We start from the raw sequence: 72,089 nt of genomic DNA, 5'->3' as shown, positions 1-72,089 counted from the left end.
ACAATATTCCTTGGGGTTTTTATTTTAGGGTTTCTTTCAGAAGGTGTTCGATGAATTCTTTCAATGCCTATTTTACCTTCTGATTCTATTACATCTGGGCAGTTCTCTTTGATGATTTCTTGTAAAATAGTATCTAGGCTCTTTTTTTCATCATAGTTTTCAGAAAGTCCAATAATCCTCAGATTATCTCTCCTAGATCTATTTTCCAAGTCTGTCGTTTTTGCAAGTAGATAATTCATGGTTTTTTCCAGTTTGTCATTTTTTTGTTTTTGCTTGACTGATTCTTGCTGTCTCAATGAATCATTAGTTTCTATTTGTTCAGTTCTAATTTTTAAAGAATTATTTTCTTCATTAGCTTTTTTTACTTCTTTCTGTATATGTCCAATTGAGTTTTTGAATGTATTGTTTTGGTCTGTGGAATTTTTTTCCATTTCACTAATTTTTTTTTTTAGTGAATTATTTTCTTTTTCCAATTCACAGATCCTACTTTCTTGCGTGTTCTTTGTCTTTTCCAATTCACGGATCCTACTTTCTTGCGAGTTCTTTGTCTTTTCCAATTCACAAATCCTACTTTCTAGTGAATTCTTTATTTTTTCCAATTCACAATTCTTACTTTCCTGAGATTTTTTTACTTTTTCCAATTTGCATTTCAGGAAGTTGTTGCTCTCTTGTAAGGCTTCTCTTTCCTTTCCCCATTTATCTTCTAACTCTCTTTTGAGACTTTTAATGGTCTCTTCTATGAGAGCATCATGTAAAGGAGGACAGTCTGATGCATTTTTGCTGTTTGAGGTCTCTTCAGGTTTGCTGACCTGCTCTTTTTCTGCATAGAAGCTGTCAATCGTTCTTTTCATCTTTTTATTCATGTTTTAAAGCCTTTATGGTATGTCTCCTAGGCAAGGGGGTTACCAGCTTCCTCTGCAGAGCAGGGAGAGATGAAAACCGATTTCCGGCTCCGAGGTATGGGAGTGCTCTGAGTGAGAGTTTTCCCTTCCCCCAACAGGAAGTGGATTCAGCACTGGCCAAGCTGTGGAAGTGCCCAGTTGGGGTGTGTGGGTTAGCGATTGCCCTCGGCTAGAGACTAAGGGGTGAAAGTGTCACTGCCCCAGGCCAGAGCCTCTTGTGGGACTGTGAGTATTAGCAACTGACCACAGACCGCCCCAACTCTACCCCAGTGTCTCTGCCCAATGCAAATCGGCCCTGGAAAAGCTCTATGGCCCCAAGCCAAGCTCCCCACTGCGAAGATTGGAGGCTAACCCGGGCTGCATCCTCCTGCCGTGCAGGATCACAACTGCCCCAAGGAAAAGCCCTGTACTGCGGGTTGGGGCTGCGGGCTTGTGCTGAGATCTGTGCTTTCACTTTCGGTTTGAGGCTCTCCTCGGAACCTAATTTCTCTCCCTGTCTGCGCCGATCTCCCCCCTGGCCCCGGAACCAACCTTTTTTTGGCAAGACTGCAGATTTTCTTTGGCCGGTTAGTTGTTCTACTTCTTATCTTTACGAATTGTAGCAGTCAAGACTATTTTTGAGGCTCGATATAATATTGATAAAGAGGGTAAGAGAAGAGCTTAGAAAGTCGCGTGTGTCTTCTCCGCCATCTTGGCTTCGCCCTCATGTCATGAATCTTAATATCAGATTAACTATACAAAGAGAATAATAATAACTATTATTTGCTGTAACTATGATCAATAAATACATTCTCCCACAAATTTGAAAGAAAATGGAAAAGCATCTCAAGATCTGCATACAAGGCTATATATAGTGGCTGTTGCTATATTAACAGTTTTTAAAGAAACTTTTTCTTTCAAATACTTTCATTGTATTTCATAAATTTGGATTTGTTACATCATTGATATTCTTTTTAACATACTTTTTATTGTTTTTAGAATCAAAATGTCACTGTCTTCATGTAGAACTCTATTTCTAATTTTTTTTTTCCATTATCTTATTGTACCATGATCGGTAAGAGATGTAGTTATTTTAGCCATTTTGCATTTATTCCTTTTTGCTTTAGCACATGATTTATTTCTATAAAGGTGATATAGGATGTTGAGAAACATTCTCATCTAGAAATATGCATAGTTCATTCAATTTATTATGTTTTATATTTCTCTCCTTGTTCATTTTTTTTGCTGAATTTTTCTAATTCTGAAAAAGGAGTGTTAATTTGTACTACTATGGTATTCTCTAAATATCTTTTTGAAATTTTCCTAACTTTTCTTCTAAGAAATTAGATGCTATGCTAATATATATAGTAATGCCTGAAAAACTAAGGCAAGATAGAGATTAGAGAGTATTTAATAATTTATTTGAACGGGAGAGATTTACTGGGACCACTGGATCCATGGTTTGGGCCTAGGGCTGAATGGGACTATCATCTCCAAGAATTCAGCCAACAATGTGAGTTCTCAATGACCTATATACATGTGGCTCAGATTCAAGGGGTAGAGCAAGTCAGGGGTGGAGTCACGGTGCTGAGAGTGGGAACATGGGACTAACAATCTGATTCTGACAGGGTGATGGGAGGCATGGGAGATATCTGATAAATGGGATTACAGAATGGGGAGAGGCACCCAACATTCTGATGATACCTAAGATAGAAGGTCTTTCTCCTTATCTAGATCATCATGATTAGGAGGGAGGGGTAGTTAAGCAGAACAATTATAAACTGAAGCAGAACAACTAGGGAAACCGAGGCAGGACTGAATCAGGATAATTAGGAAAACTGAGTCAGGGCAATAAAAAAGAACTGTGGCATATATGTTAATTAACTAATATCATTTAAATTTTTCTTATGGTATTATTGATGACAAAATCAGTTTTTACTGTTGTGTTACTTGAAATTCACAATTGTAATTCTTCTCCCCCAAATGAATAACATGAGTTTCTGATTTCTCCCACCATCATTCCTTCTCCTTCTGGCATCTTCAACAGTTGAAGCAGGTGCTGGAACAGAATGAACAGTCTACCCATGTCTGGCAGGCAATATCACCCACATAGGGGCATCCGTAGATCTAGCCATTTTCTCACTTCATCTAGCAGGGATCTCTTCCATCTTAGGGTCTATACTTAGAATTACCTGAAATGAGTTTCAGCCAAGAAGGCGGAGAGGAGGCACACAGCTGTGTAAGCTCCGCATTTTCTCTCAGAATTCATTTCATGACAAGACTCTGAATTAATGCTTGACTGAAAAAAAAAAAAAACCCATAAATAATTACCAAGAGAAGACTTCCTTGAAATTTGCCAGGAAAGGTCTGTTTTTTTCCTAGAGGGCGGGGATGGTTTTGGATTCGGCACAGGCTGAGGGCAGGCAGTGGGAGCCCAGCAGGCAGCTCACAACTGAGCAGACCTGAAGGCGGTGAGGTATGATCTTAGCCATCTCTGCAGGGAGAGCTTTGCTACAGGAATGGATACGTTGCCCTGGAAGCAAGTCAGTAGCCTAGCAGAGAAGCTGAAAACACCAGGAGTGAAGAATATAACCCCAATAGCTGGAATCTCTCGGGACCTGCCCACCCCTCTGCCACTGTGTCTCAGCATGCTCTCAGTGTCTCAGAGCGCAGGTGCAACACAGCCATGGCTGCCCTGTTAGGGCCTCACTACTGCCCCCACCACCACCACCCCTGCAGTCTATAGAGGAAGCTCGGTAACACCATCCAGCCCCTTTCCCCCAAGAAATAAACTGCATTTGGGTTTTTTTTTACTTTTTTTCTTTGCTAGTTTGTCTTTGATTCTTCTCTGACAAAATGAGCAAAAAATTGAAAAGGACCTTAACCATTGACAGTTTCTATATGGAGAGAGAGCAGACTCTAAACCCTGAGAAGACTGAAAACAGACTATCTCCAGGTGAGTACCCAAAGGAGGAGATCATCTGTTCCTCGGCACAGACAAATCTCATAGAAGAAATTAAAAAGGCTCTCACAAGAGAGCTAGAAGAAAAATGGGAAAAGGAGAGGGAGGCTTGGCAAGAGAGTCTGGAGAAGTCATCTCACTCATTTAAAGACAGAGTGGATAAAGAAATCAAATCCTTGAAAAATAGGATTAGTGAACTAGAAACAGAAAATAGCTCTCTAAAAAATAAAATTGGCAAAATGGAAAAAAATTCCATAGAACAAAACAACTCAATTGGACAATTAGAAAAAGATATAAAAAAAGTGAGTGAAGAAAATACTTCACTGAAAATCAGAATCGAACAAATTCGATTCGAGGAGACAACAAGAATCAATCAAGCAAAACCAAAAAAATCAAACAATGGAAAAAAATGTGAAATACCTTCTTGAGAAAACAACAGACCTGGAAAATAGATCTAGGAGAGACAATCTGAGAATTATTGGACTCTCAGAAAAATATGATGAAAAAAAGAGCCTGGACACTATTTTCCAGGAAATTATCAAAAAGAACTGCCCAGAAGTCACAGAAACAGAGGGTAAAATAGACATTGAAAGAATTCACTGATCACCTACTAAAAGGGATCCTAAAATCAAAGCACCAAGAAATATGGTGGCCAAATGCCAGAATTATCAGACGAAGGAAAAAATAGTGCAAGCAGGTAGAAAAACTCAATTCAAATGTAGAGGAGCCACAATAAGGATTACCCAGGATCTAGCAACATCTACATTAAAAGATCGAAGGGCCTAGAATATGATATTCTGAAAGGCTAAGGAACTCGGTATGCCACCAAAAATAACTTACCCAGCCAGAATGAGCACTTTTTTCCAGGGAAGAAAATGGTCATTCAACAAAATAAGTGAATTTCACCTATTTTTGATGAAAAAAACCAGAGCTTAACAAAAAGTTTGAACTACAAATATAGAGCTCAAGAGAAACCTAAAAAGGTAAAAAGAAATCTTGGCAAGTATATTTCTGCTATAAAGATGTATAAAGAATATATGTATACCTTGTTCTAGAAACTAGAGGTGGAAAGGACATTGTACCACAAAAAGGGTAAAGTGGGGATACTACATCTCTCAAAGAAGCAAGGGAAACTTATTATATCTGAGAGAAAGAATGGAGGGAGATGAATATAGTGGATACCTTACTGCCATCAGAACTGGCTTTAAGAGAAAAATTTTAGACATATTCATTTTATGGTGAAACTTCTTCCATCTCATTGAAAAATGAGAAGGGAAAAGGGAAAGGGGAAGGAATAAGCTAAGCAGAAGGGAATACAGAAACTGTGAGGGAAAGGATTAAGATAGTGGGAGGAACTCTAAGGTGGGGGGGGGGATACTACAAAGGGAGGGCTGTGAGAAGCAAGTGGTGCTCGCAAGTTTAATACTGGGAAAGGGGGTAAGAGGGAAAGAAGGGAGAAAAGCATAAACAGGGGTTAAAAATATGGCAAGTAATACAGAATTGGTGATTTTAACCATAAATGTGAATGGGTAAACTCCCACATAAAGAGGAAGCAGTTAGCAGAATGGATTAAAAGCCAGAATCCTACAATATGTTGTTTACAGGAAATACACTTGAAGCAGGGAGATATATGCAGAGTAAAGGTAAAAGGTTGGAGCAGAATCTACTATGTTTCAGGTGAAGTCAAAAAAGCAGGGGTAGCCATCCTGATCTCAGATCAAGCAAAAAAAAATTGAAAAGAGATAAGGAAGGGCACTGTATCTTGCTAAAGGATAGCACAGATAATGAAGCAATATCAATATTAAATATATATGCCCCAAGTGGTGTAGCATCTAAATTCTTAAAAGAGAAATTAAGAGAACTGCAAGAAGAAATAGACAGCAAAACTACAATAGTGGGAGATCTCAACCTTGCACTCTCAGAATTAGATAAATCAAATTACAAAATAGATAAGAAAGAAGTCAAAGAGGTAACTAGAATATTAGAAAAGTTAGATATGATAGATCTCTGGAGAAAATGAAATGGAGACAGAAAGGAGTACACTTTCTTTTCAGCAGTTCATGGAACCTATACAAAAATAGACCATATATTAGGACATAAAAACCCCAAACTCAAATGCAGTAAGGCAGAAATAGTAAATGCATCCTTTTCAGACCACGATGCAATAAAAATTACATTCTACAAAAAGCCAGGGGAAAGTAGACCAAAAAGTAATTGGAAACTAAATAATCTCATACTAAAGAATGATTGGGTGAAACAGCAAGTCATAGACATAATTAATAACTTCACCCAAGAAAATGACATCATACCAAAATGTGTGGGATGCAGTCAAAGTGGTAATAAGGGGAAATTTCATATCTCCAGAGGCCTGCTTGCATAAACTAGAGAAAGAAAAGGTCAATGAATTGGGCTTGCAACTAAAAATGCTAGAAAAGAAACAAATTAAAACCCCCAGTCAAACACTAAACTTGAAATTCTAAAAATAAAAGGAGAGATCAATAAAATTGAAAGTAAATAAAAAAAAACTATTGAATTAATTAACAAAACTAAGAGTTGGTTCTATGAAAAAACCAACAAAATAGACAAACCCTTAGTAAATCTGATTTAAAAAAAGGAAAGAGGAAAATCAAATTGTTAGTCTTAAAAATGAAAAGGGAGAACTCGCCATTAAGAGGAAATTCGAGCAATAATGAGGAGTTACTTTGCCCAACTTTATGCCAATAAATTTGACAACTTAAATGAAATGGAAGAATACCTTCAAAAATATAGCTTGCCCAGATTAATAGAAGAATAAGTAAATATCCTAAACAGTCCCATCTTAGAAAAAAGAAATAGAATACGCTATTAACCAACTCCTTAAGAAAAAATCCCCAGGACCAGATGGATTTACATGTGAATTCTACCAAACATTTAAAGAACAATTAACTCCAATGCTATATAAACTATTTGAAAAAATGGGGATTGAAGGAGTCCCACCGAACTTCTTTTACGACACAGACATGGTACTGGTACCTAAACCAGGTAGGCTGAAAACAGAGAAAGAAAATTATAGACCAATCTCCCTAATGAATATTGATGCTAAATTCTTAAATAAAATATTAGCAAAAAGATTACAGAAAATCATCCCCATGATAATACACTATGACCAAGTAGGATTTATACCAGGAATGTAGGGCAGGTTCAATATTAGGGAAACTATTAGCATAATCAACTATATCAATAACCAAACTAACAAAAACCATATGATCATCTCAATAGATGCAGAAAAAGCATTTGATAAAATCCAACATCCATTCCTAATAAAAACACTTGAGAGTATAGGAATAAATGAACTTTTTCTTAAAATAGTCAGGAGCATATATTTAAAACCGTCATTTAGCATCATATGCAATGGGGAAGGAACATTTCCCAGTAAGATCTAGAGTGAAGCAAGTTTGCCCACTATCACCATTATTATTCAATGTTGTATTACAAACACTAACCTGGGCAATATGAGTCGAGAAAGAGATTAAAGAAATTAGAGTAGGCAATGAGGAAACCAAACTATCACTCTTTGCAGATGATATGATGGTATACTTAGAGAACCCCAGAGATTCTACTCAAAAGCTATTAGAAATAATTCATAACTTTAGCAAAGTTGCAGGATACAAAATAAATCCACATAAATCCTCAGCATTTTTATACATCACCAGCAAAATCCAACAGCAAGAGATACAAAAAGAAATTCCATTCAAAATAACTGTAGACAGCATAAAATATATGAGAATCTATCTACCAAAGGAAATTCAGGAATTATATGAGCAAAATTACAAAAAACTTTCCACACAAATAAAGTTAGACTTAAATAATTGGAAAAACATTAAGTGCTCTTGGATAGGCCGAGCAAATATAATAAAGATGACAATACTGCCTAAACTAATCTATTTATTTAGTGCTATACCAATCAGACTTCCAAGAAAATATTTTAATGATCTAGAAAAAATAACAACAAAATTCATATGGAAGAATAAAAGGTCAAGAATCTCAAGGGAATTAATGAAAAAAAATCAAATGAATGTGGCCTAGCTGTATCTTATCTAAAACTATATTATAAAGCAGCAATCACCAAAACCATTTGGTATTGGCTAAGAATAGATTAGTTGATCAGTGAAATAGGTTAGGTTCACAAGACAAAATAGTCAACTATAGCAATCTAGTGTTTGACAAACCCAAAGATCCTAACTTTTGGGATAAGGATTCATTATTTGACAAAAACAGCTGGGATAACTAGAAATTAGTATGGCAGAAATTAGGTTTGGATCCACACTTAACACCATATACCAAGATAAGCTCAAAATGGGTCCATGATTTAGGCCTAAAGAACAAGATTATAAATAAATTAGAGGAACATAGGATGGTTTATCTCTCAGACTTGTGGAGGAGGAAGAAATTTGTGGCCAAAGATGAACTAGAGACCATTACTGATCACAAAATAGAAAATTTTGATTACATCAAATTAAAAATTCTTTGTACATACAAAACTAATGCAAACAAGATTAGAAGGAAAGCAACAAACTGGGAAAACATCTTTAGTTAAAGGTTCTGATAAAGGCCTCATTTCCAAAACATATAGAGAATTGACTCTAATTTATAAGAAATCAAGCCATTCTCCAATTCATAAATGGTCAAAGGATATGAACAGAAAATTTTCAGATGATGAAATTGAAACTATTACCACTCATATGAGTGTTCCAAATCACTATTGATCAGAGAAACGCAAATTAAGACAACTCTGAGATACCACTACACACCTGTCAGATTGGCTAAGATGATAGGAAAAAATAATGATGAATGTTGGAGGGGATGCGGGAAAACTGGGACACTGATGCATTGTTGGTGGAGTTGTGAATGAATCCAACCATTCTGGAGAGCAATCTGGAATTATGCCCAAAAAGTTATCAAACTGTGCATACCCTTTGACCCAGCAGTGCTACTACTAGGTTTATACCCCAAAGAGATACTAAAGAAGGGAAAGGGACTTGTTTGTCCCAAAATGTTTGTGGCAGCTCTGTTTGTAGTGGCTAGAAACTGGAAAATGAATAGATGCCCTTCAACTGGAGAATGATTAGGTAAATTGTGGTATATGAATTTCATGGAATATTATATGTTATGTTATGTGGAAATTTATACAGTGTCAAATGTTGTATAGAAAGTATATTACCTGTTTGAAAATGAAAGTTTAAACAGAGAGGGAAGAAAAATTGTACTAAAGTCTAAAATTTAAGAAAGAAAGCAATTCCAATAGCATTGATAAAAATTGTAAGCAAATAGCTAGAAAAAAAAAGAATTACCTGAAATGAAATGAACTTTGTTTTACCTGTTCATTTTCATCCTATGTGTTTTTAATGTGTATCTTAAACAATGTATATATTGTAGTTTATGTTTTTTTAAACCTCTTTTATACTTCTAAGTTATTGCTTTGTTTCTGCAGGGTTTTATATATATATATCTATATATATATATATATATGTATAAAATCATGTTTATTTGTTTATCCCTATAGATATGTACATATAGATAGATATACACACTAACTAGATTGTATATTTTACACACACACATACATGCATGTGTACTAACCAGACTCTAAATTTTTTCCATCAGTTTCTTCTATCCCCTTGAGATAATGATTAGGCCTGTGATTCTGTCAATATAGGAATTCCAAATAAGAAAAACTTTCTCTATTCAGATCAGCACTTTTTTTTTGCAACACATAGTCTCAGAGAGCTGCCTAAGCAGTAAGAGGTTAACTAACTTGCCCAATGTCACATAGCCAAGATTTGTCAGAAATGGGACTTTAGCCCAAATATAAAGTCAGGTTTTTCTGGTTCTGAAAGCCAAATTTCTATCCATGGTGTCACACTGTCTCTCTCCTATAGCCATGTCCAATCTTATATTCATTTTATTTATTTGCTTTATAATCATCCCTTTTGTGTTTTCTAAAATTTTGTAATTAGTTTGATTCTGTTATCCCAATCAACTCTAAGAAAGAGGATCCCTTAAAAACTGATGCTGGAGCAGCTAGATAGCTCAGTGAATAGATCATTAGTCCTGGAATTAGGAGGTTCTGAATTCAAATGAAGTCTTTAATATTTAAAAGTTACTAGCAGTGTGACCCTGGGCAAGCTGCTTAACTCCATTTGCCTTGCTAAAACAACAACAAAAAAACAAAAAAAGAGAAATCTAATGCTTAAAACTTGAACTACCAAGAAAACCTTGAAACTTCATTTTATCAGGGCTATGGTTTATAGGGGAGGAACTAGAAATAAGAAAACTAGGAGTAATGTATTAATGAACTGGTCTTATTTATTTCTGTTAAAATAATATGTTGATGGACTATTTTAACCTTCCCTTATTGTGATTGCTAATTTGCTATATTTTCAGAGACTCTTCTTTTTTATTTGAGGCAAAGATGGAACTGCAACACTAAATTTCTTAAATTTCCTGTACATCCCTGCACTGATTCCTTATGCTATCTTTAAGAAAAGTGGAGAAATAAGAAGAGGATTCAGATGTACAAATATATTTATAGGAATTTTTGTGGTGGCAAAGAGAAAAGCTAAAGGAGTACCCAGCCCTTAACTGTAGAATGATTCGACAAAATATGGGATATTGTATAATAGGGATGCTATTATGCCTTAAGTAGTGATAAAAGGGATAGTGTAAGAGAAATCTGATAAGACTTCTATGAACTGAGGCAGACTGAAGTAAGCAGAAATAGAAAAACAGCCTATATAATAACATTGCTAAGATAAATAACTTTGAAAGATTTGAGAACTCTGAACAATATAATGACATACCAAGATTCAAAAGAATGATAAAGCATGTCCTAACAGAATAGTGATAGATTCAGGGTGCAGAATAACATATACACACATAGATATATGTATTTGTATGTGTATGTATAAACACACATAATGTAATCAATACAGAGATTTGTCTTGCTCAGTCATGCATACTTGTTACAAGGGTTTTGTTCTTGTTTTTGTTTTTTCACTGCAGTGAAGGAGATAGGAGGGAGGCAAATAGGTTTTTGCTAGTTGAAAAAAGTAAATTTTAATTAATAAAAGAAAGATGGGGAATCAAGGCCTTGCTCTGACTAAAGATTCCTGAATAACATCATTATCTAGAAGATCTATCCCTATCTAATAGACCAGTTGATAGGGTCTATGATTATCATTCAACAATCAAACTTGTAACTCAACATTATCTAATTTATAAAATGGTAATGGAGAAAAACTTGTTATGGACCAGTTTATGTTATTTGGATTATAAAATACTTCATTAGACTTTTAGAGGCCCATGAATTTGGTATTTTGAGATTTATTGCTTCATAGTGTGTTTAAGGTCTCTTTGTCTTTTTCTCAATGGTGTCCTTTTCTAACTGTAGGATAGTATGTAGCACAATTAAGTGTCCTGAGTCATTTTCCTGTGCCCAGCTCAGCATCACCTTTTTACCAAACTGGAGAAATATTAATCTAAGATGGAGGAATACCCAGCAAGTACATAATAAATAGGTCATTAGGCTTTTATAAGAATCATCATTGCAATATGGAAGCTGTATTGAAGTGGGAGGCCTTCTGTGAAAGATGTTCAGTAGTTCCTCAGTTTCAAAAGTCCATTACTAGTTTATCTTTAATTTCTATGCCTTGAGAGCATCTTTAATCAATAACTTGAAGGACTATTAGTATTTTCAGTATACATCAGAAGGTGTGGGTATCTTTTGTGACTTTAAACTTTGGTTCATCTCAGGCCCTACCTTGATATATAGATACACAAAAACAGTCCACTGTGCAAAAATAAAATTCCAGCATTAAAAAATCAATGCATTTCAGAATTAGAACTTAGAATCTATATAATTTCATCTGTTTTTGCACAAAAATTTCCTTTCCAATATCCTGGATAAATGAAATGGCCATTTGGTCATGTCTTGAAGATCTTCAGTGATGAAAGACCCACTAAATCCTATGCAAATTTTTTAACTGTTCAACCCTCAGGAAGTTTTTTATTTCATTAAGTGTGAATTTGACTTTTTGCTATTTCCACCCATCATTGCCATTTCAGTCCTGTGGAGTCAAGTAGTGTCAAGAACAAGTCTAATCTTTTTTTTGTAGAACAGCACTTCAAGTATTTGAATATAGCTACCATAACTTTTCTAAGTCTATTCTTCTTCAGGATAAACATACTTATTTCCAGTCTCTTAAACCTCTTATTTCCTTTCATTTGTGCACCATGTAGTTTATTGATTTTCTTCCTGAAATGTATTATTTTGAGGTGGAATCAAGATAATGGAGTAAAGTCAGGTATTCACCTTAGCTTTTCCAAAAACCTCTCTAAATTCCTTTAAATAATGACTTTAAACAAATTTTAGGGCATCAGAATACACAAAAAGATTCAGTGAAACACTTTTCTAGATGAAAACAACTTAGAAAGTCAGCAGGAAAATTCTGTTGCACCAGCGTGGGAGTCTAGCACAGTCATGGCACTCCTGACTACCATGTCAGAAGCAAAGCATTTTTGAGGAGAATCAGAGTGAAAGAGAGAGAGAATAGAATAAACAGGGTAAATACAGTTCACAATAGTGATTGGGAAAAGAATTTTGAAGCACATTAAGTATAATATAATTAAGCCCATCACTTTCAACTTTTATAAATTATCACATGAATAGGGGAAGATCATTGATAATCTGGTACCAATACTATACATTGTATTTTACCTGAGATCTGTTTTCTCTCAGTGTTGAATTAATATTTGTTGATGTAGTCAGCAAATATATTGGGATTTTTCTATTTTTTTTTCATTTTCCATTATTTCATAGGAATTTTCTTGTTTCTCTGAATTATTCATATTTGACCTTTCTGGTACAATAAACCATGGTTTATTTAGTCATTCCTCAAATGTTGCATAAATATTTTATTTCCAGCTAATTATTTCCACAAACGATGATCCAATGAACATTTTTGTACATATCAAACTTTTCTTGCTTTTAGTTAAGCTTCCTTGGAATACAGTATATCATCAAGGTCAACAAATATGAAATTACTTGCATAACTCCAATTACAATATATATATATAATTTCAAATATATATATTATATATATATATATTAAATATTTTCCATCATTGTTAATTTAGCATGTGATATGGCAACTTTGAATTGTTTAGATTTGCATTTTCATCATTATTAATGATTTTAGAAAATATTTTGGATCACTTGTTAGTTTGTATTTCTTTTGAAAGCTATATGTGAACATATAGATATTTTTCTATTATTCTATTCATAATTTTTTTCTATAGTTTCTATAGTTATCTGAATGAATGGGTTGATTTTCTATAGATTTAGATCTCAAGCTTTTATCTGAAATAGCTAATTTTTCAAATTAAAAAAAATTCTTTTTATTGTAGCTATGTTAACCACACTTATAAAATGTGTGTGTGTGTATGTGTGTGTGTGTGTGTGTGTGTGTGTGTGTGCGCACTCACGTAAATTAAGAGTATCTCTTTGGCCAGGCTTGGAATTAGGATAAATTAAGATTAAATTCTGCCTGAAAACAAGTCACTCAACTTCCCAATGTTAGTCAGTCTTAGTTTCATAATTTCTAAAACTGGAATGGTGATGGTGCAAACCCCAAAGAGCTGTTGTGTGAATCAAATAAAATTCTTTGCAAACCTTAAAATTTTATGTAAATATTAACTATAATAATTGTAGCTTGTTTAGTTATTGAGTATTCCTCCAATTATTTAAGTTGTTTTTGTTTCTTTAAAGACCACTTTATAATTGAGTCTAATAAAACTATTAGTGGGTTTTGGTCTTTGGTCCCCACATTGTTTACATATTTTTGGCAGTTATTCAGAATGGCATTTGTCTTTCTAGTATTACTTCTTGAATTTTTTATTATGTAGTAATAATAATCTTATGTCAGATTTTGAGTTTTATATGTATAATTATTAAATATGTATCACTTAATTACTTTCTATTATTGGTGGGACTTTAATTTTTATCTCATTTAAGCATTTATATTGTATACAGATTTCTTACTTTAAAGTTTTATTGGTGTCTTATTTTACATCATTCTAGTTCCTCCCACAAAATTCTTCTCTCTCCCCCTCTAGAGAAACAACCAAATTCTTAAATAGCATTAAAAAAAAAAAAAAAAAAAGACAGGAAAAAGTAAAAGAATATCAGCATAGAGGATCACTACATTGGAAAGGTCTGAAAATATGTTAAATATACAACACTTGAGGATGTCTCACCTCTACAAAGGGGAAATTGGGAATTGTTGGTGTTTTTCTCTTCTTTAAAATAATAATAATAGTTCTCTCTGGGAGAAAGTAGGTTTGTTGGGGAGGTTTTCTGGAGGCGGCTTTAGTTTCAGTTACAATCCAAAATCGCAGCCAGCTGATAAAAGTTCAGATCTTTTATTGTGTCCTACAATATAGCCCGGTTAGCTCAGAAGCCTATCTCTCTGCTTCGTTCTAAGAACTCCGCTCGAATGTCTCCAAATCCAAAGGTTTGTCCTTACGACTCCAGCCAGCACCAAAGTAGAAGATACAAGGAATCTCTCTTGCCTCAAAGATAGGGCTTGTGGGCTTCCTCACAGAGTGCTCCTCTCCGACCCCTGGGAATGTTCCCAAATAACTGTTTCGAGTGGGTCATTGGAGCTGTATTTATGCTACTTCTCCAAGAGTGGGATTGTGGGATATCTCCCAGCATGCTCTCTGGCCCTAAGGACTTCAAGGGAGGTGTGAATTCTGATATCTCTTTCTAAACCCTGAAATCTCCCAAACATGTGAACGCCAATGAGTACTTAAATATTTCTTGGTTCTATGAGCTCTCTAAAGGTGTGAACACAAGCATCGTTTCTATCAGTTGTACTTAGTACCTTGTTTCAAGTTCTGGCCCAAAACATCTCCTTCCAAGATCAAATCAATCATATTGAACCATGCTAAATGAGGTAATTATTGCCTCTATCAACTCTAATGGCTTAACACTTTGTAAAGATTCCAACAGAGAATGTTTTCTCACATTTTTTCTTTTTAACATATGCTTGTTTTTTGTAATTTCATAACATTCATATTTGGATCTTGTGATGCCTTTTTCATTTCACATTATTGTAGTCATCATGAATATTGTTTTATATTTCAACTTATTTCACCCTTCATGAGTTCATGTAGGTATATCCATACTTTTATATATTCATCACATTCATCATTTCTTACAGTACAGTAACATTCTATTACATTCATGAACTACAATTTATTTAACTATTCCCCAATCAAAATGTATGTACTCTGTTTCTAATTATTTGTTATTATGAAAAGAGTGCTACTATAAATATTTTGGTGTATATGGAAATTTTCATTTTGTTAATAGACTCTTTGTTGCATAAGCTTAGTATTAGACTCTCTGGATCAAAAGACATGGACATTTTTATTACTTTGTTTGCATAATTCCAAATTACTTCCCAAAGTGCTTGTACTAATGCACAGCTCTACCAATAGTATAATAGTGTGCTTAAATTTTACCAACCCTTCCAACTTTGACTAGTCTCATTTTTTTCAACTTTGTCAATTTTGTACTGTGTGAAACAGAATTATAGAGTTGTTTTTATTTTAATTATTTTAATTATGAGTCATTTGGAGCATTTTCAGATGGTTGTTAGTACTTTGAAATTCTTTTCATAAATGTTCATATCCTTTGATCATTTATATATTAGGGAATGGAATTGTGTCTTATCTATTGGTTATTTATATATATTTATATATATATATATATATATATATTTATATATATTTATAATTTATTTTGTTGGTGTAAAATATTTTTAAGTTTCACATAATCAAAATAGTCTTTTATCTTTTGTAATTATCTCTCTTCCTTTTTTGACTACCTACAACTGTGAAAGACATGTGATTTGCTTCTCTTCCAAAAAATAAGACATTATCTTTAATATTTAGGTCATAATCATTTAGAAATTTGTGGATTATGATGTAAAATGTTTGTCTAAGCCTAATTTTCTGCCAAGCTGCTTTTCCATTTCCCCAGTAGCTTATTTATTTATTTATTTACTTACTTGCTTACTTATCTATTTATAACAAGAGTTCTTTTTAAATTTAGGTTTTCTAGGTTATCAAAAGATGGGTCTTTGATTTCTATTATCTCTGATTCTCTCGGTCTAAGTTTATTCCACTGATTTACCACTTTATTTTATTTTAATTAATGCCAGATTTTTATTTTTATGATTGAGTATTCCTCCAATTGTTTAAGTTTTTTTTGTTTCTTTAAAGACCACTTTATAATTGAGTCTAATAAAACTATTAGTGGGTTTTGGTCTTTGGTCCCCACATCGTTTACATATTTTTGGCAGTTATTCGGAATGGCATTTATCTTTCTAGTATTACTTCTTGAATTTTTTATTATGTAGTAATGAAGTTGATTTTGGAGGAGGGGGTTACTTTATAGTTTGCAACTTTGATAAAAATATTGTCTTGATTAATATCTTTGCTGATTCTCGAATTTTCAAGAAAACCATCATAACATCAGCAAATGAGGAGAATTTTCTCTGTTCCTTGCTTCTCTTGTCTTTCAATTTATTTTTTTCTCTCTCTCTTTAGTGCTATGACTATCATTTCCTGAAATATATTAAGTAAAAGTAGGGAGAGTAAATTCCTTTGATTTACTCTTAAACAATTTGGAAAAGTTTCTAGTTTATCCAAACAATCTCAAGAAGTGGAAATCCAATCTTTTTTTAAACACTACTGATATCTATTATTCAAAGATCTCTCAAATGGCTATCTTCTAGAGAAAATTGTCAAATTTACATTTTCAGTTCTGTAAAATTCAACAGAGTATGAAATTAAAGGTTCCCCCCAAAAAAGAGAATAAACAAACAGCCTAAAAATAGCTCTTGAGAGTTATCTGAATGGAGCTTCTTTCTCATTTTTAGAGCTATCCAGGATCTACATGAGTACTATTACCCCATTAACTTATTTTAATAGAAAAAAAAATTCTGCATTATCTATAGTACTAATCAGACAGACATAAGAGAATTCCTTAAGTTTTTAGAATGCATATGTAGATATGCTCTAGAACTCTAGAACAGATGTAAACTAACTGATCAAACTTCCATTAAGACAAGACTTATGTAGAAAATAGACTTGGCACTCCACAATTCTTATTTCTGATTGTGAAAACAAAGAAGTTGGCTAGCTTTGGATTAATTTTCATTCCTATAAAAATCCATTTTAGTTGATAATATATGAGGATCAATTCTGTTGGCAGTGGCTATCTTTGGCAATGAAAGTATCCAATTCAATTCCAATTGATCAATGATGAACAGAAACAGCTACATCCACTAAAAGAACACTGGGAAATTAATTGCTTGCATTTTTGTTTTTCTTCCCAGGTTATTTTTACCTTTCTAAATCCGATTTTTCTTGTGCAACAAGAGAACTGTATAAATATGTACACATATATTGTATTTAAGATATACTTTAACATGTTTAACATGTATGAGACTGCCTGCCATCTGGGGAGGGGGTGGAGGGAAGGAAGGGAAAAGTTGAAACAGAAGTGATTGCCAGGGTCAATGTTGAAAAATTATCCATGCACCAGGAGATCATTATACTTCAACAACAATACTATATGATGACCAGTTCTGATGGACCTGGCCATCCTCAGCAATGAGATCAACCAAATCATTTCCAATGGAGCAGTAATGAACTGAACCAGCTACGCCCAGAGAAAGAACTCTGGGTGATGACTAAAAACCATTGCATTGAATTCCCAATCCCTATATTTATGCCCACCTGCATTTTTGATTTCCTTCACAAGCTAATTATACAATATTTCAGAGTCTGATTCTTTTTGTACAGCAAAATAACGGTTTGGTCATGTATACTTATTGTTTATCTAACTTATATTTTAATATATTTAACATCTACTGGTCATCCTGCCATCTGGGGGAGGGGGTGGAGGGGTAAGAGGTGAAAAATTGGAACAAGAGGTTTGGCAATTGTTAATGCTGTAAAGTTACCCATACATATAACCTGTAAATAAAAGGCTATTAAATAAAAAAAAAAAGAAAAAGAAAAATTATCCATGCATATGTTCTGTCAATAAAAAGCTATTTTTAAAAATCCATTTTGGTTAGTAAAAAAAAATGTGGTATTAAATGACTCTAAATAGTTAATCATAGTGAGATATATGAAAAACTCTTAAGAGTTGGAATGTCTTTTACAATAGCTAAGCTCTAGCAAGATTTAAACCATCTATTGACCTTGCATTAAATCTGAGCATATGTAGATAAGGCAGCTAGGTGATACATTGGGTAGAGCACTGGGTCTTGAGTCAGGAAGACTCATTTTCCTCATTTTAAATTTGGCTCTCAACTGATGAGGGTAAGATTGAATGCAAAGAGTACAAAAAGCAAAGGAGATGACACCAAAACAAAAGATTCAGAGGATTAACATTTCAAAAGATTGAAAACTTTTAAAGAAATTTCACTATATAAATTCAATGCAGAAACTGGAATGAGACCTCTCTGTTAACTGAAGAAGTTTTCAAATAAGAGAACATTTATTTGGTCAGTTTCTCTATTTTAATTTCTGTGTTTGGTAGCAAGTGCCTCTACAAATGAGTATTCATAGGAAAACTCCAATATCTACATCAAAAAGAGAACAAGAAGACCTAAATTTTTAAAATTAATTATTATTTTGGACTAAAATTTGCAGATATGATTTGTTTTAAGGAAGTGCTTTAGGGATCAGTGAATTAAGTTATTGAGTGGTGCCTTTGCTTCTTAAAAATTTTTAAATTATTTTATTTTTTCAATAGTCAATCTTTTCTTCCCTACTACTATCATTCTCTTTCACCCACCAAAAATAGGTAAAGAAAGATTGGTCACACCTCAGTCACATCCAAAAAATTTATAATTTTTTATTCTTTGTTTCAAAAAGACTTATTGCCTTGCTTTCTTTTTTCTTTCTTTCTTTAATTAATTTAATATTTTTCACTAGTTACATTTAAAACATTTTTTCACATTTGTTTCTAAAATTTTTGAGTTCTAGATTCTCTCTCTTATTCCCACCCACAATAAAGAAACCACATGTGAAGTTATGAGAAACATTTCCACAAAAGTCAAGTTGTGAAAGAAAACAGATGTCCCACCCTAGTGAAAATAAAAACACTTGAGAAAAATTAAGTTAAAAGAGAGAAAAATAGAAAATGTTTCAATCTCTATTCAGATACTATCAGTTCCTTCTCTAGGTATGGATAGGATTTTTCATCATAAGTCCTTCAGAGTAGTTGTGGATGATTGTACAACTGAGAATAATAAAGTCATTTACAGCTGGTCATCCAAGAACATTGCTATTATTTTGTATATAGTATATTTCACTTTGTTTATGGAGAACTTCCTGAATTTTTATTCCTAAGAGCATCCTGCTCATCATTTCCCAGAGAACAAAAATATTCCAGTACAGACGCACACACAGTTTATTGAGTCATTCCTCAATTGATGGGCATTCCCTCAATTTCTAATTTATTTTGTCCTAAGAAGAGAGCTGCTAGGGATAGCATATAGGTCATTTTCTGGTGTTTTTTGTTTGTTTGTTTTATTTTTTACCCCAATCTCTTTTGGTATTCATACCTAGTAGTGATGCTATTAGGTCAAAGGATTATGCACTTATTTGTAGCCTGTTGGGTACAGATCATATCTTTAGGTCATTTATCAATTGGGGCTCTTTTTTTTTTTAAGTAAATTTACTCATTTCCTTCGATGTTTGAGAAATGAGGCCTTATCAGAGACACTTGCTTGGATTTTTTTTTTTTTTACAATTATTATTGCTAATTGTATTTCCCCCCATTTATTCTATCCCTCCTTTCACCCTGTCCCTGCTGAAAAGTGTTTTGCTACTGATCACTCCCTCTCCTTTCTTTTATCATCTTTCCTCACTTCCCATATCCCATTTCCCTCCTATTTCCCTGAAAGGTAAGATAGATTGCTATACCCTTATTGAGTATGTATGTTATATCCTATTTGAGCCAATTCTGATGAGAGTAAGATTCACTCACTCCTCCTCTTCCCCTCCATTGTAAAAACTTTTTCTTACCTTACTCTTTATGGCAGACAATATGCACCTTTCCACTTTTCTCTTTTTCTTTCTCCTAGTACATTACTCCCTAACTCCTTAATTTCATCATTTAAAAAAAAAAAAAAAGATATTATCTCTTTATTCCCTTGCTTTATAATTACAGTGGACATTAAATTGTTTTTGCATAATTAATCATTTCCTGAGAAAAAGGGGGCAGTCCATGATTAGAGGTATCTAAAGAGGCAGAGATTGTTCCTCTTGATGAGAAATCCAAGGAAGTGGGAAGTCCAGGGAACACTGTGTTGGTAATGGCACAGAATGACTCTAAGATCAACTATGACACTAGTGTGGGCCAAATAAGAGAAAGTAATGACTTTTTTGTGGTGACTGAATTTAGCACCCAGAGTATTTTAAAATCAGCCAGAGTCAGGATAAGCGAAAGTCCTTGATCTTTATTCTTTGAGGAGGTGAAGGGGAATGGCCATACAAAGTGAGAGCAATCTAGACATAAATCCGGCCAGCAGTGCTTCTGCCTCTCATGCTCCACCCACCAAATCTTCTACCCAGTCTCCTATAAAACACATCAGACTTGCACAGAGAGTAGGCTGGGCCATTCTTTCTCCAAGCATATATTAATAGAGTATTGTCCAATTGGTAATTAGCTTTAAGTGCTCCGACTGGACAGCCCATTACATCGTTTAACTACCACATTACCAGTAAGCCTGATCTGTGAGGATTGATGAGTAATAACTCTGACAGAGGTAGCATCTATTCTGTCTTCTTGATACTCCAACTTAGGGCTCCAACTTATCACCTCTTTGTTTCAGTAGATTCACTCAGAGATGCATTACCTACCACATGGACCAGTTCATTAAGATTCAGGAATCCAATTTTAAAGTAAAATAAACCTAAGATTTCTTATCTTTATTCTTCTATATATCAGGTCACTTCTTCAGAGGACATTGCTTGTTTTTTTTTTTTTCTTTTTGATGCTTCTCTGTTTGTATTTTTATTTTACTTAGGCCAAAATTTACTTATGGTTGGTTTCTCACATGTCTATGTTTTCTAGAAGACCTTTGTGACCTTGCTACCAAAAGCTAGAATGTAGAAAAGAAACATCTATCAAGGTGTCTGTTTTGTGGTCCAGGCCAGTGATTTCTAATTTTTACCTTTATTCTGTGATATTTAGGAGGGACTGTTGACATAAGTTCCTGGTCCCCCAATTATAACATCCTAGTGAAAAATGAGTTGATAGCTCCTCAATCTTAACAAATGCTGCTGAATAGGTATATCAGATATATCTCCCTTATTAGATGGTAAATTTCTTTAAAACATGGTCTAGTTTTTGCCTTTATAGCTCCAACACTTAGAACAGAACTGTCTGTTGCAGGAATAGTAAATGAAGATGCAGTGGGATTATGCTCAATTGAATCTGTTCTGTATTCTCACTGAATGTTTTTTCAGTGTTATCAAGCAAACTTCTTTTGGTTAAATATTAGATTGTTTCATTTCAGTCTTGATCCTGAACCACCAAATTAATCTGAATCAGGCCTGACACAAAATTTAAAGTCTTCTAAATATTACGATGATATTGTAGCAACTCCTTCAAATACGATTTCAAAAATTTCCCTTTGGTACAGGGAAAGTTTCATTTCTGACATGTGTCAAAAGTTCTACTTCTTTTTTGGTCATCTTCTTCATTATAATTTAAGTTACTTTGTCAGTAGGAATTATTGGTATTTGTATATCTAAAACTTACCACAGTGCCTAACATATAGAAGGGGCTTTTTGATTAAATAATTGATTAATGTTTTGAGTTTGAAGGCACACAGGATTTTTTTGGTAAGAAATTCATGATTCTGCTTTCTCCATTCCAAAATATGTGTGTATTCCATTACAGAATTGTAGTGGAGACATAGGGCCATCTAATATAGCTCAGTAATGACACTCCCAAATCCCAGTTTTCATTGTTTGGAGAAGCTTTCCAAGATTTCCATCTTTGTTTCTCATGTTAGAATAAAAATTAACTCATTCCTTAGAGAACTTTGAGAATACAGCTGAGCAAACTGTCTGCCAAACCATCCTGTATGACACAGTAAATGTGAAATATTGTAATAATGAAGTGTTATATACAGTGTAAGTCTATGAGAATTATTTATATCTATAAGAGACTGTGAGATGAGGAAGCAGGTTTAAGCTTGCCCCAAACTCCTTCTCCAAAAATAAGTCAGTAAAATTGAGCAACTTTTTTGAGCTATCAAAGCAACAAAGCAAAGGAATTGTGTCAGCTGAAACCTTAAAATCAATATATTCAGGCTTGACTTCGATTTGAGACCAGTGAATATTTGGTTTGATGTCACCAGTATCATCTCCAAGTCATAAAGCACTTTAGGACTTCAGATTTCTAATAAATTTTTTCTTCAGAGCAGCAATTTGTTTTTCTCTGGTTTTTGTCAAATATGCATCATATCAAAGCATGAGTATTTGCCAAGACCATTCTCTCACAAAGAGGGGAATTTTGTTTGAAACATGTCACGTTGCACAGGCTGGCTCCCCCAGAGAAGATGAAAGTGAATGACTGGATTTTCTGTTAGTGTGTTATTGTTGTTTTCCTTACAAGTATTTTCATCAACATGAAAGGCTTTGTGGTTCTAAAAGCAATAGAATTAGAGTAAACTCTTCTGAGTCCTACAAATGGGAAAATAGTAAATTTCTGGTGAATAAAGCTGTGCTTGTATGGATTGCCATTGAATAGAATTATGTTGAGTAGTCAGAGTTCCAGATATATTAACAGAATCAGAAGATAATTCTCATGATGAATTTCACCATAGCAGATTCTTGATAACCATTTATTTAGATAGATGATCAAGTAAATTTTAATCCCTGCTCTCCTTCTAGGTAATAGGAAAAAAGTAGAAGATACATAGACTATTTTTTCCATCCTCATTATATGAATCAGATATAATTTCAAATAGAGAGTTTAACTTCTTTTAATTGTAGTCAAGTATTTTAATTTGTCAAAGTTCTAAACTTGATAAAATGCCATATATACTTCCTATTTTATATTGTACTATCTTGAGAATTCCTTTGACTTCATTTTTTTAAAATTCAATATTCAAATAAATCAAATTCTCAAGATAGAAGCAGAAAGGAATTTTATTATAATTATGAGAAAGGTCATCTCTCTCTCTCTCTCTTCCAACAAGCAGTCAGACAAGGAGAGGAAACATACAGTAAACAGTAAATTGACAAGGATTATATATGGTGATACAAAGACAAAAGTGGAATAATTTTTTTAACCTCAAGGAATATATATTGGGGAAAGACAACACACAAACATAAATATAAATAAGTATATGCAAAATATATACAATATAAATACAAGTTAATTTTTTGAGGGTGTGGGGTTGAAGAGATCAGGAAAGACTTTGTATAGGAGGTAGCATTTGATCTGAGAGTCAGAGAGTAAAAATTCAAAACGGTACAGGTTGGGAGACAGTGCAGACATAGTGATTGAACAATATAGAGTATATTCATACATATATGAAAATACCTTCTTTATATAATATATAGATACATATGCAATGCCATATTTTCCAAGAGAACAATATTTTATTCATGTATACACATTCTTTTTGAATACTCACAAATCCATATATGTTGGAATCTTTACAAACAAGCCATTGGAGTTGATAGAGACAATAATTATCTAATTTGGCATGGTTCAATATGATTGATTTGATCTTAGAAGGAGATATTTTGGGCCAGAACTTGAAACAAGGTACTAAGTACAACTGATGGAAACAATGTTTGTGTTCACACCTTTATAGACCTCATAAGTATGTAACTACTCAATGGAGTTCACAGGTTTGGGAGATTTCAGGGCTTAATATAACTTAGTATTAGATATCTGAATTCACACCTCCCTTAAGGCCAGAGAGCACTCTGGGAGATAACCCAGAATCCCTCTCTCTCCAGAAGGAGGAGTTAACCTTTGGGAGATCATATATTAAAGGAAGCTCTTAAAGCTGAATAGAGTTTTTCTTGGGAACGTTGACTGGGGTCCGAGAGGAGCACTCTGGGAGGAAGCCCACAAGCCCTATCTTGGAGGCAAGAGAGATTCCTTGTATCTTCTACCTTGGTGCTGGCTGTAGTCGGAAGGACAAACCTTTGGATTTGGAGAGATTCGGGTAGAGCTCTTAGAACCAAGCAGAGAGATAGGCCTCTGAGCTAACCGGGCTATATTGTAGGACACAATAAAAGATCTGAACTTTTATCACCTGGCTGTGTTTTGGAAAAAGAACATCACACATATAACCATTCTTAGTGTTCAATACAGAATTAAATAATCATTAAGTCCATTTTTAATTTTTAATTATATTACCCTCAAACAAAAAAAAAAATAATAATAATGGTACTTTGAGCCAAACAGAAAATTTCACGTTCAGACAAGTACTTTTTATTGGGGAATAAACTTTTTTTTTAATAAGTTTCAAATTTGCTCTTCATATTCTGAGTGGGTATAAATCATTTCAGGGTATTTTTCCTACCTTCTATCATCTCTATGCTTTTCTGTCATTTCCCTTATATAGAAACAGCTGTGTTCATTTTCTGGAACCAATCCAGCTCTTTGGCAGAGAAGAGATAAAAAACCATATTACAGGATGTTCAGTATTGTGCCAGGTTTCCTGATAGATTATTAATCGAACCCCTTTATATTATCTATGAAAACACCTGAAGATTAGGCAGTTAATGACTTGGTCAAGGTCACACAGCTACAGTACTATCAGCACTTAGAATTCACTTACCCTCTGAATCTAAATTCAGGCTTTTCTGAAAGCACCATGTTCTTAAAGTCTCATTTTTATCTTGCCCTGAAGATCCTATAACCAGACTTTTGCCTTCAACAAAAGCAAGTACCCTTGGACCCTACCTATCAGTTCTCTATTTTGTTTCACCTTGTGTATGTAGTCATCCTATGTACTAGATTCTCTTAAGCTAGGGACTTGTCTTTTCATAAATTGTACTAGAAATTTGATGCTTTTCCTTAAACACTGAATATTATTCCCTTTCTAATTACCCTGATGTTGCCTTCTACCTGTCTGCAACAATAATTCAGTATTTCTTTGTGGATGCTGATCACCTAACTTCTGTTTCCTCTAATGTTGCACTTTTAAAATATGGAGCTTTTTCTTTCACTAATCTCATAGGACCTTTTATGGTTAGTAAGACAGAACAATCTAATAAGAAAGACAAAATCCCAAAGGCTTAATAAAAGCACACACACCTAGACATATAAGTGGGAGTGGTGGGATTTTGCTGTTCAGTTATTTTTCCATTGTTTCTAATTCTTTGTTTTCTTGGCAAAAGACTTGGCAAAGACACTGGAGTAGTGTGAAGTCTGGGTTAGCTCCCTGGAGGCCTCAGAATCAGCCGGAGTCAGGATAAGCAAAGTTCTTGGTTTTTAGGGGGAGAAGTGAAGGGGATGGACAAAACTGCCACAGGCTCTTCACCAACTTCCCTTCTCCTCACCCTCCTCCAAAATGACTCTAGCTTGTCTCATTCCACCCCCTAATCCCTCCTACATTATCTGTATACACCAAAAGATCGATCCAGAATGGAATAGTGAGAAGGGCCATTTTTTCAAGCATATGCTAATAGAGTCCAATAGTAATTAGCCTTAAATGCTTGGTTGTCTGATTCCAATGCAACTATTCAGAGTTTCAGCCCTTTACAGATTGCCATTTCTTCTCCATCTCATTTTACAGATGAAGAAAACAGGGTTAAGTATAATTCTATACATATCTAATACAACAAGAAGTGTAATGAACACTCAAACCAAACTGGCTTGTCCAGGATCACACAATTAGTAAATGTTTGAGGTCAGATTTGAACTCAGGAAGATGAAGCTTCAGGATTAGCAGTCTATCCACTATGCTACCTAGCTACCCACAGTGGAGTAGTAGAATAGAGGTGTCAAACAGGAGTTATTCTAGTTTCTTCCTCCTGCATCTCAGATCCTTCCTTTCTACAATTTTAACAGTTTGACCTAAAAGACTGAGCTTAGTTATCTACGAATTATATACAAATTTACCCAATTACCAAATTCAAATTTATCCAAGAACCATATGGAATACTTAATATACAATCATATATAATTATGTGTAGTTTATGATTTGGGTAATTTCTAATCTTTTATGGTTATATGGGCAATAATTAGAAAATATATTCTAGATAAGCATTGAGTGTTTTTAAATAGTACTTTTAAGATTTGGCTATGCTGTAACAATGTGGTATTATAGAAAGAAGGTTGAATTGTTTGTCAAAAGGCCTGGGTTAATGTTAGCTTTGCTATTTGCTATCTGTAGAGGGCTGGAACTATTGGGTTGATGCACTGAGGTTGGGACTGCTGAGCACTTAAGGCTAACTGTTGGAATCTTTACAAACTGTTAAGCCATTAGAGTTGATAGAGATAATAATTATCTAATTTGGCATGGTTCAATATGATTGATTTGATCTGAGAAGGAGATATTTTGGGCCAGAACTTGAAACAAGGTACTAAGTACAACTGATAGAAACGATGCTTGTGTTCACACCTTGAGAGAGCTCATAAGTATCTAACTACTCAATGAAAATAGTTAGATTGGGAGATTTCAGGGCTTAGTATGAGATATCTGAATTCACACCTCCCTTAGGGCCAGAGAGCACTCTGGGAGATAACCCAGAATCCCTCTCTCTCCAGAAGGAGGAGTTAACCTTTGGGAGATCATATATATACAGGAAGCTCTTAGAGCTTGAGAGAGGTTTTCTTGGGAACATTGATTAGGGTTGTAGAGGAGCATTCTGGGAGGACGCCCACAAGCCTGAGGCAAGAGATTCATTGTATCTTCCAACTTGGTGCTGGCTGGAGGCTGAAAAAAGCAGAGGCAGAAACCAAGGACAAAGCTGCAAGACTCAAGCAGAGAGATAGGTCTGAGCTAACCGGGCTAATTTGTAGGACACAATAAAAGATCCGAACTCTTTTATCACCTGGCTGTGTTTTGGAAAAAAGAACACCAACAGCTAACTTCTGATTGGATGACACTCTATGGGCATATGCTTGGAAAATGGTCCTTTCCACTATTCGTACTGGCTCAATGATTGGTGTATAGAGGATTGTAGGAGGGACTAGGGGGTGGAGAAAAGCTAGCCAGGGACACACTCTTGGTGGTAGATGAGGAGAAGGCAGTTGCGGAGATTCTGCTTCCATCCTGTTCTATCCTGAGTCTAAGATCAAGAATAAAGATGGACTTTTGCTTATCCTGACTCCGGTTGATTCTGGGGTGTCCTGGGTGCTAGCACAATCGTTACAACTATCTATGTGGCCTTGGGAAAATCACTTAAGTGTTCTATCTCAGTGTTCTCATTTGTAAACATAGAGTCTTGGACTAGATCGTCTCTAAGGAATTTTTCAAATCTAAATCCATGGTCTTCTTTTCTGATATGGAATCTTAATTATTTTTAGTGTTTAATTACCTCCAGTTTCCATTTTGGACATATTTCTACAATGATAAGCATAAAAAAAAGTTCTTCCACAAGTCATTAGCGAGAAATACACAATAAATTTGTCTTACAGTTTAATTAACCTTGTGTATATCTTTCTAGAAATAAGAGTCTTCAAGATTTCTTTTGCTATTTAGTCTCACTCCAGTGACATCTTTCTTTTTTTTACCCTTAGAAAGTCAATTGCAGGATTCTTTTAAGGAAAAAGGTCTTGATGTCATGTTACATGTGTCAATTTGACACCAGGATTATCAGACTGGCATAGAACAACCTCCTTAAAGTGTTTCCATGTCTATTGAGATGATTAGGTGGGCATCTGGAAACAAGAGTTCTTTTCAAAATTATTCTATAAATGAAATCTATATGAATTTCCCTATCAATCTCTGGAGTGTTCTTGTTGATTTTCTGGAGGTCTCTGGGCAGCCTTCATTTCAGTAGAGTAATCACCACAAGAATAGCCAAGTGTTAAAGTCCAAAGTATTGTCTCCTTGCCTGGGGCTGGGCAGCTTTCTGGAGAGCCTTTCAGACCCGCCTTCGTATGTGGGGGAAGTGCAGGAGGCCAGCCATCATGGTGGTGTGAGTTGAAGTGAATGAATTTGTCTTTCAGTCCCTGCTGGCTGTTACATACTCCATTATAATTACATCATCATAGGTGTGAATTTTGTAGAACTATATTAAGTACTAAGTACATGTACTGAAGTAGAGAACTATTAATCACCATGCTAAACTAGATAACCATTGTCTTATTAATTCCACTGAGTTAGCACCTTGTAATAATCCTTGTTTCAGATACAGAGTTCTGGCCCATAACAAATCTCCACTATCTTTAGAACTTATGTTGAATGTAAGGCTAAAAGAAGAATGTTAAAATGACCAGATCTTGAACTAAGATTTAATTGAAAGCAATGATTGTAAGAGTTTACACCTACTAAACTGAAACAGACTTAGAACAGCATATGGAATTGTTTGTTTAATATTAGCTAATACCATATATTGCCCAGACATCAGGCTTTGTTTCTGATTGCAACAACTGAAACTAATAATAAAGACATCACCTATAATCCCTATATATAGAATGAGAGATGAGGCTATATCTTTGATCTTCAAAGTGAACACTGCCATACAAAATATTAAGAGATTTAATGTAGCAAGATTTGCTCATTCAATTAAAAAGCTTCGTCCACTGAACTCCCAAACTCTTCACAGTTGAGCCTCTTCATAAAACCGAAATGATTCTGTGAGAGGGTGGAGAGCTGACCACTTGTTAAAACACATGTACAAGAGTATACATCCCCTCTCCCTCCACTATCACATGTTCACATGTTCAGTTCATTGTTTTCTCTGTCATCCTTTCTTTCCTTCACACATTTAGTTAGCCACATGTCTCTGATAGCAGTCCAATCCTGAAACATGACTTCTTATAGGAATAAAAGGGTCTAATTAACTGAAATTTTGAAATAAGCTTATAATATATATGTATATAAAATGCAGTTTAAAAAATGTTCCCAGATGTGTAATCTGGCTTGAGAGTCTATTTTTATTTATGTCCACACAGACAAATGCTTAAATAAGAAAAAATACAGTATTTTATCTTTGTTGTAGGTGGTTTTTGTTTGGAACATCATCTTGAAAATATTAAGATCATGGGAAGTTATGCAATACTCTTAGTTTTCTAATTTGGCTTTTGTCACTCATAATGATTTACCATAATTTCTGACAATCTTAATCTATTGTAAAGTCTTTAAGGGATTCAGAGAATTTAATGGGAATTTTCGATCCAAAGGTTCTTTAATGATCCCCCACTGACTTGTCTAAGGAACACATGTAGAAAACCAGGCCATAAAGACAAAATTAAGAATGTAGGGGAAAATGCAGCTTGTTCTCTTTATTCTTATACTTTTACATCAAACCATACTCTGGTGGTAGTAAGATGCTATGCTGGTAAAGGGTTGATTGCTTCCTCTTATTATATGGTACCACTCTTTTCAGGTCATTTAATTAATTCCTCTCTGACTACTATTCTGTCTTTAGTTATGACCTTTGAAAGAATGGATTTCTTTTCAAACTACTCATAATAAGACAATTGGAAAGGTTAGTTTGTAACACCTTAATTTGTGAATTGGTAGTCCTAATTTATCAAAGAAACCCTCCTCCAAAAAAAAGAATACTCACTATTTATGTCTAGAAAAAAAAAATCTGACTTTTACATTTCTCTCTTTGCAGTGAGGAGTGATAAAATTGAATCAATAATTCTCTCATGCATGTGTCTGAGTTTCTAGTTGTGAAAATTGTCCTTGTAAATAAATTTTATAATAAAACAATTTATTTCTCATCCATTATGTGTCTATTGTCTTGCTCAATTCTATTTGAGCACTGAAACACATAGATGAATGTTTAATTACAGTCATCTTAATTAAATGGGCCTTTTAAATCATGAGAAAATAGAAAATAAAATCACAAGAAAAAAAGATTTGTTGTGTCAGTCATCATTTATTTATTAAGTGCTTATAAGGTCAAGACATAGTACTAAGCTCACACACAAGTGTGAGCCAAAGGAAAGACAATACCTGCCCTCGTTCTGATGGGGAAGGCAATACTTATAATGAAACTGAAATGGGTGTGAGGGAACAGAAGATATGTTGATATCTTTGATGATCATGATTATATGAACTTCATCTTCCATCTCTATGAAGTCTTTCTTGATTCCTTTAGCTAGATATGATTTCTCTCTCTGGGTCCTCAGTTATACTTCTTTTATTGAGTTATCAAATTCTACTTGCTATTATTGTTATTTTGTCTATGTCTTTTTTATTATATTATACATTATTTAGGGGAGGGACTATGCATTCCTTACAGTGCCAACCCAATTTTTCATCAAATAAGTTTTTAATAAACATTTATTGAATGAAATAATAAATGAATTGTTGAAATGGATTCATGATCAAGTTGGGGAATAAGGATATCCTTAACAAGTATCAAAACTTTTCAGTTTGTTTAGAGGAATTCTTAACATAGGGTTTTCCATTGTTAAACGATGATTGTATAGATGCCAAGTTTAAGATGACTTAATGTCAGAGAGACACTTTCAGTGGCCCATTCAACTGATGGAGAACAGAAGCAAACCCAGAAAAGACAGTTCCTGGAGATATCATCCATTGAAGATCTTGGAATGACACCCAGTTAGGAAGGAGGGTGTGCCCCCTTCTGTTTCTAGCATTAGCACTTGCTGATTTCTGACTTGTTTATGTTAATTTATACTCAGTGACAATGACACCAAATATACTGAGTTTACACTCAGTGACAACATGATACTAAGTGATTGGTATCTTATTAACTTTTGGGTAGGTTATAGGACTGTTTGTGCTAAGTAAATATGGGATTCAGTCAAAACAGAAAAGAAAAAGCAAATGTACTTCAGGGCAGATGATGTTTAATATCAAAGACTTGAAGCTTGGAGCTAGGATAAAGGCAATAGAAAGAGCTACTTTATATAAAGGCAACATGAAAGGTAAACAATTACCCTAAAACTTACTTAGCACTTGGTCAGACCAGACTATTTATCTCTGGGTGCTGTTTTATTTCAGATACTAAAATTAAAAGCAATTATGTTGGAAGGAAAATGATGTCTTTCCTAAGAATGCTTTTTGATACAACAGAGTTGGGAATAAGCATGAATAAGTGGAGATCCTTACCCAGTCTGAAGTGTCTCTGTCAACATGCTGTGAGAGAAAAATTTTTTAAAAGTTAGGCCTTTTGAATTTTGGTTTTTAATTTACAAAAAACCTTTTGCTTTTTGATATTTTTCTAAAATCTTTTATTCTCTTAATTAAGTTTTCCAAGTTAGTCAACCAACAAAAATATATTTAGTAGCTAAGTTGACAGACATTGCCATGCCCCAGGGATCTGAATTCAAAAATGAATGCCTTCAAGGAGTTTGAATTATATTGATGAAGGCAAAGTATATAAGGATTTGTGGGAAAAATTTATCATGTTATCCTAATTAATTGATCAGTCCCCTGCCTAATTGATGAAATCATAAATTACAAGAGAAAAATAACAGAGACTATCTGTGCAGTTGGTTTTATGTTATATATGAAAAAAGACTCATTAAAATTGATAGACTTAAAAAGCAGCTAACAATTGACAGATGAAAGGTCAGCCATGTCCCTGATGGCCTTCCAAAAAGTGAGACATTCTTTAGCAGGAAACTGATTTGAAGAATGTAATCTCTGTGAATTGAAATTAGAGTCACTTCTGGCTGTTTGGAATTGGGTGTGAAGCAGAAAATTCTCAGGGAACACAGCAGAATAATTGCACAGAAGTGTAATATTAGGCCAATATAAGAAGGAAAATAGCATTTGGATCTTGCAATTCTGTAAGTATATAAGTATGTTGCCCATATGTGAGCCTTTCTACTAGTGTATTTTATGCATATTCATATTCTTTCTATTGACAATGTATATTACTATGGGAGAAAGCTCTTCAGGTTTATGGGAGAAATGTTTTGTTATTTTTCTTAAGATGCCATCTCAGTAATTGTCTTTGCTTTATATAAATATCTCTATAAGTTGACTGCTAAAGATAAATGCACTGGTAGGGGCTCATAATTTATAACTTTAGAAATGGGGACCCACAGAGTTACTTAATCCTCACTAGGAGTAAAAATCTGGAGGCTCATATTATGAGTGTGAGTTTGGGGGAGCAATAGTGTGTGTGTGTGTGTGTGTGTGTGTGCGCACGTGTCCACATGCTCTCTTGCATTTGAGTGCATATGCATATATATATACATATTTATATTTGTATATTACATGCAAATATAAAGAACATATATTCATGTTTGTATATATATGTTCATACATGTTTATGTGAAAATGCATATTACATATATATATGTACATTCACAAAATAAATTCAAAGAAATTTTTTTTGAGGATATAGATATAAGAAATTAGAGGGAGAAAGCCTAAGGGATAAATATTCATTAAGTTTCTATTATTTGCTAAAAACTATGCTAAATCCTTTACAACTATTGGCTCATTTGAGTCTTACAACCTTACAAAAATTAATATTATGCTATGTCATTTAATAATCAGTATAATTCTGTTATCCATCCCAATCTTTCATTTTGTCAAACTCTATTTCTCAGACTACCCCAAAAAAACAGTCTCTTCCATTCTAAACTAAAGACATGGTTCAATAATGTGATGACTCCTGGTCCCCAGTTCACCTTACTCATAAGTCTAGCATGAGACCTTTGCTTCATTTTCCTATAAACAAAGAATTAGCTTGGGCTGGATTACTTCTTGCCTCTTCTTGTCAAAAATAGGGTCTTCCAAGGGAAGTCTAACAGGAGTGGAGACAAGGATCCTGATTGAAGTGTTTCTAATTGTCTAGCCAAAATTACTTAAAGCAGCTGAGACTTATAAAGCAGTGATCATTCTTTAACTGTTAGATGGGGTGATCAGCCTGAAGGCCTACCCACTTATCCACTTTCCTCACTCAGCTGCATCTAATCATAAAGATTTTCAACTATCCCCTCCCTCTCAACAAATATGATCTTTTCAGCTCTGTCAAGATTACTGACTCACCTGAACAGGAAACAGACTGACCTACTTTATTAACAGCTATATCCATCTCTGTTTGAAGATGGTATTTGAATTGGGATTTGAAGGAAATGGGGATTCTAAGAGACAGAAGTGAGGAGGACATGCATTTCAAAAATGGGGACACCAAGTCTACAAAAGAAAAGAGAATCTGGTGTGTGAGGAATAACAATAAAGCAAACTTGACCATACACTAGAGTGTGTTGTTGAAAGAAAAATTCTTCATTTGGGCTTTTCACCTTAAAAAGGCAAAATCCAGGACAAAGAGAAATAATAATCTACCCTAGCCTGAAAATTCTTCTAAATTGAATAATTTTCATTATTATGGGAAAATCTGCATTATTATGGGAAGGGAATAATTATTTTTCAAGATTTATTTCTTTGCAGTATCATCCCTCCCCTAACCTAGTCTCTGTCTTGTGACCTTAAGTAAGTCAACTTCTTTGAGATTCTTTCATAAAAAAGAGAGTTTATTATAAGTACATCAAATTAGCAACATGTTGATAAGGCTGATCACCAAAGATCAGCAATAGCTTCAGGGTGGGGTAATTTAAGACAATCCAGAGAGGTCCATTTCAGCAAAAGACAGTTGGGTCCTTGCATCTCAGTTCCTCCTCAAGTTAGCAAGAATGTGCTAATTTTCAAGTAGTAGTTTGTGAGAAGGAGTAATACAAAAAGTTGCAGATGTGGTATCTGCAATCTCCAACACTGATAAGTAGGGCTGGGAACAATGACATACAGAGTCAACATGACTTTCAACACTGTGAGAGGAAATAACTCAAAATAAGATTGGAAGCATGTTGTAAAGTATTTTAGAAGCCAGCAAAGAAGTTTGTATTTAAATGCTAGCTGTAATTGGAAGTGGCTGCAATTTTATAGATAGGGAAATGATATGTACAGAACTATACTTTAGGAAATCATTGATGATTAAATGGAAGATAAAAAGAGAAGAAGGACTGAAGGCAAGGAGACCAGTTTGGAAGGTTGTTGCAATAACATAAGAAAGAGGTTATGAAAGCCTGAATAAAAATGATGGTTCTGTGATTGGATAGAGTGATAAATCAAGGATAACTCTGAAGTTGCATAAGTAAATGCACTGTGATGTCCATGAGACAAATAAGGAAGTTCAGATGTGAACTGAATTGGAAGAGGAGAAGATAATGAATTCTATTTTGAACCTGCTGAATTTGAGATTTCGATGGGAAATCCAGGTGGTGATATCTAATAGTTAGTTGGTGCTCTAGGACTGGAGTTTAAAAAAGAATATAGGGTTTGCAAATTTGTGTCAGATGCAAAATAATTGTTAGTATATGCAGGTAATTTTCACAGAATTAATTTGATGGGGGAAAAAAAAGCTGTCCTCTGACTTTGGGATGAACACATGAAAAACTCTCCTGGGATAGGCCTGCTTCAGGGAATCAAGATAAAGTGGTTTCATTCTGTTATCTTGGTGGGATTAGTTGAGTCCACTCCCTACTTAGTTCAAATATAAGTAATCTCATATAACTAGAGATCTAGATTTCTATTGACCCCTATAGAGCTTAGGGCCACTCCCAATAAATGGTCCCATTGTACTAGAAATCTAGGCCTGGGGGCAGTAACCTCATTCAATTGAAACTTCAGTCTCAACTCTCTTTTAAAAGATCAACTTTGGGGCTCATTTCTTTTTTTTTTTTTTTTTTTTTTTTTTTTTTGCCAGGGGGTATTGGATTTTTTAAAATTTTTTTTGGTAATTTATTATTATTTTTTTTATTATAGTAACTTTTTATTGACAGAATCCATGCCAGGGTAATTTTTTTTTACAACATTATCTCTTGCACTCACTTCTGTTCCCAGTTTTCCCTCCTACCCTCCACCCCCTCCACTAGATGGCAAGCAGTCCTATATATGTTGAATATGTCCTAATATATCCTAGATACAATGTATGTGTGCAGATCTAAACAGTTTTCTTGTTGCATGGGAAGAATTGGATTCAGAAGGTAAAAATAATCCAGGAAGAAAAACAAAAATGCAAACAGTTTACATTCATTTCCCAGTGTTTTTTCTTTGGGTGTAACTGCTTTCTATGCATCATTGATCAATTGAAACTGAATTAGGTCTCTTTGTCAAAGAAATCCACTTCCATCAGATTACATCTTCATACAGTATCTTGGTGACTTATATAATGATCTCTTGGTTCTGCTCATTTCACTTAGCATCAGTTCATGTAATTCTCTCCAAGCCTCTCTGTATTCATCCTGCTGGTCATTTCTTACAGAACAATAATATTCCATAACATTTATATACCACAATTTACCCAACCATTCTCCAATTGATGGGCATCCACTCAGTTTCCAGCTTCTAGCCACTACAAACAGGGCTGCCACAAACATTTTGGCACATACTGGTCCCTTTTCCTTCTTTAGTATCTCCTTGGGGTATAAGCCCAGTAGAAACATGCTGGATCAAAGGGTATGCACAATTTGATAACTTTTTGGGCATAATTCCAGATTGCTCTCCAGAATGGTTGGATTTGTTCACAACTCCACCAACAATGCATCAGTGTCCCAGTTTTCCCACATCTCCTCCAACAATCATCATTATTTTTTCCTATCATCTTAGCCAATCTGACAGGTGTGTAGTGGTATCTCAAAGTTGTCTTAATTTGCATTTCTCTGATTAATAGTGATTTGGAACACTCTTTCATATGAGTGGTAATAATTTCAATTTCATCATCTGAAAACTGTCTGTTCATATCCTTTGACCATTTATCAATTGGAGAATGGCTTGGTTACTTATAAATTAGAGTCAGTTCTCTATATATTTTGGAAATAAGGCCTTTATCAGAACCTTTAACTGTGAAGATGTTTTCCCAGTTTGTTGCTTCCCTTCTAATCTTGTTTACATTAGTTTTGTTTGTACCAAAGCTTTTTAATTTGATGTAATCAAAATTTTCTATTTTGTGATCAATAATGGTCTCTAGTTCGTCTTTAGTCACAAATTTCTTCCTCCTCCACAAGTCTGAGAGATAAACTATCCTATTTTCCTCCAATTTGTTTATAATCTCGTTCTTTATGTCTAAATCATAGACCCATTTTGATCTTATCTTGGTATACGGTGTTAAGTGTTGGTCCGTGCCTAATTTCTGCCATACTAATTTCCAATTATCCCAGCAGTTTTTGTCAAATAATGAATTCTTATCCCAAAAGTTAGGATCTTTGGGTTTGTCAAACACTAAATTGCTATAGTTGACTATTCTGTCTTATGAACCTAACCTGTTCCACTGATCAACTAATCTATTTCTTAGCCAATATCAAATGGTTTTGGTGACTGCTGCTTTATAATATAGTTTTAGATTAGGTACAGCTATGCCACCTTCATTTGATTTTTTTTTCATTAATTCTTTTGAGATTCTTGACCTTTTATTATTCCATATGAATTTTGTTGTTATTTTTTCTAGATCATTAAAATATTTTCTTGGAAGTCTGATTGGTATAGCACTAAATAAATAGATTAGTTTTGCATATGCTTTGCAGCTAAAGATGAAGTAGTTCTACACAGTCATATCAATAAGATCTGGAGCTGAGTTTCAAATCATAAGCTTCTTGTTGAAACATGGTCCCTGTGCAGATAAACTGAGATTTAATGTGCTTAAATGACTTGCCCAAAGTCACATAGTAAATCTGCAGATGCGGAATTAAATATAGATCACTTCATTTCAAGACCAAAACTTCAAAGACACATTTACTCTTAAATGTCTCTTAAAAATTTTAACGCATACTACTGGGCTTATATCCCAAAAAGATTTTAAAGAAGGGAAAGGGACTTGTATGTGCAAGAATGTTTGTGGCAACCTTCCTTGTAGTGGCCAGAAACTGGAAACTGAGTGGATGCCCATCAATTGGAGAATGGTTGAATAAATTGTGGTATATGAATATTATGGGATATTATTGTTCTGTAAGAAATGACCAGCAGGATGATTTTTTTTTTTTATTTAATAGCCTTTTATTTATAGGTTATATGCATGGGTAACTTTACAGCATTAACAATTGCCAAACCTCTTGTTCCAATTTTTCACCTCTTACCCCTCCACCCCCTCCCCTAGATGGCAGGATGACCAGTAGATGTTAAATACATTAAAATATAAATTTGATACACAATAAGTATACATGACTGAAACGTTATTTTGCTGTACAAAAAGAATCAGACTTTGAAATATTGTACAATTAGCTTGTGAAGGAAATCAAAAATGCAGGTGTGCATAAATATAGGGATTGGGAATTCAATGTAATGGTTTTTAGTCATCTCCCAGAGTTCTTTCTCTGGGCATAGCTGGTTCAGTTCATTACTGCTCCATTGGAAATGATTTGGTTGATCTCGTTGCTGAGGATGGCCAGGTCCATCAGAACTGGTCATCATATAATATTGTTGTTGAAGTATATAATGATCTCCTGGTCCCAGCAGGATGATTTCAGAAAGACCTGGAGAGACTTACATGAACTGATGCTGAGTGAAATGAGCAGGACCAGGAGATCATTATATGCTTCAACAACAATACTATATGATGATCAATTCTGATAGATATGGCCCTCTTCAACAAGGAGATCAACCAAATCAGTTCCAATAGAGCAGTAATGAACTGAACCAGCTGCACCCAGGGAAAGAACTCTTGGAGATGATTATGAACCACGACATAGAATTTCCAATCCCTCTATTTTTGTCCACCTGCATTTTTGATTTCCTTCACAGGCTAATTGTACACTATTTCAAAGTCCGACTCTTTTTGTATAGCAAAATAAACGTTTGGACATGTATACAAAAATTGTATTTAACTTATACTTTAACATATTTAACATGTATTGGTCAACCTGCCATCTGGGAAAAGGGGTGGAAGTAAGGAGGGAAAAAGTTGGAACAAAAGGATTTGCAACTGTCAATGCTGAAAAATTACCTATGTATATCTTGTAAATAAAAAGCTATAATAAAAATAAATTAACAATTCTCTGCAGGTTAAATCTAAACAGCCTCAGGTCAATCACAGAGCTGACTCTAATCTTACCATACCAGATTCAGGCATTACTCAAAAGAGTCAAGCAAGTAATTTTTTTGAGCAGCCTCTAAAAGCTTTCTACATGTTCTAATCTTCTTGCTACTATCTTTTCCCTTCATGCACTGAGACTCTCATTCCCAAATGGGTACTTATCATTATGCTGAGAATGAAATCATTTTCAGGTTTCTTACATTTGGTGTACCATCATATCTCACTATCTTTCTTGACAAAAAGACATATATTTGTATAGAATAAAATGCATTTCAATTAAAACAATTCCCAAGAAGGTCATGAACTCAGCAAAATTCCCCAATTAATAAATTGCGGAGCAATTTAGTTTTATTAAACTACTCAGATCTCCAATTGAAAATAGTATTTTTGGGGAAACTATTTAAGGTTACGATTTGCATTTAAATAAGCTTTGAAGTACCCCAAATGAAAGCTGACTTTTTCAAATAAAAATGCATTCTGCTGTGAAAGAGAACACCTGAAGATGTCATCCTCTGAAATTTAAAGAACAATTGTCATAAACAGTTTCTTTTTTCCCTAAGAGGTACTTTGACATGCTGATACGATAATGGGGTAAAGAACTTGAATATTTCAGTGAGTTAATAAAGTAAAAAAGGAAAAGAAGCATTGCTTTTCTTAAGGTAGAATTAGCAATATTTGAAAGAAAATTCTTAATAAAATTTATTGACCACATTAGAAAAAAAGCTTTAATCATATGTTCAACATTTTGTATGCAAAATTTTCAGTGATGAAAACTGAATTGACATCATGAAATGAATTTAAGCAGTAGAAATTGAGTTAATGTATATTTTGTAAAAATAACTAAATTGGATTCTAATTCCCAATTTTCATCTTTATAGATTCTATCAGTGCTCACTTCTGAAATAAGGGTTTTGCAAAACTGTTATCAATGCAAATTTGTTGCCAATTTATATAACCTATCTAATGAATAATGCATGACTAGTGAAGTAGACATTAAATTTAAGCTCCAACTAAATGAGATCACCAAGGAATAGTCTAGCCTTTTACTAGATACTAATATATTTCAATAGGCCATGGTATTTTATTGAGGAAAGGAAGTCACAAGGGAGGAAAAATGCAAAATCCTTAGGAAAGTAAATTATTAACTTACCAATGGAATTCCACAAAATTATTAACTTCCTGATCTTCAGTTTCAATGAGAGAGCTTATATTACTCTGCTGGTTAAATGAGGCCAATAATATAAAACACAAAAGTTCATATTTTAATTCTATGAAATTCTCTAGGAAAATTAAATTCTATTGGTCAAATTCTATTTGAAGACACATAAACACAATTCCTATGTATATTTCACTGGACAGAGTTCAGTCCCTGTTTTTGAAAGTTAAAGAGTGTCTCTGAACTGATCAGTGGCAAAGCAGGCTAAAGAGAAATAATCTTCTTAACCTTGATGTGACAGCTGTCATTTTCTTGACATCATTTGCTGATGTAGAATTTTTCTTCTTTAATAGCAATTTTCACTGGTCTCACTTTTATTCTGGGAATGAAAGCTCCCATTGAGGAAGATAGGTAGATAATTTATCCTAAAAACTGTACACTTATATAAACTATAAGAATGTCTATTCCCTTTATTGTAACTATATTCCCAGAAATTACTGCATAGCATTATCAGCATGTGGGGTTTCTGTACCATTTGAGACAATCTACATCATGTGACCTTTTTGAGACATAATATCTAGCCTATTTGCAATTTAATCAGTGAAATTAGATAATGTGACTTTAGTTTCTGAATCTGTACATTGTTACATACTTCATTGTCTTGGGATTCCCTCCATAAACATAAATTTGCATCTAATTATAAACTCCTGAAAAAAACTATGTCAACTTGATGGCATATAATATAGTTGGAAGACTGAGACTCAGTTCAAATAGATTCTAATCCTATCTGCTATGTGATATTGGTCTGATGATGGAATAGTCACTAAAACTCAATCCTCATAAGCATGTGTAGAGTGACACTGATACAAGAACCCAGGTTGAAAAAAGTGGGGACCATGCTTCTTTAATGAAAGTGCCTTGAAGAAATTTATTGCAAGTATAGATATTTTCTAAGTGGTTCTGGTCTGTATACCATACAGTAAATAGTAGCATTTTTGATTGACAGCAGCTGGAAAACTTGGTCTGGCATTAGTAGATGAGAATTTCACTTCTTCTTGTGCTATCTAAAGCTGGATAGGCTCTCCTTATTTTCTGATACCAGGAATATGAGTCTCAATTTTTGGCAGTGGTGCTTATTCCTTAATTTTTAATAAAAGAGATTAATATGGAAAGTATGATCTGTGATTTTATACATCAGTTAATAGCCTACTTAGACTATATGAGTTCAGATTTGAGTACATGCTAGACTTTGGGGCCAGCTCATCTTCAGTGAGTGCACCATGGACCTCTCTATTGATTTCTATGTGATCATTTATTTTTACCTTTTGATCTTGAATTGCTGCTAAAGTTAATCTTTAAAATATAGGTCTGTCGAGGGCAGAACCAAGATGGCAGAGAGGACGCGTGCTTCATTCTGAGCTCCCTTCTACCCTTATTACTGATTACAAAATTCAGCCTCTGAAATAGTGATTGACTGGTAGAATCCAGGAATATTGGGAGTACAACAAATTATCAGCAGAAGATAAGCTGGAAGATGGCCAGAAAAGGTCTTTCTTGATTGGGAAGGAGGAGACCAGAGCAGTCAGGGACACAGAACATGGAGGCCAGCTCAGGCTAAGCAGATCCGGGGTGGGGTGCAGTCTCTGTGGGTGGATAATTTGCAGGGAGGATTTTACCACAGGTTGGCTGCTCTGCTTTGGTTGCAAAGCAGTAGATCAAATTAGCAGAATTGCTAAATTGCATAAAGTTGCAAAGCAGTTAGATCAAGCAGCAAAAAAGTTACACAAATGCAAAAGATAGAATGCACCCCCAAAATGCCAGAATTTCATAGGACCAGACTACACCCACCCAACACCAGGATTGACTCAGCACAATCACAGCACAGTCTCATAATCACAGTGCTTAGTCACTCTTCCCGGAGCAGTGGCACTTACACACTGCAGCTGCTCTTCACAACCTGTTCACAGGACAGCCACTATCCATCTATCCCTGTTTTGTAGAGGAAGCTGATAAACTCCTTGCCCTAAAAGCAGACCCCAAGGTTTTTTTTTTTAAAAAATAAGTATTCCCAATAAGATCAGGAGTGAAACAAGGTTGCCCATTATCACCGTTACTATTTAATATTGTATTAGAAATGCTAGCTTTGGCAATAAGAGTTGAGAAAGAGATTAAAGGAATAAGAATAGGCAATGAGGAAACCAAATTATCACTCTTTGCTGATGATATGATGGTATACTTAGAGAACACCAGAGATTCTACTAAAAAGTTATTAGAAACAATCCATACCTTTAGCAAAGTTGCAGGATACAAAATAAACCCACATAAGTCATCAGCATTCTTATGTATCAGTAACAAAACCCAACAATTAGAGTTACAAAGAGAAATTCCATTTAAAGTAACTATTGATTGTATAAAATATTTAGGAATCTATCTGCCAAGGGAAAATCAGAAACTTTATGAGCAAAACTACAAAACACTTTCCACACAAATTAAGTCTGATCTAACCAACTGGAAAAATATTAAATGCTCTTGGATAGGGTGAGCAAATATAATAAAGATGACAATATTACCTAAACTAATCTGTTTATTTAGCACTATACCAATCAGACTCCCAAAAAACTATTTTGATGACCTAGAAAAAATAACAACAAAGTTCATTTGGAAAAACAAAAGATCAAGAATTTCAAGGGAATTAATGAAAAAAAAAAATCAAATGAAGGTGGCCTAGCTGTACTAGATCTAAAATTATATTATAAAGCAGTGGTTACTAAAACCATCTGACACTGGCTAAGAAATAGACTAATTGATCAGTGGAATAGGTTAGGTTCAAAGGACAAAACAGCCAATAACTTTAATAATCTAGTGTTTGACAAACCCAAAGACCCCAGTTTTTGTCATAAGAATGCATTATTTGACAAAAATTGCAAATTAGTATGGCAGAAACTAGGCATTGACCCACACTTAACACCATACACCAAGATAAGGTCAAAATGGGTTCATGACCTAAGCATAAAGAATGAAATTATAAATAAATCGGAAGAAAATAGGACAGTTTACCTCTCAGATCTGTGATAGACGAAGAAATTTATGACTAAAGAAGAACTAGAGATCACTATTGACTACAAAATAGAAAATTTTGATTATATCAAATTGGAAAGTTTTTGTACAAACAAAACTAATGCAGACAAGATTAGAAGGGAAACAATAAAATGGGAAAACATTTTTACAGTCAAAAGTTCTGATAAAGGCCTCATTTCCAAAATATATAATTGACTCTAATTTATAAGAAATCAAGCCATTCTCCAATTGACAAATGGTCAAAGGATATGAACAGACAATTCTCAGACGAAGAAATTGAAACTATTTCTAGCCATATGAAAATATGCTCCAAGTCATTATTAATCAGAGAAATGCAAATTAAGACTAAAATGACAGGGAAAGATAATGTGGAATGTTGGAGGGGATATGGGAAAACAGGGATACTGATTCATTGTTGGTGGAATTATGAACACATCCAGCCATTCAGGAGAGCAATTTGGAACTATGCTCAAAAAGTTATCAAACTATGCATACCCTTTGATCCAGCAGTGTTTCTACTGGGCTTATACCCCAGAGAGATACTAAAGAAGGGAAAGGGACCTGTATGTGCCAAAATGTTTTTAGCAGCCCTGTTTGTAGTGGCTAGAAGCTGGAAAATGAATGGATGCCCATCAATTGGAGAATGGTTGAGTAAATTGTGGTATGTGAATGTTATAGAATATTATTGTTCTGTAAGAAATGACCAGCAGTATGAATACAGAGAGGATTGGCGAGACTTACATGAACTGATGCTGAGTGAAATGAGCAGAACCAGGAGATCATTATATACCTCAACAACAATACTGTATGAGGATGTAATCTGATGGAAGTGGATTCCTTCGACAAAGAGAAGATCTAGCTCAGTTTCAATTGATCAAGGATGGACAAAAGCAGCTACACCCAAAGAAAGAACACTAGGAAATGAATGTAAACTGCTTGCATTTTTGTTCTTCTTCTGGGTTATTTATGCCTTCTAAATCCAAATCTCCCTGAGCAACAAGAGAACTGTTCGGTTTTGCACACATATATTGTATCTAAGATCTACTGTAACCTATTTAACATGTATAGGACTGCTTGCCATCTGGGGGAGGGGATAGAGAGAGGGAGGGGAAAAATCGGAACAGAAGTGAGTGCAAGAGATAATGTTGTTAAAAAATTACCCTGGCATGGGTTCTGTCAATAAAAAGTTATTAACCCCCCCCCCAAAAAAAAAACAAAACACTGATGTCTTTCTATTTATGTGGTATAATCTGGATTATTTTTCCCATCTCTGTGCTTTTTAGGATTATTTCTTCCTTCGCTCCATAATCTAAATTTGAGACTCATATTCCATACTAAAAACAATTTTTATGACAATAGTGTTATTTTTTTACTTTTTTAGTATTTGCTTTCCTTAAAGTTCAAATAATTATATAATTTACTTTTGAGGATATTTGTGAGGGTAAAATGTTATTATTATAATTAATAATAATAATAAGTATTATTCTTATGTTATCCTCTTTTTATTTTCACCCATTAGGATGGATTTGCTAAGCTGGATTGTTATCCATTGATATTCTTTATTTTATGAGATGATACTGTCTATAATAGTCCACAATTCTTTTTGGTAAGATTTTAAAATAAATCAGTGCTCTAAATCAGTGTTACCTTTGATCACCATCTCTTTCTGCTTGGCAAGTAAGTAAGTTGGTGATAAAAGTGTTTTCCATGCTTTTTTTGGCATCCTTGTTTGTCAATGGATTTATATTAATTAAACTTGTATGTAAAATTATTATAATCAGAGATGATATTGAGCTCTATTTTCAAATTCTCCTTCTTAATTACTTTCCAAAAATAGTTCAAAGTTATTTAAATCAATTAAAATGTATATTCTTATACTTTTATTCTCACTTATTATTTTTAACTTATTCTGATATTTGCTCTTACAAATCTGAGATCTGATTATAATTTTATAATTATTATATGTATTATTTATATTATTTATAACAATTATTATAATATATATTGTTCCCATATCAACAAATAATCTTTCCTTAGCCATTAAAATTTTAATGTATTTTGTTTAAAAAATATTATTTGAAGGGGCAGCTAGATGGCACAGTAGATAAAACATCAGCTCTGAAATCAGAAGGATTTGAGTTCAAATCCAATCTCAGTCACTTAATACTTACTATTGTGTGACCCTAGGCAAGTCACTTAATCCCAATTGCCTTGCAAAAAAATTTTATTTGGGTCTGGTCATGTTTAGCACTTTACCAATTATTTTCCCAAGAAAGTATATGTGTCATAAAAACTTACGAGTTCTTTGTAATCTTGTTGTCCTTTATTTTTTAAGGAACAGAAAAGACATTATGGGTGGTAGAATAGCATTTAAGTAAGGCAGAGCTGCACAAAATCATCAGTCTTACTCTTCCAGAATCATTGAAGTCTAGAGGCAGGACAAAAGTCAAGATAATTAATATTGGCCCAGCGTGCAGTGGATGACCTTGGTAACTACAATGTTGACCAAACTCTAAGTACTCCATAGTATGTGCTTCCTCTGTGTTCATAATTGTTGAAACAAATTTTTCTTTTCTTCCCATTCTATCAGGGGACCATGTCTTCATGTGTTTGGGTAGACAAGTTACATCTCACCAAGGTGTTTAAGATCTGTAGGTTACCCTCAACCTGCCCATTTAGCTCATCTGCAAAAGTTTTTAACAGGGTGTGGCTACTACTGATATTAGAGCTTCTTGGAGTCACAGGTGAGAATTGAGTGAAAGATGGATGGAATCCATCCAAATTATATGAGCAGCCCAAAAAGAACTTGGCAAGCCCTGATAACAGAGTTTTTATTTCTGCAATTCCCCATAAAACCCTCTATGTATTTTACGATTCATTGGTATCTCATTCTTTTATTTTCTTATGGTAGGAGTCATACCTGTATCATGTAGACTTGGTCTGTTCTTTCAGATAGGGAGGCTGGTTGGTTTCTTTGCTGCCAGAGGTGTAAAAAGTCCTTCACAATGTGAGTTTGTGTGCAACATTTTAGCTAAATCCCTGTTGTCTTACAGGAATGCCTCTCTGATCTACTCTCTCTGGTTGCCATAAATAAAAACATTTTTTGTCCTCCCTGAAGTGTTACTTTTTTATATTAGGAATTTCTTATTTCTTATTGATAAAGTGATTTTTAAATGATTTTATGGCCCACAAATGTCCAATTATGTTCTAACTTCCAGTCTAAATCATTAGAGTAGGCAGAATTGAACGTGACTTATAATATTCAATGTTTTAAAGCATGTGTTTGAAATGACTTCTTGGTTAAATTAATTGTTAAAAAGAGAGAAGGGAGGTGCAAGAAAAAGGAAGTCTTGAATAATTGGTCCCGTGGTCAAAGTATTGTTAGACAGAACTAGATCCTCTTTCTGTGAGATAGTGAGAATGCTAGTGTAACACAATTGATGCTAAAGGAAATTTAACCCAGAAAATTATATATATCTTTACTCATTTTAATAGTTTTTGAAAAACAATTAGATTAGCAAAGGATAGGATATGAGAAAATGAAGATTAGTTGTTTTTGCATATTTAATAATTAGAGCCCAAATGAAGAAGTTTTAGATCTTTTGAGATAATACCTTGAAGGTAAAGGAGCAGCTTATGGATCTAATAACAATGTTAATGGAGTCAAGAGCTGATAGACTACTGATGTCTCTGACTCAGAAGTTTCACTTATAAAATGTGATAAATTCTATTAACATTAGGACTATATTAACATTAGGAAAAAGGAATCTATATGATGATGAGGATTGGGAACTGCTACTAGAAGGAAGAAAGCCTTGGTCCTATCCCATTGCTACCTACCCCTGACTCTCCAATGACTTCCTAGAGAATGACTTCTTCCTTTATGGTGAGTCAGAGTGAGTGAGCTTTCATCATTAAAGACATGAAGAGGATGAAATAGAAAATTTTTGTTTTTACTCTAATTGCTAACTACTGAATCATTTGAGAAATAGCTAATGCATGTATGTTCTAATATGCAGGAAACCTAAATTTGTTCATTTTTCCCTTTCTACTCACACAATTCCATTTTTTTTCCTTTCTAGTTACATTGTCTTGGAGGCCCTACAGAGCATTTACTCTTAAAAAATTAGCTAAACCAAATTGTCTTTTTTTGGGTGGCTAAAATGAGAAGTTCTGCATACTTGGCTACATAGAGATGAATTTCTTTTTAGGCAATTACTTGGTATGGGACAGTAAAAGTGGAAGTGAAATTTTTAAAAGGTGGGTTCGGTAGATTGGATTCATGCATACTTCTCAGATTCTTTTTCACATCCCTAATGACCAGGCTACTCTAGACATTATTAAATCTCATTTTTGGATGGGTACTACCTGAAGGAAATCAAATTTTGCCTATGAATTTTCTTCACCAGACTACTATTCAAGTCTGGATGAAGTTTGAGAAGGTTGGGACAGTTCCAACTACTTTTTCTGGAAAATTAGTCTATCTCTGGGGATTGATGGGATGAGGCACTGTACCTGTTACCACATTAGATGGATCAAGGATGATAATTTTTACTGTAAAAGAGCATTGAGTATAGCTTTTGAAGGACAAAAATATGGATGATGGATAGTCTAGATGAAGTTAGTAAAATTGTATTGAGAAATCTAGGATGGAAACATAAGGATTATTCTGTTCTGCCCAAAGTTAGGCTATTTTAAAAGGTTCCCACTTTATTGGCCACTAGTCTTTGTATTAGGATATGAGAGAAATTTTGGATGAGTCCCCTTAGAGCAGAATAAAAGCTTCCTCCAATATTCAGGCTGCTCTAGCTGCAGGACTTCAAGGGTACTAGAGACCATTTAACCAGGTCACTATGGATATGGTAAGATACCATGTGTACAAAGGTTACTATTATTATAGAAGATATGAATCCATAGATATTGGAAACAGCTCAATGGCAGAACTCTCAAATCAAATTTGATATTGGAACACAATGAATCACTTATAAGGTATTGTATAGTTATAAAAGGTTTACTTTGCCCTATCATAACAAGAATATATGGCAAATATAGTGGCAGTTAGGTTCAAATCCTGCCATAGACACTTATTAAATGTGGACAGGTTACTTAACCTCTCACTGACTTTTTTTTCTCATATGAAAAATCTGAGATCTGAAGGAAAACTTAGTTTTCATGTCCTTTATGGTTCATTAGAGTTTATATCAATCATATTAAGCTCATAAGGCAAACACTGGACATCTATAGCTTAAATTGCCAGTTTCTTCATGTTCTGTTGGAAGGCAAAGCAAAATTATTATTCTCATAACTTAAACTCATTATAAGATTAAAATCAGTGTTTGAAAGTTTCCTTTGAATGAGGAAACTCAAACTGAACTGTTGGAATAATTTTGGGGTAACCATTTAATGGTAACTAAAAAGTTAATTAATACTTCAACAAGTCTAATGAAAACCAGTTAGGTACCAATTTCTGACAGGATAAAATGATGTTATTTTTTAGTCATGCTCTTTTTAAAAGAGTTCAAGTGGTTAAGTCAATTCCATTGACAAGTGGATGCCAAGTATGTATGTGTTTTCAATGTTTCAGGGTTGTCTTTTGAAGCATGCAAGCTACTGTCTTCATATTTCCAAGCATAAAGCCCAAGTTCAGGGATATTACATCCCAAAGAAAAAGAAAAGTTCATTTCAAAAGTGATTAACATTGGCCTACAGCCTTATTGTATCATAGCCTTTTTATGGCCTTTTCAGGAATTAGAACCATTTTTGCACCTGCATATTTAAGGTCTTTGCAATGTCTAGATGATTAAATGCAGTCATTTTTTAGAAGACATTGCACTAAATTTTATTTTGTATTCATTTGCAATGTGGCCTATTAGGTAGTAGTAATAATAATATATGCCCAATATTTTGGGTGGTGTTTTTTTTCTGTCGTCACAATAATCAAATTCCAGTTTAAGGTGTGCAAAACACTTTACAAATATTAATAAGGATTGAAAAAGAATATTTTTTCCATACAACAAAAATGTGCATATATAACTCTATTGGTTGCTACAATCAAGATCAGATGTTAATGCTCTGTACATAAGACATATGACAAATATGAGGTTTTACTATGTTAGTAACAAAAATTGGTATTTCAAGGAAAAGACAAAAACTTTACAATTTTGAGTGGATATCATTATGTTAACATTAATTAATATAGTAGCAATGTGACTTCTGTAAATATAATATCTGAGTTTCATTGTTTATTAATTGAGCAAGCTTTATACAATTGTTTATTGGTAACTATTGGTGTGGTGCATAGTTATGGAAAGTTCCTCATTCTCCAAATACCATTCAAAATGATTTTTCATATTGCTTTTAGTTAGGGGCAGTTGAGACTCTGACAATCCATGAGGACAATGGACACCTGAGGAAGGGGTATCAAGAAAGACCAAAAAGGAATAAAAAGAAGATGTCTAATGGAACTGAAGAAAAACTTTACTTAATTATTTTTTCTCTGGTTGAAGATGCTTAGAAGAATGCTACAATATAATCAAGATGGAACTTCGAAGCATATACTATCAAAAAACATTTTTTTTTAGTCAAGATTACCTGAAACTTTTAAAACTAGTTTTAAAGGAAAATCTCCCACTTCCTATACTCTCATCCTCAAATATTGAAGCATTGCCCACATAAGAACAACAAAACAGCAGTAACTACCATCACCATGAACACTACATTTAAACAAAGCCAACTGACAGAGGAAGAAAATTTGATAGGGTATATCTTATTTTACACTTGTGGTCCTCACCTTTATTGGGAGGAGTAAGGTATATTTTCCAATAAATTTTTCAGGACCAAGATTATCAGCAACCTTCAACAATATAAATACTTGTTAATATTTTTAGCACTTATATTAGTTTAATCCCAGTGAATAATTGTTTTCTTGATTCTTTTTTCTTCATCCTGCAGCATAATATACATGTCTTCCTATGTTTTTCTAAGCTCCTCATTGGGATTTATATTTTTATTAATAATAAGTATTTCTGCCTTTAAACTTTTGACTTAATCATCAATCTTATAATTTTAGAAACATTTATTTTATCAAGAAAATCAAAAAAGGACACTAGTTTTCTTTTTTTTTCTCATTTAAGAATACTTTTATGAAAATTTTTCATATCCTGTGGTATTTTATCTTATTTAGGCAAAACATTTTATGATTTTCAGATCATCCCTCAAAGAATAGAATTACAATTTTGTTACATCAAAGAGGAAAGTAGTATAATGAACCAAGGGAAAAGATAGAACTACACCAACATAATACAATGAATTACAACCTCCTAGAGAATGAACAATTTAAATCAAAACTTAAAAGGACTTCAAAGTTGTAACTTCAAAGTATTAAACTTAGTATACTGTTTGGCCTGATCTGGCACATTTTGAAAGAATAATATTCCTTCTGAGATATGAATAAGAAGATGTACAAAGATTTATAGTTTCTTGAAGCTTATGATTTGTGTGTTCCTTCATCTTTCCTTACATTTGTTGTTAAAAATCCCACCTATTAATATATGCATTTAATTAAAAAATGACAACATACCAGTATTTTTTTGTAAAGGGAACATTCAGAACATAACTATAAATCTATGCAATATGATCAGTTCCCTATACAACAGTTAAGAATGTTACTCAAGTATCATTATTCTTTGGGAGACCACAATTGAATGTTGAAAGAACATGAGATATTTTTGTATGATGAAAAGTAAAATGACCGTTCTTGATCCTTAATACATATATCTCTCTAAAAAGCAACTGGGAGGTGCAAGGGAAGCAAAGAATAAAATTGGAAGTGTAACTTGCTTGGTATCATTAACCAATAGTTGAACATTGTAAAAAGAAATAAAATTTTGCAAAAAGTTAACAACGCACACATTATTCCTCTTTGAGGACTTGATACCATGTGTATGCCAAATTTAGAGTTTTTAAAAGACAACATTTGGGCTAACAAAGCTCAAATGGCTTCATAAAATGTCCTTAATGACTTAAAAATGTTTTTGAATTCATTTTTAAAATATCTACTTCAGATAGAAATAAACAGACTTCATTATTCTTATTACTTAACATGCCGGATATCAATAACAAATTGCATCTGAACTACTATCAAGGCCAAGCAATTGCAGTGTGAATATTAATCTTTTGAGAAAGTTGTAATTGAGAATACTAGTTTAAATGCAGCAGAAACAGAAGCATAGGTTGCATAGAGCAGAAGAGTTCAGGAAGGAAAACTGGGTTCCCTATAAGTTTGTGTGTGTGTGTGTGTGTGTGTGTGTGTGTGTGTGTGTATTTTGATAGTTTCTTCATGAGCATGACAGGAACAAAGGAAATTTATTGTAAAAAAAGATTGATACTTTAAACTAAGGGACACTATTAATTTACATTTATATATGATTAATTTTATTATAAAATATTGTCAGTTAATTTTCATTTTTTATTTCTTTGTGATTTGAATTTAATAACATACCTACCATAAATTACTTAGTATAAATACCTAATCACTGGATGAAACATATTATTTAGCATCACTTAAAGCACCCAACATTAAATGAATTACCTGAAATATTTTATAGCATAAAGAAATGTTTAGGTAGTTAACAAGTAATACAAAATTATTCATATGACTTAGGGTACACTTGGGCACTGAACTAAATTTTCTCAAATATTTTATTTTGCCAAACTCATATATTATATTGCCTTATTAACAAGTTACAATATTACAGTTACAGGATTCTTCCAGTGTGAAAGAACTAAAACAATAGTGTGCTGTCTAAAGTGATTTATGATCCTTCTTTGCTTATATTACTGTGGAGTTTCAATTTTGGATGAAACTATTGTAATGTGTCAAACAGTTTTCAAAAGACTCAAACAGTTAATGACACCTGTTTCCACTTTGCAAGTCCTTTCAAGTTTGTGGCACTTTGATCCAAAAGGAAATATTAACTTGTGTCTCTATTATTCAGTCAAAAAAATATTTTTTCCTTGGATTTTGTCCTGTATAACATTGCATCACTAGATTGTTTCTGTTAAAATGCTTTACAAACTCTATATCACTATACAAAATGAAGTTATTATAAGGATTCAGGTTTTAGGATGACAAACTTTTTCTATGGGACAATTTGAAAAATTATTTCTTATGCCAAGTTTTATCTGAGTAATCTCCAGTAAAGTCAAAGGGGACATATCATTCAATTCAAAGGAATTCTTCCAAAGTAAATTTATTAAGCACTTACAAACATATTGTATCTCAACAATTAACTTGTTAACTTAAGCTTTATAAATTCAATAGATTTCTAAACTATAACACAAACCTCGTTAAAATAGGCAGAAATATTTTTTAAAAAGGAATTGCTTGACCTTTTTTGTTTCATCCTTTAGATAGGCAGATGATTTGAGAATGCATTGACTGAAAGTAGTATTTGGGTATTTTTAATAAAATGGCCACTATAGGTCACTGTTTCTCTATCTGATTATGTCTGAAAGTCTTCATTTGTGACAATTAAAGAGCTCTTAAAAAAACAAAAAAAAACAAAAAAAAAACCCTGTATTTTTGTTCATTTTTGTAAAGTGTATTTGGTTGTTTCCAATATTGCTAAGGATCTGGGGAAAAGTTGAAATTGACCTCTGGTAATGTATTAGAATGTTGAGTTTTAAGAGAAGCATTTTATAGTTGTATTTTTTAAATACATTTTAAATAAATTTTTTAAAACAAGTATTTTCACTTAGCACATATGCGTGCATATATAAAAGAATGTATGTATATACATACATCTATTCATGCACACATAAGTGTATATATATGTATAAGAAAATTATTTATTTAGAATTTAGACATAGTGAATCTAATTTAGGTCTATCAAAGTTCCTTGATCATGTTAGACATGTTGAAAGATGTATTAGTTCTTCCAGATCATTATAGCTTTATATTAAAGAGTCTCAAAATATTTAACAAAGCATCTGATTTAGTCTCAAAGAGTGATTTAGGCATAAATTACTAAAAAGCCCATATTGTTGTGTGACCAATCCCAGTGAACTAGATGTTCCTGGACAACTATACATGTGAACTACGCATAGGTGGATCTATTTGGCATTTTGAATTGGATGTCTTATGTTTTAGGAACAATTCAAGGAACTTCATAAGGAAACCAGTGTCTGAAGATAGAATCTGCTGTTGACTGTGAAAGCCCAATGTTTTGGATGGTTGTTTCTGTTAAGTCACAATAATTTAGTAATAAAGCTTTCTCAACTTTATGCCATAGATGGGACAGTTGTTATTGTCCCCATTTTATAAATGAGGGAAGGGAATTTCTGGTCAAAGGTACAGAACTAATAAATCATAAATCCAGCTTGAATGTAATTTTAAAATTCTAAGTCCATGCTTCTTTCTAATACTGTGTCTTGCCATATGTTTTAGAATGTAATATGCATTATCTTACTTGAAAATAACATCATCTGAAATATTTATGTTAGAAGAATTTGAATAATAATTGAAAGATAACATTTGGGTATAATAGACATTTCCTAACAATTGCCAAAACCTCTTTGTAATGACACTTTTACAGTTTGCTAATTATAATTGTAGTTAATTACATAAAAATAATGTATGCTTTCATTTTGGTAGCATGGCACAAGAAATACAGATCTGTAGGGACTTCCGGGCCTAAACTACCCTCCTAAGGGAGTAATCTTTTTATAACATATTTGAAAAAAGTCATTTATTTAACCTTTGCAAGAAAACTTGTATGAAGGGGAGTCAGTAACTTCCTGAAGCAGTCCATTCCACTTTTGGACAGCTCTCCTTGGGTTTTTTCCTTATATTAAGCCTAAATTCTGATATGCAGTTTCCAGCTATACCTTCATATTCTATCCTCTATAGTAGAACAGAATAAATCTAATCATTCTTTCAGGTGACAGTCTTTCAAATACTTGAAATTAGTTAGCTCTTCTACTCTTATAAGTCAGATCTTCTCCAACTAACATCTTCAATTAATTCTCTTTTAGTGGAATTTTGAGACCCTTCAACAAATGGGATGAGAATATCTTCTGTATATTTGTTAGCATTCTTCCTAAAATGTGGCACCTAAAATTGAAAATAGTACTCTTAACTTTGGGTATACTAGAGTACAGAACAGTAGTATTATAACTGCCTTATTCTGGGACACTATGGATCCCTTAATTCACTAAACATTACATTAACTTTTTTTTTATGCCTGCCATATCACCAAATTAACTCATAGCAAGCTGTAAGTTTCTTTAAAAGCTATCTTACCCTTCCCTGCCTCAGAAAATGTTGACTGGTACAGATTACTCCCCTTAAATCAAATGAATGTTTAATTTACTCAAAAGGGAAGAAAAAGGACATTTGTGTCAAAAATACAGAGAAAAGTATCTTGAGAAGTCTTTGATGACTTCAAGGAAGAATAATTCCTCAAGTAATTTGCTTAAGGAGAGACACAGGCTGTTTTGATATGAACTGAGTGAAAGCAGTCCTTCACATCAAACATACTGACTGATGATAAAGAGAGATACAGTATGTGGTTTCCCAGAAGCTAATTTACATGACTTTTCAGATTTTCATGTTTATGTCTGGGAAATTGTATCAAAGAACCATTTAGGAGTGATGGCACAATTGTATATTGACATTCATGTCACATTCTACAAATTGTGGATTTGAGGTTACTACCCATACAGAGGCCCTGTGAGATAAAAACAACATTTCCCTATGAAGTTTTTTTTTTTTTCCCTCTTATCCACAATATGGGGCAGCTTTCTTTAAAAGAATACAAAGCTTCCCCTGGAACTTGATTAGCTTTTACAATTTGACCCAGACTTCTTGGCAAATTTCTTGGTCATCTCAGGGCATAACATGCCTCAGCTACATGCAGTCTAGGCTCCTCAAGTTAGTGAATTCCTAAAGCTCAGGTGAGCAAAGTTATCCTATTCTGCCTGACACCCAGATGTCTTTTTATTTAAAGATGAAAGAAACGTTCTCAGGAAAACTTAAGTATTTATACCCTTGGCAATTTAGAACAAAGTCAACTTTGTGTTAAATGTTCAATGTGGACCTATATCTAACCTGAATTAAGAAAGTGTTGACAGTAGGACCACATTCATAAAACCCTTATTTGAGGTCAGACAGACATGATAAGTCTATGAGAATCAAGGGGAAAGCTGATATTTTGGCTGAAACTGCAAAAGATGACAGAGCTAAGAATTTGACAGAAGCAGAGAAATGGTAGAAAGATAAGTGCAGCTTCTTTAACTTGAGACAAAAAATCTGGAGTTGATGTAGGGAGGTGATCATCTCTTTTGTTTGAAGAGCTGGCTGAGGAAAGGCTGAGAGCTACCTTTAGTCTGAGACAAGGGAAATCCTACAGAGGCTTGTGTGCATTGCCTTTTGCTGCATGTTATGCCTTGAGAAGATGGCAATCCCTCAATGCTCAGCCCCTGGATCCATCCTGGAAAAATCAGCAGTTGTCAGGCTAAGGACATAGTTTTCCATTAAAAAGAGTGTAATGTTTCAGAATCCAGTCAGTGAAGTAGCCTGGAAATTCTGCAGGTCCTAGGCTTAAGGCATTATCACTTCTCTAGTGACCGGAGAGTAGCAGAGAAATATATTTGTTTATCAGGAAAAAGAATCATAAGAGGAGTGATAATTGTAAAGTCACTTAACCCCAATTGCCTCAGCAAAAAACAATAACAACAAAAATAAACATGTTTTGTTATTTCATGGTGTTTATATTATTTACATTGTTAGAGTCATTGCATATATTTTTTCTTGTAGTGCTTCTTGGAAACTTCCTTTTCTAAGAGCCGCTGTAGTAATTCCATAGCATGTTGATCCCCATGCAGCTAAAAAAAAAAAATGTCTTATGAATTGGAGACTGGAAAAAAATGGAATTTTTGGAATTTAACTATAGTGACAATCAAGGAAGTGGTAGAATAAGATCAAGGTGATAAGAAGCTGAATGTTATGGATAGAGATCTAGGAGGCAGCTATATGGAAAAGTCACAAAGAACAATAAAAGTATATATATCAACATCTTCAGTGTGTGGTGAGAAACCCATCACTGCCAACAACTAAAGTGAGATTCCCTATTAGGAGCCTATTAGGTTCCTCCTATTAGGAACTAAACTATTCTCTTTCATTTTTCACATGGGGGAAGAGAGATTAATTTGTAACTGGTAAAACCACTGCTATTTCTCTTCTTATGATACAGGTCAATATGTGGCAGGTAAGGGAGTAAGGGAATACAGAAGCAGTAGAGCTACAGTCTCAAGTCCCAGAGTTTTGAGAGTTGATAATCTCAAGGAATGGTGGCCAGAACATTTATAGCTTGCTTTTATTTTTTTATATTTGGTTTTAAGTAATTATCTTTTCCTTTACTATAATATCATGTGATTTATTTTGACTTGGTCAGAGAGAAGAATCAGTGGAAACAGATTCTCATAAGCCATGAGTTGAGATAGATGATTAATGCCTATAAACAGTGGATATATGAGAAACTAGCAAGGGACAACAATGTAGGTCATATGGAGACATTAATACAAGATTGGGGTTCAGTAAGGTTGGATAAATGATAGGACAAAAGAGGAAGGTATCAATAGTAAAGAAAATATGATAAAAGCTACAACCAATACTGGAGAGAAGTCAAGAAATATCAACTGGGAGACACTGACCCCTTACTAAAGGACAAGTATAACCAATGTCTCCTGAATTTTGTTTCTTTCTAGAGATTTTTTATTTTGTTTTGCTAGCACAGATCACTGAATTACCATCCAGAAGGAATGAGAAGTTATCTAATGTATTTAATAGTTCCTGAATTCCTGAATTACTACTGGCTGACCTGGTGGAGATACTTTGGCTAGACAATAAATCTTAAACTTTTGAATTCATTGGGCAGTGCAGACTGAGATAAAAGTGAAATATCTATTTGCTAGTCCCACAAAATACTTTCTTTGAAAGAATATAATGGGTGTGAAGAATTATTATTTTGTGTTTTAAGTTTTTGAGGGAGTAGTAATTATGAATATTTTGGGTTTTAAACATTTCCTTCATGGAAAGAAAAATAAGAGCTGTTCTGCGCCTCATACCTACTTTGTATATTGAATACTTTTTTCTATAAGATACTATAATTTTAAGGGAGACCTTAACATTAGATTTGCTTAATAGAATTTTTCTCTGAGACTTCAAGGAATAGGGAACTAAACAGTCAGAACATGTGAGAAAAGTTCTATTTAGGGTCAAGATTTTTCAGGTCTAGATTCACTTTGTGTCAATCCAGAACCAGAGCTCCATTTCTGAAAGGTAAGCTCCCTGGGTCTCAGGTCACATAAGGAACAAATTTCTAGCAATTATATTTATCCAAATATGAAATGAGCTAGAGGTAATAGTGACTTCTCCCTCATTAAAAAATTTTAAGTAAAAGTTGGATGATTAATTATGGGGGAAGTTGTTGAATAGACTCAAGTACAGGTTGGAGTAGATGACCCCTAAAGATCCTTCCCACTATGAGTTTCTATAATTTTGTAAAAGATGTCAGCAAATGTCTATTGATTGAAATGCAAGACAATATGCTAAGTATTCTAGTGTTTATTGTCCACTAGAAGGAACTTGGAGTAGAAAAATATAACTTGATGAGCAGAAACTTGTAATTATTTATGACTGTGTGTTATGAATTTTCCCATAAAACTTTGTATCAAACCTATTTGACTTTCTCCTTATATTTTCACTATGGATAGGGTTAAGTTGAGAATTTTTTAAAAGTGAGAATAGGGTTTATGAATCTTAGTCTGAAGTCATTTTTAGTTGAAGTGGAAAACCCAGTGACATTTCACAGAAAGGGACAGTCAGATTTTATTTTGCTTCACACTATAAATTTCAAAAAGAATTATTTCATAATATGAATATTATGGAATATTACTGTTCTGTAAGAAATTACCAACAGGATGATTTCAGAAAGGCCTGGAGAGACTTACACGAACTGATGCTGAGTGAAATGAGCAGGAACAGGAGATCATTATATACTTCAACAACAATACTATATGATGACCAGTTCTGATGGATCAGGCCATCCTCAGCAACGAGATCAACCAAATCATTTCCAATGGAGCAGTAATGAACTGAACCAGCTATGACCAGAAAAAAGAACTCTGGGAGATGACTAAAAACCATTACATTGAATTCCCAATCCCTATATTTATGCACACCTCCATTTTTGATTTCCTTCACAAGCTAAGTGTACAATATTTCAGAGTCTGATTCTTTTTGTACAGCAAAATAACGTTTTGGTCATGTATACTTATTGTGTATCTAATTTATATTTTAATATATTTAACATCTACTGGTCATCCTGCCATCTAGGGGAGGGGGTAGGGGGGTAAGAGGTGAAAAATTGGAACAAGAGGTTTGGCAATTGTTAATGCTGTAAAGTTACCCATGCATATATCCTGTAAATAAAAGGCTATTAAATAAAAAAATAAAAATAAAAAAAAAAGAATTATTTCATAATACCAAGAATTTCCTCAAACAACTGCTAAACTCTCTGATTGATACTTAAAAATGAGAGGCATCCCCAAATAATATGTTGTCAAGTAAACACACTGGAAAAACAAAATGAACAGCAAATGATCCTTATCTTTTTTTTAAAATCACATTTCCAGTTATATCCATATTTTTCTTAATTGAGAAACAAATATACAGAACTTTTTTAGAAGTCAGCAAACTTTTTCTGCATTTAAAAATAATATATTTGATATTTCAAATAATCAATGGTTTCTAATTACCATTTGCCTTTTGGCTTTCAATGCAAACATAATTTCATCAATCTTCTAAAGGTTTTTATAAAACAGCTGTTTGATATCTTGAATTGTGCTATTATCATATAAAGCTTGGTATTAAGGCAACATTGAATATTATAATGTGAGCCAGCTTTAGAATCAGGAATTCAATTAAACTCAATAAGCATTTATTGATTGTCTTTTATGTACTTGGTACTATTCTAAACCCTCTGGATATGAGAACAAAAATGAACAATTTTTATCTTCCAGGAGTGTATTTTCTATTGGAAGGGAGAGGAGAAGGTTATATATACATAACTAATTAATAGATATATTATAGATAGATAGATCTATATATAATAGGTAATTAATTAAAATATGCACGAAGTAATATTGGTTACTGTGTAGAGATCGGTATAATTTTCCTGGAGGAGATGACCTTATAAGATTTTAGATACAAATTCTATAAGGCAGATTGGTGATGACAGTACATCACAGGTATGAACAATAATCTGTGTAAAGATACCAAGATGAGAAATGAAAATTAAAAATGGTGTGAAGGACTTTGCAATGATCCTGGAAAGGTAGGTCAGAGAGAGAAAGGCTTTACAAGTCAAATCACAGGAGCCATTGGAACTTCTTGAAACTTATAATCATAGAAATATTATTAGATCAAAGAATTGGAGTTCAAAGTCCCTTCTGGGGCCAGATAGAAATTCACCGATAGTTCATGGTGATTGAACTTATACTTTAAGCAAGTCAATGTGGCAGATAGAGAGAATGGTTTAGAGTAGGAGAAAATGACAGCAAGTAGGTCAATTAGGAGACAGTAGTAATATTCTAGGTGAGAGGTGTTCTGTGTCTAAACAGATAGTGGCTATGTTAATAGAGAGAAAAGGAAAGGCACAAAATACATTATAGCAGTAGAAATGATGCATTTTCGTCACTAATTAGATGTGAGGAGGAGGGAAAGAAAAAAGTTGAGTATGACTCTAAGAATAAAAAAATTAGTGGTGCCCACAACAGATATAGAGAAGTTAGAAATACAGGAGAAAAAAAAAAAAGAAAAAAATTCTTTCTAATTTTTACATTTTGTATTTGAGATACCTATAGAACATTAATAAGATATATAGATAAGGCAGTTGGTGCTGCAAAACTGTAGTCCTAACACTTATCTATACATAAGTAATAGTTGGAAGCATCGAGGCCAATGGAATCAGGAAGAGAATATTGAGAGAGAAGAAAAGACAACTTGGAACAGAACCTGAGGGTATGCTATTGCTTGTGGGGTAGGACAAAGATAGTACTGGTGATTGAAAATATACAATTTGAAAGAAAATATAGGTTTAAGACGTAATTAATGATAAAAGAAAGTGTCTGAACATGTAGTTTTGAGTCCTTAAATCATGGATTAAGATGAAAAGGATGGTCTCTTGAACAGGGATGGAATGTAGCTGACAAAGATTTATAAAAATATTTTTGTGTGTAGCCTTGTAAATCTAATTTAAATAGCTTTAAATTGCAAATTAAAGATAAAAAGACAAATGAATCTATATTTATATTTATATATGTATCTGGGTTTGTATTTGTTTCTTTGTGTCTATCTCTGTCTATCTACAATCTCTATCTATCTGTGATAGATAACACATCTCCTTTGTATTATTTCCCCAAGTTGTACTTGTATTTATGGGTTAGGTCCCAGGAGAATGGCTATAGCATCCAGAGTTGAAGGACTACCCTATGAGTCTAAACTATTACTACTACAATATAGCAATTGTACATACTACAATATGTCTCCTTCCTGCCCCTCACTTTCCCTGCCCCAACTCAGTGTATTTTCTTTAAAAATCAAGCAGAAGACAGTTTGCTTATAGCAAGGTAATTTGCTAAGGTGGCCATAGTAAAAATTATTACTACAAACTATTTCATCTAAAAATCTATGGAATACCCTCTCAAACTATATACAATATCTGAGGGTAGAGTGGGCATAGAATTAGTGTAAATGATTGTAAGATGCGCACATAGGAAACATGTATAATCAAAAATATGTATAGCTTCATATTGTAGCTGCCATATATATTTTCCCCCAAAGAGTTCTCATATTACTCTCTGCACTGGGTAACCCACTTCATTGAATTTCCAAGGTCCAAATCATTCTCCAATTCAACTCTAAATTGCTAAGGATAATTCTTCCTTGAATCCTTGATTTTTTCTCTTCTAAGATACTAAAAGTCATGATTCTTAAGTGATGGTCTCTGATGATGCAAGTTTGTCTGGAGATTATGTTTTTCCATTCTTTGTTGGATGCACCTTGACTATGCCACAAACTTTCAAAACTGCTGGACTGATCATTTCCTTCTAAGAAATTAACTCTATTGCTAGAAACCATTACCATTTGGAGCAGAGGAATGAGAAAACAAAAAACAAAAACAAACCACTGCCCTCTGCAATATGCATGGAAATTATACTTCAGAAAACTTCTCTTTACCTGGTTTCTACTGAATTCTTAAATTATGTTCACTGATTATGACTGGCAGACTGAATTATTTAAAGGCTAATTTTTGTTTGTCCAATGATCTGGCTTCCTTTCATATTCAAAAGCCTTCTTTGGATTTAATAAAATGGCCAATAACCAGGACTACATTTTTATAGTTAGTTTAACACATCATTATTGGCCTATTATCCTATAATTATAAAAGTTGAATGGGAAGAGGGAAGGTGTGGATTAATAACCCCCTCTTTACACAACTAAGTTAGATAATGTATGAGGTATTCGTACAACCCAGGAAGAATACTAGTTTAGAGATACAGTAACTTAAAGAAGACGATATCTAAAGTGAATTGTCAAAAAAAACCAATTGCTTCAAATGTCTATGCCTCAATGTTTTCAATTGTACAATTTGATTCTGGAAGCATTAAACCTTATTCAAATGAAATAGGCAATTAAAGTGTAGCATTAAATTGCTAATTAAATAGATATTTGAATATGAGGAATCCCTAAAACTCAACTATTAGTGGAGAAAAAAAAAATGAAGGGACATTATTGTTGTGGGGATATACTACAAAATAGTGTTCTGGAATGAGGACCTATGTGAGCAGTTCAACAAAGAGAATACAAATATGGTATGGAGAAATGCATATGATAATGATGGAAGATTTGAACGTCTGGGCAACTATTGAAGATCATTTTAGCCAAGAACAACTGAAACCTTATTGATTCTCCTTAATTATAATTTCATTCTTTTACAAGATAAGGAAAAATATGAGGAATTGCTATTCTGGACCTAATTTTGACCAGAGAGGAGAAACTACTTGCTGTGGTGATGAGATTTTAGGGACAGGGTATTTACTCTGCACTGATGAACAGCTTAGATATAAGGTTAAATAGAGTATATGATCCCCAATTTTTTTCTTCATATTTTGTTATCAAAGAGGACCAATGACATCATTGGATGAGGTTTTGATGTATGCAAGAACTGAATTTAAGTGTGGCAGAGTTAACAGTCATCAGCTTAATTCTCTCTTCCAGAGTCATCAAAATCTTGTGACAAAACAAAAGTCAGAACCAACTGGCAATGTCCAGGAAACAGTGAATGACCTTGGTGTCTATGATGTGTGACCAAGTTCTAAGCACTCCATAGTCCCTGTTTCATTCAGCTGCTTTCATGTTCTTTGAACATTTCCTCTGCCCATTTCACTGGGGCAAGTTTTTACAAGCTTAGGTAAACAAACATTCCCCCAACCCAACAATGAATGTAAATTCAATCTGCCCAGAGGGTTTTACTGAGATTTGACCCCTGGGCACACCACCACTTCTTGAAGTCACAGGTGAGAGTTAGATGAAGCAGGATATGCAGCCTTAAAAAGGACTTGACAAACACTCACTCTGGAAATACTATTGCAGATAAGACTGAAATGAATGAATGAAAATCTTCTTTCTATAAAAATAGTGTCAGGATCTAAGTTACTAAACTAAAGTGGGGCAGTTTATTCAAAAAATATTTTTAGCTATATTGATGACAAGGAAAGATCAAAATACTATGAAGTGGGGTTTGATGGGAAAAATATATTGGATAACAAAGAGAAAACAAAACCATTTGATCTTTGTTTTGTATTTATCTCACCTGCCAAGGAAAATGTTCTTCATACTGAGAATTTGCCCTTGACCCCATTATAATTTCACTGGCATTACAAAGTCCTGGTGAGGAAGAAACCTCCTTTATCAGTGCAGAACAAGAAATCATTATCTTAAAGGGATGCCTGAGATAGTAAAATTCTTAGGTCATTTGTCTAGATTTACAAAACCAGCATCATGTATCAGAAATGGGACTTCCTAGGTCTTCCTGAACATGATGTTTTTTCTTTATCTACTTTGCTTCTTCTAGATTGGGAAGCATAGTATAAAAAAAACTAATAGAGACTTAAAATTTAGATGGAAGAGATGAAGTTATAATGATTGAATTTCACTAACCAAACTTGGAGATAGATAGATAGATAGATACTAAGTAAATGGCAGATGTGATTTCTGCCCCTCTTCCCTCCAACTTTCCCCACTCCCCATCTGGAAGAATAGAAGAGATGTCCTAAGAATGGAGATGGGCAAATATCTGATGGTTTATTTTTTAATGATATAGGCTGATGAACTGGGCTTCTATTCTTGGAAAAATCTAGAAAGTTTGTGAACTTTTAAAAAGAGATATATTGAGGGGAAAAAACTAAGATTACCACATGGCTTTGTCAAAAACATATTAGATCATACTAAGCTCATTTTTTTTTGTCCAGGATCACTTACACTAAATGTTTGGGCTATGTCAAGAGATGCATAGAATTCAAAGTGGTTAGAATGTTCCTGTATTCCATCCTACTCTGATTAAATCTCAAATACTCTATTCTGTTCTGAGGATAACACTTTGGGAAACACATTATCAAACTGGAATTTATGTAAGAAAGATGATCAAGATAGAGGAACATATGAGGAACACTTGAAGGAACTATCAGTGTCTTACTTGTAAAAGAGAAAGTGGGATGTTGTTTGTTTTTTGAGAGAATTAATGGAGAGTATAATAGTTTTGTTAAAATATTTTTTAAAATATCATATGGAAGACAGGCTATTCTGGTTTGCTCAAGAGAGGACTAAGAGCAATGGATAGAAGTTGAAGAAAGATTTCAACTCAGTGAATGGAAAAGCTCCCAAAATAGAATATTTTCACTTGAGAGATAATTGAGTTCCTCCATACTTACGGACTTCAATGAAAAATTCAGTTTGGGATGCTGTCAAAGGAATTCCTGTTTAAGTACTGGTTAAACTAGATGACAGTGAGATTCTTTCTGTTTCTATTGTTTTTGCTTCCTCTTTCATAAATGAAACAAGAAATTGCAAATTCTCGCATTCACTTTATATTGTGTAAATAATATCTGACATTTATACATCACTTTATTGTTTGGAGAATACTTTATAATCATTGTCTCATTTTGTCTTCACATTAAGTTTGTGAGATAGATATTTCTATCCCTATTTTACAAATGAAGAAATTGAGATAGAAAGAGATTAAATGTCTTGCCCCATAAGTATCTCAAGCAGGATTCGAACTAAGGAGTTCCTGGCTCCAAGTTCAGTATTCTATATATGACTAAATGCCTTACATAGACTTATGTAGGCAAAAACAATAACATTTTTAATAAAATTACCTCATTTTTAAAATGAACTGATAAATTATCATCAATAACAACCCAACTTTAAGAATCTATGATTTTGTAATTTCTTTTTAATTACAAAACTCCAAAGAGTAAGATAATATAATTGCTCTTTGGAAATACATGGAAATTATCCTCCAGTTTTCTCAGTTGCCACTTGTTATTCAAACTATATCACTGAACAACTAGGCATATTTATAAATTCAAACTTATTTTTTACTTTTACCAAAGTAGTTTATAGAAGCAGTATAATACTGGAAGTTTTATGCTAAAAGGGGTCAGCAAATTTATAGAAGCAAACCTTGACCCGGTTCAAATATATTTATTAAAACAATAATGTCTTTCACTCATTCAGAAAAGGAGAAATTGGTGACCCAACTGAGTAGACATCCTAGGGCTAACTCTGTATTCTAACCCAATTCCTTCAAGGTGTTTTATGGGGCAAAGGATCCCAAATTCAATGGAAATATAACATGTCACATTTGTGTAGACTTTTAAGATTTCTGAGATGCATTCGTATCCATTAGATATGATCACAGCAACAGTGATTTAGAATAGATATTACTATCAGCCCCATTTTATACATCAGGACATTGGGATTTATAGAATTTATAGGATTTGAATATAGATATATAACTAGAAGAAAACATATAGACCAATTGATCTGAGTACTTCATTTTGCCATGAAGAAACTGAAATCTAAGTCATATGCAAGTAGCAGAGCTGGGATTAAACTTCAGATTTCCTCAATTGTTTTTTTTTTCCTATTATTGACTCTAAGTTCCCTTAATATGAAGTTAATGTAGTTTTTCCTAATATAACATAGCCTTTCTCAATTTCCCTCTAGCCTTTATTTTCAGAAATATGATGGTGCTTAATAAGTTGTAAAATATATTATTCATCATTTTAACTCCCATGTTGTTGTGAAGGTAAAATTAGATATTTTTGTACTTTGCTCTGAAAACATATAAGTGCTATAAATGCTAATTATTATTATTAACAATTATCAATCATCAAGTTTAAAGGATGAATTATATTATTTCCAAATAATTCTTTCAGTTGCACTTCAATAATTTCCTCTTCACTCTCCTAGTTTTTTAGTGATACTGACCATTCCAATTTTATCTTCCCTGTGTAAATAGTGGTTGCATGCACTTCCTCATCTTTCACAGTTATACAGCCTCACAGAATCTTAAAAGCTAAAGAAATGCTTCCTACCTTGTATAAAATGTTGAACTGACATGCAATTTGTCCTTGATTCCTCTGTTAGCACACATCTTGGAAAAAAGAAAAGTTAATGTGGCCCTAGAGCTATAATTTAAACAACTTGCACTTTTCCTCTTCTTAATGGGGCCCTCTCCTTAACTTGGAGATGAGGTAGATTTTCCATAATGTGATACATATCTGCTTAACAGGGGATCTTCCTGTCATAAGCAGAGTGCACAGTCAGCAGCTGTGATTAGTAGGAGGAACTGTGCCCTGCGATAAAATTAATTGCTTTAACTCACATTGCTCTCCCATATTCTGTAGCTCATTTTCTGTTGGACTTTATACCACCTGCTCCCCAAAGCTCCAGATCTCACCACCTTGTGGCCTGAAAACCTAGGGCCAGAAAATGGAGAGGAGGGTCTATCAAAGAAGGAAGGCTTTGAAAAAATTATTATTGCAGAGGTCTGAGTGAAGATAATGAGAAAAATCTGCCATAGGAATGAATATATTGTTATTCAGATCTTAGCTGTAAATCAAGACATGGCAGCATATTCTCCTAAATTATTGGAGTTAGGCACTAGAGAGAAGTGCAGGGAACAATAAAGTGAACTTCCAGCAATAATTTCCCTTTGGTCTCCCCCAAAGTCCTTACATGTGGCTAAGTAACACCCCCTTGATATTTCCTTTCAAATTCCTGAGGATCAGTTGTCAGGCATTTGAAATGTCCACTTATAGTTTAAGAGGGAGCTGGTATTGTCATCTCTTTGTTACATAAAGGACCAAATAATATTAAGAATGAGGAGTTAAATGTGAAAGAAGCTAATCTCATATTTGAAGATCAATTTATAAAGCAACTACTATTAACTATACTATAAACACTATTTTAAGCACTGGAAATATTAGATATGCTGTATTTTCAAATTGTCATTAATAAATATTTCTTTTTAAAATAGTATTTCATTTTCTCAAATATATGAAAAGATAGTTTTCAATATTTACTTTTGCAAAACCTTATGTTCGAAATTTCCCTTACTCCCTCCTCCTCCTTTCTTTCCTTCCCAAGACAGAAAATAATTCAATATAGGTTAAAAGTATGCAATTCTTCTAAACATATTTCCATTTTCCTCATGCAAGAAAAATCATATCAAAAAGGAAAATAAATGAGAAAGAAAAACAACAAACAAATAAACAAACAACAAAAAGATGACAATACTATGCTTTGATCCATTTCAATCTCTGTGGTTCTCTTTCTGGATGCAGATGGCTTTTTCCTTCACAAGTCTATTGGAATTGCTTTTAATCATCACATTTTTGAAAAGAGACAAGTTCATCATAGTTAATCATCACACAATCTTGTTGTTACTATGTACAATATTCTCTTGGTTCTACTCACTTCACTAAGCAGCAGTGCATGTAAATCATTTCAGGATTTTCTGATATTTCTTATAGAACAATAATATTCCATTCCATTTTTATAGAATAACGTATTCACCCATTCCTCAATGGATGGGTATCCACTCAATTTCCACCTCTTTGCCACTACAAAAAGAGATGCTACAAACAATAAATTTTTCATTATGGGATAGAGGCAGAGTGGTGTAGGATTCAAATCTAAATTTTGATCCTTATTTAGCAATATTAACCTGGTCAAACCACTTAACTTTTCTGTATTTCTTTGTAATTTTAAAGTCTGCTTAGCTCTAGAATGGTGGAGATTTGTCCCTACTTTTTATTCTCATGTACTCAACTGCATTATACTCGAGCTTCTGCTTGCAACTCATCTGAGAATAAGGCAGAATAGTTCAGTGGGAAGGTGATGGGGTTTGGATTCAAGAGAGATATTAAAGGTAATGATAATAAAAATCAGCACTTATCTATAAAATATATATATATATATATATAATCTTTAAGGTTTTGTTAAACAGTATACATGTTATCTCAACAGATCATTACAACAGCTCTGTTTATTAGATAATAATAATAGATACCATTACTATCTCCATCTTAGAGATGAGCAAACCAAGACAAAGAGATGCAGTGACTATCCAGAACTTAGGTGCTTATGACTCAGCACTTTAGCCACTATACTACTTACTTCTCTGATGTACACTCCAATGTTGTCTTTGATACTTGATAGTAGTGTGACCTGTAGATACATGGCTTTTAACTTCTCTATTTTTTCCAGTCCTGATATAATTCTCTGTCTTGATTTTTGTCTTATTAATCGAGGTGAAAGCCCGAACAAAGAATTTTCCTTTCAACACAAGTTCCTCCTTTGCAAAATAAGGCTGATGATTCTTGCATTAACTCCTTCATAGGAATTATAAACTTTTGAGGAAGTGGTATGGATCTGGATTTGTGATTACAAAAACTCTCTCCACTAACATACAGATTCGCAACCTACAATCTTAGACAGATGCCTGGGACCACTGACTGGTTAAGAATCTTGCCCATCATCACATAGCTTATGTGGGCAACACTTGCATCCACATCTTCCTAGCTCTAATGCCAATACTTTAACTATGATGACATTTAAATGGCACCTGCCAATTCCAGGTATACACTTTTTCAATGAAATGATCTGCATCATGATATTGTGGATACAGAATCTCATGTAATGACTGAGTGGAATAGTGCATTCACAAAGATTTAAGTTTAAGAAAGACCTGCCTCTGACACATTTCTACACCAAAGAAATCTTAGATCCAAATTAACTGGTCTATATATAGATATATTGAATTACAAACATATAATATGACTTGAAAATATGAATTTCTTGGTTATAATTACAATTCAGAGATATAATATTTAGATAATTAATGATTTATGGTGCTCGTTGGTATACTTCAGCTATCTTGTATATCTTGATATCAGATGCCTTTTCTTTTTTGCAAAGAATAATTTCATAATGTGTTATTATGAGGAATAATAACCTACAGAAGGGAATAAAATAACTTTCTCTAGAAGCAGCACAATATAATACTCAGAGATGGGCCAGAAAGAAGTGGTAGAGTAATTTAGTGGGAGGGCAGACATATCCCCTTAGAATTCAAACATGAAGCTTTGTTTTCCAAGGGGAACTATCTGTCTGACACATTACCACAATACTGGTACTCCTTGGGAATCATAAACATGTTAGAATGTAGACAGGAAGGATCTGGTTCCAGATTATTCATTTCTACTCCTAGGGCATTCTGCTCTGTAAGTTCTTTGTACAAAATAGTGGGGTTTCTAAGAGAAAAATCTGATGACTTGAAGGATAACATTACCTCCAGGATTCTCCTCTTTGGAAGATGGCACTTTAAGGAAAAGGCAAAAGTTTTCTGACAATTCTCAGGTTGGCATCAAGTCTATTAAAATTCTTCAGTTTGGCTAATTTTACAGTTAGACCAAGGGCATTTATGGTAAAAGCTCTAATAGAAAAAGATAGCATTACTTTAAAAAAAATGTTTTTGTATATGTCTTTGATCAAGAATGGCTCTTTTTATTATTTGGAGAATCTATATAAGATTTTAAGATTTCTGATAAAGAAATCCCAAACTATTCATGTGCTCTTCCTTCAGGTCCAGATAAATATAATCTGAAATATGATTCAAAAAGGAAATTTTTGGCTTTCTGATTATGAGGTTCTATATAGAACTTATAGAATTTCTGTAATTAAAGATTTCTCCCAGGAGAGGAAAACATTGATAATGACTTAAGCTAACTTGGAGCCAAAGTAACCAGATTTATCATTCTAAGATGCCACTGCTGTTGTGAAATAAATCAGGAACTAGAATGAATTAGAGTGATAACATTAAGAAGTTTGTAGAGACTGGAAAAGAAATGTCAAGTTGGGGCTTAGTTGTGTGATAAATAGGAATTCCTGAGGAGTTATGGAATGTTTCAATTCATATCTACCAAAAGGCCCTGGAAGAGCAAATGTTGCTAAGCTAGGAGCTATTCTTTCTTGACTTGAGGCATTCAGAGAGTCTCCATATTTAGTTTATTTTAATTCGATAAGCTCTTACTAAGCATATACTATGTGCCTGACACTGTACTAGGTCCTGTAGGGATAGAAAAATAAAAAAATAATCAATTCCTGCCTTTTTGAGGAAGATGGAGGAGATCATATGGACAATGAAAAAAATATGAAATATATGCAAAATTAAGTGAGAGGAGATAGAAAGAAGAGCATTATCAAGTAGGGAGATCAGTAAAGAAATATAATTTCTGCATGATACTGTAGATATCAATCTAGTAGTAGCTCCTAGAGGGGTCTATGGTGATCTTGAGGAAAGCCTATTAATTAGGTTCTAGTTATGGATGAACCCCTTCTTTCAGTTTTGTCTGTCTGTTCTTAATTCCTGCCCTTTCTTTGTTTGAGTTATTAAATTAAACTGACCATTAAAATATATTCTACTTCATTCCTCTGATCTTTTAATAATTTCTTTAACTTTTCTGGGAAGTCAATAGGACCTCTTTTGGCAAATGTTTTCCTACCAGAAAAGTGGAGACCAAACACTTAGACTTTCATATCATACTTGTTTTCATAAATGTGCTCCAGAGCTCACAGGGTTACACAATGTCTTAAATCTCTCTCTCTCACACACACACATACACACACACACACACACACACACACACACAGAGTCACACATAAACAAAATTTTGTATAAAAGATAGTACAAAGAAGTTTAGGATTGTTAATAGATTAATTAATAATAGATTAATTAATAGATAATAGTTAATAGATAATTGTTAATCATGGAATCTTGAAAAAATTAGAGTGTTTTCAACAAGAGCTGTTTAGAAGATATTTTGGGAGTGGATCTTTAAATGGGTAATGAAATTTCAAAATTGGACTTATACTTTGAAGTCTTCCTCAGAACTGCCCATCAATAACTTATTTACTTATTCTTATTAAACAATTCTATCCCTCTATTGCAATCTTAATGACACACTAGAATCTTAATACATCGAAATTTTCTTGCTTCAGTTTTAAGATTCCCTAACTAGTTTGAATTTTATAAGTAATTTCTTTTTCAATTTGTGCATATAAAGTGCCTGACACAAGATCATGTATACGGTTTGTGGGGAATAGAGGGATAAGGTGAAGAACTTACAGGAATGTATGAATTCTTTTCCTGTGTTTTATTATTTCTGTGTTTCCCCTATGACCTGTATAATATATACAGGCTCATATCTAATTGAGCCTTGGACAGTTAGAAACATATTTACTTAACCTGAGCTGATGACATTTATTGGTATTTGACATTTATCGATATTTAGTCTATTAGCTGGACCACTATCTGCTTGATTAAGCCTGAAGGCCTGATTTTCTGTTTCCTATAAATCAGGAGATTTCAGGGAAACAGAAACCTTTCATTCCAATCTCCCCAAATAGCAACAACCAAATAGATGCCTTCCCCTCCCCTTCTCAATGATCTCTTACTTGTGATATAATTTCTTGTATAAAAGCTATGTATCTTTACTACTTCTTTAGCCCTCCTACTTGAGCTTTCTTTTTCTTATCTTGCGATGGGATGGCTCATCCTCCAGAGGTTTTCAATAAGCAACTTTTCTGCCTTCTACTGAGTTATCTCTGAGTAATCATTTTAGGTAAGGGACTTCTCCATCCCTCACAAGCTGGTAGGCAGAAAAAAGGAAACAAACATTTATTAAGTACTTACTATTTGTCACTGACTTTACAAATTTATGTCTTGAAGCCTTTTTTTCATTTGCAAAGCAATTGGGGTTAAGTAACTTGCCCAGTGGCACACAATCAGTAAATGTTAAGTGTCCGAGGCCAAATTTGAACTCAGGTCCTTCTAATTTCAGAGTTGATGCCCTATTCCCTGAACTATCTAGTTATCCCTTACAAATGTTGTTTCATTTGATCCTTACAACAATCCTGTGTAATTTGAGTCCCAAAGCCTGTTGGTTTGTGATTTTCTTTTCTTTTTTCTTTCTTTCTTTCTTTCTTTTTTTTTTAATTATAGGTTTTTATTTACAAGATATATGCATGGATAATTTTTCAGCATTGACAATTGCAAAACCTTTTTTTCCCATTTTTCCCCTCCTTCCCCCCACGCCTTCTCCCAGATGACAGGTTGACCAATACATGTTAAATATGTTAGAGTATAAGTGAAATACAATATATGTATACATGTCCATAGAGTTATTTTGCTGTACAAAAAGAATCGGACTTTGAAATAGTGTACAATTAACTTGTGAAGGAAATCAAAAATGCAGGCAGACAAAAATAGAGGGACTGGGAATTCTATGTAATGGTTCATAGTCATTTCCCAGAGTTCGTTTCCAGGGTGTAGCTGGTTCAATTCATTACTGCTCTATTGGAACTGATTTGGTTCATCTCATTGTTGAAGAGGGCCATGTCTATCAGAATTGATCATCATATAGTATTGTTGTTGAAGCATATAATGATCTCCTGATCCTGCTCATTTTACTCAGCTTCAGTTCATGTAAGTCTCTCCAGGCCTTTCTGAAATCATCCTGCTGGTCATTTCTTACAGAACAATAATATCCCATAATATTCATATATCACAATTTATTCAGCCATTCTCCAATTGATGGGCATCCACTCAGTTTCCAGTTTCTGGCCACTACAAAGAGGGCTGCCACAAACATTCGTGCACATACAGGTCCCTTTTCCTTCTTTAAAATCTCTTTGGGGTATAAGCCCAGTAGTAGCACTGCTGGATCAAAGGGTATGCACAGTTTAATAACTTTTTGAGCACAGTTGCAAACTGCTTTCCAGAATGACTGGATGTATTCACAATTCCAGCAACAATGTATCAGTGTCCCAGTTTTTCCACGTCTCCTACAACATTCTGCATTATCTTTCCCTGTCATTCTAGCTAATCTGACAAGTGTGTAGTGATATCTCAGAGTTGTCTTAATTTGCAGTTCTCTTATTAATAATGACTTGGAGCAACTTTTCATATGGCTAGAAATAATTTCAATTTCTTCGTCTGAGAATTATCTGTTCATATCC

This window comes from Sarcophilus harrisii, chromosome 3 (assembly GCF_902635505.1).
Source record: "Sarcophilus harrisii chromosome 3, mSarHar1.11, whole genome shotgun sequence".
Lineage (NCBI taxonomy): Eukaryota > Metazoa > Chordata > Mammalia > Dasyuromorphia > Dasyuridae > Sarcophilus > Sarcophilus harrisii.
This window is presented reverse-complemented; position numbering follows the sequence as displayed.